At 34.9% G+C, this 72,089-nt stretch overlaps 4 protein-coding genes and 2 long non-coding RNA genes across 22 annotated transcripts in view; 3 read left to right on the forward strand and 3 right to left on the reverse strand.

The window, feature by feature from the left end:
- The first annotated feature begins 11,331 nt into the window (after positions 1-11,331).
- On the forward strand, positions 11,332-20,058 carry LOC112737854 (G-type lectin S-receptor-like serine/threonine-protein kinase At4g27290). Of its 8 annotated transcripts, XM_072211547.1 has the most exons (10): positions 11,332-12,085; positions 12,299-13,170; positions 14,963-15,079; positions 15,196-15,341; positions 15,652-15,862; positions 15,980-16,217; positions 16,305-16,455; positions 16,533-16,701; positions 17,316-17,448; positions 18,958-20,058. In XM_072211547.1, exons 2-10 carry the CDS (start codon positions 12,363-12,365, stop codon positions 19,025-19,027), a joined length of 2,043 nt encoding a protein of 680 aa, XP_072067648.1. In that variant the 5' UTR covers positions 11,332-12,085; positions 12,299-12,362; the 3' UTR covers positions 19,028-20,058. The 8 variants fall into 8 exon arrangements, 6 of the variants coding, with proteins under 6 accessions (XP_072067648.1, XP_029147350.1, XP_029147347.1 ...); XR_011869517.1 differs by lacking the exon at positions 18,958-20,058 and having other exon boundaries at positions 16,305-16,459; positions 17,316-17,851; XR_011869518.1 differs by lacking the exon at positions 18,958-20,058 and having other exon boundaries at positions 11,453-12,085; positions 14,966-15,079; positions 16,305-16,459; positions 17,316-17,851.
- A 2,793-nt stretch (positions 20,059-22,851) lies between these two features.
- Positions 22,852-24,144, reverse strand: LOC112733214 (uncharacterized). Its single transcript, XM_025782099.1, has one exon. It carries the CDS (start codon positions 24,142-24,144, stop codon positions 22,852-22,854), a length of 1,293 nt encoding a protein of 430 aa, XP_025637884.1.
- Positions 24,145-26,691: 2,547 nt separating this feature from the next.
- On the forward strand, positions 26,692-46,609 carry LOC112733218 (G-type lectin S-receptor-like serine/threonine-protein kinase At4g27290). The gene is made up of 8 exons (XM_072210638.1): positions 26,692-26,986; positions 28,827-29,801; positions 44,063-44,203; positions 44,630-44,778; positions 44,884-45,094; positions 45,172-45,406; positions 45,501-45,651; positions 45,732-46,609. The coding sequence occupies exons 1-8, from the start codon at positions 26,692-26,694 to the stop codon at positions 46,038-46,040; spliced, it is 2,466 nt and encodes an 821-aa protein (XP_072066739.1). The 3' UTR covers positions 46,041-46,609.
- On the reverse strand, positions 29,994-31,657 carry LOC140177904 (uncharacterized). Its single transcript, XR_011869520.1, has 2 exons — positions 31,361-31,657; positions 29,994-30,508 (listed from the first exon to the last, which is right to left on the reverse strand). It is a non-coding gene; the product is annotated as an uncharacterized lncRNA (long non-coding RNA).
- Positions 46,610-57,166: 10,557 nt separating the features above from the next.
- LOC112733220 (uncharacterized) lies at positions 57,167-57,667 on the forward strand. The gene has a single exon (XM_025782111.1). It carries the CDS (start codon positions 57,167-57,169, stop codon positions 57,665-57,667), a length of 501 nt encoding a protein of 166 aa, XP_025637896.1.
- Positions 57,668-69,452: 11,785 nt separating this feature from the next.
- LOC112737855 (uncharacterized) overlaps positions 69,453-72,089 on the reverse strand; it is a 5,483-nt gene continuing 2,846 nt past the window's right edge. For all 10 annotated transcript variants that reach the window (XR_003169113.3, XR_011869523.1, XR_011869526.1 and 7 more), the window contains exons 4-9: positions 71,995-72,089; positions 71,646-71,710; positions 71,218-71,322; positions 70,527-70,626; positions 70,271-70,395; positions 69,453-69,793 (exon numbers count right to left, since the gene is read on the reverse strand). The exon at positions 71,995-72,089 is cut by the window's right edge and continues 304 nt beyond it. This is a non-coding gene — a long non-coding RNA (uncharacterized lncRNA). The remainder of the gene's footprint in view (positions 69,794-70,270; positions 70,396-70,526; positions 70,627-71,217; positions 71,323-71,645; positions 71,711-71,994) is intronic.

Raw genomic sequence — 72,089 nt, forward strand, 5'->3', positions numbered from 1 at the left:
TAGAAACTACCTAAAGCATGATCCTAAACTAATCTAATTGCTTTCCCTTTGACCCATCTTGAATTCTGCATCAAATAGCCTTAGAAATGAGTTGGATCTGGGCCTAGAAAGCTCAGAAATTGCCACCAGCAAATTCACTTTAATGAGGTCACATGACCAATGTCACGCGTGCGCGTGGCCAACGCATGTGCGTCGCTGGCAAATTTTCTCCTCACGCGTATGCGTGGCCCTAAATTCTCCAAATGCTCATTTCTTCATGAATTCTCCACTTGCATGCTTTTCTCTTCACTTATTCCATCCAACACTTGCCTTATGAACCTGAAATCACTCAACAAACACATCAAGGTATCGAATGGAATTGAAGTGAATTAAATTTGGCTATTTAAAAGCCTAAAAAGCATGTTTTCACTCTTAAGTACAAATTAGGAGAAATTCACAAAACTATGCTATTTCATTGAATAATTGTGAGATAAGTTGATAAAATTCCCTAAATTAAGCACAAGATAAATCACAAAATTGGGGTTTATCAGTATGTCCCCTGTATGCGTACGCATGAAAGGACATTTGGCCAAAAATTTGGCTAAGTCTGAAATCTGTAGAATTTCAATTTAAAACCTCAAACTTTCGACGCGCATAACTTTTTCGTTTTAAAATATTTTTCATCCATTTTTCGAACGGTGTAAATTTCACGGACCCAATTTTTATACAAAATAAGTTTGAAATTATTTGGAGGTCCGGAAGCCAAGTTTTGGCTCACCAAAATTCGGTCAAAAACTAATTTTTCCAAGCTCAAACCTCAATTTTATTATGACTACATTCAATCCCCATAACTTATATATATATCCAGTACAAACACACTTCATAGCAATCCTATACAACACCACTAACCACTTATCATATCACAAACCATTATACTTCTATGTTTACCCAATTCACACCTTGAACTTCTTATTTCCAACAATAAAATCACCAACATGTTATCATACATACATATAATCAATATCACCAATTTATCAACAATATTAAAACACCAAGGAGGCATTATATCCCCACCATAACCATAATCACCAACACATGTTTAATCCCCATCATCAATCGATATCATAATTACTAAACATTCAACATACATAATCATTCCATCTTATCCTATGATTCTCTAACCTAAGTTTTCACAGAACATTATATATTAAATATGGGAAACCTAAACAATACCTTGGCCGATTTTCCGAATAACCCAAGACATGCCACCAAAGCACCAAACACAGTCCAGAAGGTCCAAAATCACTAATGCACGTCACCCAAACTCCATCGAATTCCAAAACTCACAATTCAAGCTCCAACATATACATATATACACCTAAATTTACATATATCACACATACATACACAAACTCAATACTTAATACACAAATTCAAGGAATTAACTAGGATTAGTGATCCTTACCGTATATGTGATTCAATTAAGCCAAAACCTACCAATTTCTCAAGTCCGTTTGATTCTAAAACATCAAATTAACCAAAATCTCAATACCCCAAAATCTCAACATTTTCAAACTGAAGAAGAGAGAATAGAAACTGAGAATATGATTTTCTCACCCTGAAAGGTACTGAGTTTGATAGAGCTCGTCACTACGAACGCGTGGTTGCAAACGGTGCGACAATCGAAACTCCGGATCGAAAGTTATGGCAAATTGAAATCAAAGGAAGGGTTTAAGGTTCTTATTTGCTCCCCCATACCCCCATTTCAGCATGATTCCCTATTCTTGAAGGGAGGAGTGGCTGAAAGCATGGTTTTATATAGGGTGGAGTAAGTGGGTTTGGGATTTGGGCCCAATACAGGCCCGGTTTATTCGGTTCGGTCTGTTTGGCTTAATTTTGAGTCAAATTTTTTAAAATTAGTGTCAAAATTCTTATTTTAATTTTCTCTATCATATTAAACCATAAAAATCATATTTCTAATTATCTTGATTAATAATTAATTTATTGACTAATTATTTACTAATTTCTCGAATTTTACACTTAATTCCTTGATATGTTAATTCTCTTAAGCAAATGAAATATTCTAATTTGTTGGACAAATTCCATCTAAAAAATTTTTTAGTAAGACTCAAAAAAATTACACAATCACACAATCAAATTATCTATATATCCCTAGATAAATGTTAATTAAACTATGGTGTTTATCACTTGAAAAAGCTTACATGTGAATTTTTCATAAATCTTAAATTGTAGACAATTTACATCTTCAATTAAGGAAAAATTATGGTAAAACTCAATTAATAGAAATAGAAACTTGCATTAAGAAAAAAGAGGAGTGTTAGGGCCAACAAGTTTTATGATTTGTAGCTATTAATTAGTTATTATTGGTGTTTTTAATGGTGTGAGATTTCATCTAATAGTGTAGGATTACTCACTTTTCTAGTTTTTTTTTATTAGTTAAGTGTTAGCCAAATTTTAATAAAAATGCTGGCCTTAGACTTTCTCAAAAAAATATCAATGTAACATCGTGGTAGTTAATCTACATCCTCAATCTAGCTATACATATTTAAAGTAAAGCAAAAAAAAAGAGAAAAAAAAATAGCAAACTTTATGGTCTTCTTGTCCCCGTTGTAACAAGACGAAGCTTTCAATCCTTTTGAAGATGACATTTCTTTTCTTTTCTCTCTGTTACCTCTTTTGATCATGCTTTATTGTGTCTTAGAATGATTTAATATGTAAAAATTAGCTATTTTTAGGATACAGTACTACGTTTAGCCTTATTACGAATTATTGTACTGACGCTATGTTGGGGTTGGTAAGTTAGTGGCACGACAAAGTGTTTTGGTTAACATGGTATTTTTTTTATTACGACAGTTCCAAAAAATATTGTTATCTTATGATACCGTTTTAGTATATTATGAGATAGTTTTTAAAAAGGTTAAGTACAATTTTAGTTTTTAAAGTATAGGTCGAAAATTTTTTTTGTCCCAAATTTTTTTGTATATAAAATCGTCCATAAAATTTAACTTGGTTTTAAAACCATCCTTACTTTAGGGACCAAAATCGTACGAAAGTGACGGCGAAAGTGAAGGTAGAGGTGGATCATGGATAGCTTCTTCTTCTTCTTCCCTTCCCCCTTTTTCTTCTTCCCTTCTTCCTTCTCCCTTCTCACAATTTTCGACCAATAACTTAAAAACCAAAATCGTACTTAACTCTTTTTAAAATTACCACAATTACCATGTTAAAAAGGCAATTTTTGTAAACGTATATAAGGGCAGATGGATCCGTGTTTTAATCATGTTAAATGGCTAAAACGACAGTTCTAAAATTGTATAAAACAAAGTTATATCTATTATTTTATTTTGACAAAGTTAAAAAGAGAATTTTTTTAAAATAGTGATTCTTAAATTTCCATCTCATACAAAAATAAATAAATAAATAAATAAATAAAAGATATAATAATTTTCTTTAAACTCAGCGTAATACCCATAAAATGGTCATCATTAGAAACCACTGTAATACTCCAAAAATTTTAAAATCTCACCATGATCAGAAATCAAAACTCATAAATCATTAAAAAAAAAAATTCAAACTTAATGTATAATTCTTGTGGAAAGGCCAAGTGACTGGAAAAGGACTGCCTCTGGTCAGGTGGGAGGTCGCCATAACTCCTAAAAAGGCAGGAGGATTGGGTATTAGGGATACTTCCTGTGCTAACATGGCGCTTCTGGGAAAGTTGGTATGGGATTGTCTAAATAATAGTGAGAAGTTATGGGTGCAGGTTCTGAAGCATAAATATCTCAGGAATCAATCTGGTATGAACGGAAACAGTAGAAATTCTTCATCGGCTACCTGGAAGAACATTGTTAGTGCCTATGAGCATCTCAAGGAAGGGCTTCATTGGAATATTGGAGATGTCCACAAATCAGTTTGGTATGATGAGTGGACTCCTTTTGGTAAGCTTTGCAACCTTGTTCCTTATGTACATATTTCTGAATCAGATTTCATGGTGGCTGACTTGTGGAAAGGGGTGTCTTGGGAGGTTGATAGTCTTACCACGCCTATTCCGCATGAGATTAAGCAGTTTATTTATGGTCTGAGATATCCTAGTTTGACTGAGTTGGAGCCACAGTGGGAGTGGTGGCCTGCAGCAACAAAAAAGTATAGTGCAAGGGAGGGTTACAGATGGTTATTAAAGAAAACATTAAATTGGAATGCCAACAGTAATTGGAACTGGTTGTGGAACACAAACATTCCAGAGAAGTTCAAATTTACTATGTGGCTTAGCTTACATGATGCTCTACCAACTGAGACCTTTCGATTCAAGCGGCATTTAGCTTCTTCAGATATGTGTAAGAGATGTAACAAGGCGCAGGAGACTATGGAGCATTGCCTTAGAGACTGTGAACGATCAAAGGCAATCTGGTATATGTTGGATCCTAGTATCCTGGACTCGACGGCTGGTACTGCTCTTGAAGAGTGGTTTCGAAAGGCCTTGGCTAACAATGAGGCGTCCTTTGGTGTAGGGCTTTGGTGGGTATGGAGACATAGGTGCAATGACATATTCAACACTGACAACCCTTGGACAGACCATAAGGTTGTTGCCTTGGCCAGAATTACCGCCAAGGACTTACAGGTTTACAGGAATCGAAGCAATGCCTTTAGGTCTCTCCGAAATTGCCTGTGTTGGGAACCACCGGTAGGCAATAGTTTTAAAGTTAATTGTGATGCAAGCTTGTATATGGATTCAAATTTAGCGGGATTTGGGTGTATTATTAGAGATTCTAAGGGAGATTGGATCTCGGGCTGCTCTGGAAGCATTCCCCCTTGGTCTATAATCAGATGTGAATTATTTGCTGCTTGGAGGGGGCTGGTTTTAGCTTGGGATTGCGGTTTGAGGGATATTATATGTGAAACAGATTGCCTTGACATTCTGCCCATCATGCATGAGCTTACAAGTGGGTATCCATCTGAAGTAACAGATTTGGTTCACAAGATTCAGGAGCTTTTATCTCGTCCTTGGCTTGTTCACGTTGAATGGGTGTCCCGAGAAGCAAATAGAGCTGCGGATTGGATGGCTAAATATGGTGCCAAGAGTAACTCTAATCATGTTATTTAGTCTGAGCCTAGTGTTGATCTCCAACGAATCATCCGCTCGGATTTAGAATAGTTTTTGCTTTGTTTCTTTCCTTGTTTAGTCACCAAAAAAAAAAAATTCATACATAGTCAACAAAAACCAAAAGTCATAAACTATAAACAAATAATCAAATAAAAACATGGTTTTAATTCATACACTGTCTTAATATATGGTCTTAATACATAAGGTCTTGATCGTGAAGGATTATACTACCTTATTTTTTTCGCTTTAAAGGGCTTACTTCCTAGCTTGTTCGACAATAAAATTTAATTTTCTTAATTCAATTCCTACAACAAAAATATAATTCATAAACATAATAAAAAATATAAATTTAAGAACGTTTCTCAGCTTTCATTCATTTCAAATTCAATTGGTAATGTCATATGATCTTTTATTTCAATTCATTTCAAATTCATTGGTTAGTGTCATATTTCATTATAATTTTTAGAGGAATTTTCAACATTTAGAGAATTAAAAATGAATAATTTTAGTTTTTCTCATAGGAGTGGTTTTGTTCATGATGATGAAGAAACAAACAAGAAGAGCTAGTAGCCACAGCCAGACTTGCTTATCAAGCAGAGTTATAACCTCAAGGACACACTTAATACAAGAATAAAATAAGTACTTAGCAAAATACAAAATGTTAAAAAATATCATTCATATTCAGAAATTCCTTGTTGGTTGGCATCTTAGTCAAAAGTGTCTTTATATCTATAATTTTTTTTATTTGTAATAGTCTCAATAAATTATCTTTTGAATCTCAAAATATCTTTATGCCCTTCGACTAAAAAATGTTGAATGTTTTATAGTTCAAATCTTGTTGATAATTAATAATAAATATCTCATTTTTCATTATAAAACCCAAATAAATTTAAAATAAGAACATAAATAGTATTTTTACCGGTGAAGGTTGTGGATTAAGAAAGATTGCAGCCTGCTCAGAGTCAGGATCTATCCTACCTCTTTTCGTTCATTGTAGCGAACCTCCCAACGCCAAACTCTCACAACTAAATTTAGTTTCGACGAAGGTTCTTTAAAAAGCAACATAGCAATGGAAATAAAAGGGGCAATTTAGGGCAATTAAAGTAACAAAGGAACTGCAATTAACTAGACTTGGCTTAGGGATATTGCCTAAAGTCATTTTTCATTGCTACTTTACCTATGCTGATGAATTAAAGTGAATTTTTTCAACAAGTCAATCACAAAGAGGTAATAGCAATGGTTGGGGTTCTTGATTAATCAACCAAGTTCCAATTAGTTAACAACAATGAATCAATTGGAGTCAAGTAAATCTAACTAATTCAATTCACCCAATCCAATCAAACATACATACAATCAAAGTAAAAATGTTCTAGTAGGTTAACCTGTACTAACTAACAAAGTTTACTAAGTTTTTTAACCTAATTCACAAAGTCTTAACCGTTCATCATCCATGAATTTTATGGAAAGTGAGTTTTATATATATATATATATCTCAAGACTAACCTAGGTTATAAGTCCAAGCCAATCAACTAAACTACTCTTATTCTAAGTTAGGTGTTTTATCAAACAATTAGTAATTTAGTATGTATCATAAAACATAAATTTGCAAGTAATAAAAATATAAATATAAGATCACCAAATTTACAAGAAACATAAAATCAACATAAAAAAATATAAATAAACAATACACATAAAAAACTCATTCATTAAACATCAAATTCAAAATCCAAGGAGAAAAAGTGTTCATTACATAAACTAAAAAGAGTATGAAAATAGAATCTAAATCAAAAGAGCTTGAAAAAGATGACATTAGAGTTCAATCTTCAAAGTGCTTAATAAAATTAAAATAAAATGTAACAGAGAGAGAGAGAACTAACCTAAAAACACAAACACAAATAGCTTAATACTAATATTTTCTCCTAAACCTCTTTGATTTTTCTTAGTTTAAATTATCCTTGAAATTCTAGTGCATTGGAACTTTTTTGGGATCCAAAACCTGAGCCACGTACTTTATTAAATATGACATGTGAGGCTTTTTTCACACGCAATATTTTCTTTCTGTTCAATATAGACATATGCATATCATTTTGAAGTCCTGAATATTAGCTTTATAATGCTACTAGTACCTCATTTGGATCTCTGACTCAAGTTATAATCAAATTAGTGCGAAGAGGACAGAATTGACAACATTCGAAATATTCTTGGCACTAATCTTAAATTATAAATTATACGTATAATCATTGAGAATTGAAAAAAAATGTTCAATATAAAAATTGTTAAGCTGGTGTTCTTCTTTCCAACGACTCTAAATTTGCTCTAATCTAATTACTATAGCTTCTTGTGATACCTTTTTTCTTAAAAAATATTCTGGATTTCAACACAAAAAATTCAAATAAACTTTGTCTTGGGCATTAATTGAATATGAAACTAATCATATTCAAACAGAATACAAAATCCATATAATTTTGAATCATCATGATTTGAGCAGAGAATTCAAAACCAATTGAAATTGCATTAAAAATAGAAAAATTTGATTTAAATTTAAGTAAATATATGTATTTTCTAGTAAATAAATTGAGCTCTATTAACTCCACCGTACTTAAACCATTGTATGTTGTCATGCAATAATATCGAAAAGATGAAAGATAAAAGGAGAAAAAGTAACTCCTTGATATCTTAACTAAATTCCTAAGCCTCATGCAATCTAAGGACTTAGGCTTTTAGGATTTTAAAACTCCTTAAGACTTGAGTATATACAATTGAGAAATATTCAATGTTTTCACACAATTAGAACCTATTGAATTGCTATTTAGTTTTTCATGCATTGATCGACATAAAATTTCATAGAGATAGTAGTGTATATCACTCATTTTTTCAAGTGTGTAGGGTTAAGCACACACTCATCCTACTCGTCCTCAACAATTTGTTCTCCTTAAGCTTGTCCTTCCTAAGAATTTTCACAAAGAAAATAATTATATTTATATACAACAAAGAGATCTTTATCAATGTTCAAAAAAATTAGGTATGCGTGCCTAAGCCTAAACCAATCTCAAATTATTCTATTCACAACTATATAACTTTACAATTACCTAAATATTTTTTTTATTCTTTTTGTTTTTCAAATTATTTATATCCAGGGACAGATCCAGAAATGTTATCGTGGAGTCAATAACATATATAATATTAAAGAAATATACAAATAAATTATAATGTAAGATGCATTACAAAAATATACTGAAAGAGAATATATATTTAAAGTACAAACAAAATATGCATACTTTTTACTAACGAAGTGGTACACGTCGATTCTTCATATATAAAATTTATCGATAAAAGAATCGATGTCAAATCTTTTAATAATCTTCTTCTCAATGTAAATCAAAAGACAATTAGTAAGAAATTCATCTTCTATTTTATTTCTGAGTCTATTCTTCACAATATTCATAGCTGAAAAAGATCTCTCAGTTATAGCAGTTGAAACAGGGAGAGTTAATACCAAGCGAATCAAACGATCAATCAAAGAATATGTTAAAGACTTTCCTGTCTTCATTAATCCTTGACATAACTCTGAAATTGTGCACACGTTAGTTAACTCAACATGATTAGGAACATCAAGTTCATAATATTGAGCTTGCATTCTAATGTAAAAATTTTCTTGGTCACTGAAGTCATCTGGATAAAATCGTTATACTAATTCACATACTTTGTTGACACTGAAAAACTTATAATTATCTCTGGGATCTAAAGTTGAACTTAAAGTAAGCAATTTCACCATATTATCATTGAATCTTCCATTAAGCTCTTGCAACTGTGTAACACAACACATTAAAATGTCAAAGGTGGACACAAATAAAGTAACAAATAAATTAAAAAAATTATCTATAATTCCATATTTACATACATTGGCATACTCCCACATGTTTTCTTTAAGTTTTTTAGGCACACCATACCAACTAGTATATAGCAAAGTCACAAAACAAGGATTTTTAACTATTGTGTCCAAAAGTTGGTTGAGGTCAAATACAACCTCTTTGGTTGGACCTATAGGCTGCTCTTGAAAAAATTCCATCTCCTGTCGATCATTAAATAAATCAGTGGCATGAAATTTTTTGCATATAGTCTTTCCACGAGTTTTTTTTTTATTGTGCCTAAGTCCGATTAAAATAACAGAATTTTAAGTCAAACCATTTGAGAAATAATATAAGCTATAATTAGACAATAAGGTAAGCAAAAAAGTATCTTCATTACTAGCTTGTCCTCCACTACTCTCATTATTTGCAGTATTATCAAGCTCATATTCCTTAACTTCCTCATTTTCTTCATCTTTTAAATTTATCTCATGTATCTTAAAATACATATCAAGACTCATTTCTTTTTCTTTGAACTTGCACTCGACTCGCTTGTATCTTCTCTCTCATCTTCAGAACTTATATCATTTTGTTCCATTGTATCAGTTTCAACGGTCCTTTGATTCCCAGTTTTGGAGCTCGTCCTTTTCAGCTTGAAACATTGTCCCATTCCCATTATGCTCGCATTCTTGAAAAAGTGATGTTGGTTGGACCTTCTTTTTCTTCTTCAGAGTCCTAGCTTACTCTTCAAATGCATCTTCTACTATTGTGGTAGATTATTTTCTTGTTGGAGCTTTTGGGTCTTGAGTTTGCAAGCTAGCCTTCTTATTTTCAACCACAATCTTTTCTCTCGTAATCTTGTATTATTGTAGCAATTCAACATTTAACTTTACTTGTGTAACCTCAAAAGAATTATTTTTTTGGACTTTTTTCTTTTATTTTTTGGCCTAAGGTAAGTATTTGTTTTTTTTTAGTGGTCTTCCTAATTTTATTCTGCATACACAAAAGAATTTTAATGAATAAAATATTATTTTATTAATAATTTAATGAACATAATTAACATAAACAAGTAATTAAATAAACAAAATAACTAAGAAAAATAAGTCATTTAGGATTTTACTAAAAAAAAACTACATAAAAATATGTCAAGATGTTTTAGAATCAGAGTCCTCCATGAACTTATATTCACTTTTCTCATCTTTCTCACAATGTTGTTTTGCAAACAAATTTGGAACCATATCTATAATGGTTGCTCGTAAACCATTTCTCACTAGATCATTCGAAAACTGTCCAAAACGATAAACTATAAATAAATATTTCAAATTGATAAATATGTGTTCTTGGTTTATTAAAAAAAATCCATTTTTAATAACAAAATGTAGTTTACGAACCTTAACTCTATAAAAGCAAAAATATGTTTTACATCCATTGAAGACCTATTTTCATAATAAATTTTATGAAAACAAAAGCCCAAACGCTAGCATTTTAGTTGACTAAGGCCCATCATATCAATTCATTATTAGGGAAAAAAAAAAAAGCACCAGAGGCCTAGATCAAGTGATAATCATATTGCTTCTTAATGAAGTTGCACCAAGTTCAAACTCCAGCTGAGACCGAGTGTGTGTGGAGTAGTTTAATAAGAAAAAAAAAAAAAAAAACAGAAATCTTTCTTACAATTATGCATTTTGCCCGCAAATTTTTAGCTATTTCAACTTGAGTCCTCATTGGGAGAAATATTTATGAAACCACCTATGCCAATTACAGGTCAATATCCTTGAAAAGAGTCGTTGCCAAATCCCATTTACTGAAACACGTCTTACTATAAATAACACACCACATTGAAAGATGTACAAGGTTCCCATGATCCCTTGATCCTTTTCATGCCAGCCCTATTCTAAAAACTTACTGTATTTTCTTTTCATAGTTGTCTCTGTAGGAGATAAAAAGAATTACATGCTCATTATTCATGATTGATTTTTATTTGGATTTGAGCTTGTTAGGACATGCCCTTAAAAATATAAATCTTTGGTATTAGGATTAGTTGTCTACCGTACCATAACAATACATCTGTTTTAACAAATATCTATGTAAATATTATCTTGTCATAATTTTTATACTTAATAAATTGAATTTAGAGAATATACTAAGGCCATTTGTTAATAGAGTTAAAATAAAATATTTTTACTCTTTTAATATATGTTAGAGATTATCTAACATATATTCTTAAGATTACTATTATTAGAAATTTTTAAATATTTTTATAATAAATCCAATACAAATATATTTAAAACTTATATTTTCATATTTTTAAAAAAAAAAATTAAAATTTATAATTTTAACATAGAAAAAAATTTGCATAGACCATAATTTTTTAGGTGTACAAGTAATGACGTTTATAGTGGTGGCTAATGCTTTCTCCTTCCTATCTTATACGAGCCTATTATGATTGGAAAGAGTCACTGTCCAAGTCAAGATGACTAAGAGCAAGAGGAGAGACCTCTGAAATGAGATATTATCATCAATTGTGGCTATTGTGTAAAGTAACTATTCTACTGGAAGACGCTTCTATTTCAAGGTTCCATATGTGATTAAATCACATCACCGTTTCCATGACTAATTTATTTCCACAAGTAGAGAAGATTACAGCCATTGGAAAATTCTCTTCTTACTTGCTATTAATAGCTCATATTCATTAGGGACTTGTAGGAAAGTTCATCAGTATGTTAATTATTTGGTTCTTTCTAGTGTCTTGCGTGAGAACTTCCACTTCAACAGATCGGTTGGGAACGGGTCAATCTATGAGAGATGGTGAGACCGTAGTTTCAGTTGATGGAAGCTTTGAACTAGGTTTTTTCAGTCCTAAAACTTGCACAAGTCGGTATTTGGGTGTGTGGTACAGAGATGCATCAAGAAACCCGACAGTAGTGTGGGTGGCCAATAGAGAAAGACCCCTTCAAAGCACGTCCGGAGTCTTGAAATTCAGTGACAAGGGAATTCTTCAACTTCTCAATGACGCAAACACTAGTGTTGTTTGGTCATCCAATATATCTTCATCCCTCCAAGCTTCAAATAACTTAACTGCACAGCTCTTGGACTCGGGAAATCTTGTTGTGAAGTACCAACACGCTATGTTGCACAGGTACGACTATTTTACCGGCACAAATTAGTTCAAAATTAAGTGGTTTTGAGTAAATTTTATTTGTTTATTTACTTTATTTCAAAACTATTTAGATGTACAATTTAAGACGTTAAGTTGATTATTTCGACTATTTAAATATTTATTTTTTTTAATTTAAAATAATTAAATTTGACATTATGTATATATTCACGTATCAATATTCGTGCAACTTAGCCAATAGGATGCTGCGGAGGACAACTTCTTGTGGCAGAGTTTTGACTATCCTTCTGATACGTTGATGCCAGGAATGAAACTTGGATTAAACTTAGTTACTGGTCTGAATAGATTTCTATCGTGTTGGAAAAGCTCAAATGACCCTGCTATAGGAGAGTATTCTTTAAAAATTAAACCCAAAGGGTATCCGCAACTAGTACAAATGAAGGGATCAGTAATAGTTACTAGAGCAGGACCATGGAATGGTCTTTCTTTTTCAGGATATCCATATGCCAACAACATATATAGCATCGATTTTGTAGTGAATGATGAAGAGATTTATTATCAGGTCACAATGAGTGATAGGTCCCTTTTCTCCATATACAGAACAATCACTTCAGGTACGGGTAATGTTTTGGTTTGGACAAGTCAAACAAGAAATCAGGTTAAAAACACTCCAACTCAGCTGGTAGATCAGTGTGAAATGTATGCCTTTTGTGGTTCAAATTCTATATGCTATATGGATGGTAATGCTCCAACATGTGAATGTTTGAAAGCATATGTTTCCAAATTTCCCAGACAATGGAATATGTCTGATTGGTCTAGTGGTTGCGTCAGAAAGACTTGGTTAGATTGTAATAACACAGATGGGTTCCTGAGGTACAGAGATATGAAGTTGCCAGATACATCTTCTTCAACGTATAATAAGACAATGAATCTTGAGGAATGTCGAGAATCCTGCTTGAAAAACTGTTCTTGTACAGCGTATGCAAATATGGATATTCGTAATGGAGGAAGTGGCTGCCTACTTTGGTTTGATCATCTCATTGACATGAGGATGTTCTCTAAAGGAGGACAAGACCTTTACATTAAAGTCCCTGCTTCAGAATTAGGTAACTATTTTTCTTCATCCCTCCTCAATTTCCCTTCTGATTTTTTCTACAAGTTTCTTTGTGGATTAGGAAGGCTTGTTCCCCCTTGATAATTAAAATAATAATTAAAATGGTCTTTTAGCTTTAACTTGATAATCAAAATGGCCACTTAGTTTTAAAACCAATCAAAATGAACGTTCAGTATAAAACTTATTTACGGTTTAAAAATGAAGAACTATTTTGATTAGTTTAAAAATTAAGAAACTATTTTGATTTTGATTATCAAGTTAAAACTAATGTACCATTTTGATTAGAATCTCCTTGATGATTTTTAGCTGTTTACGTAAGTTAAAATAAAGAAAAGATTGAAATCCCAAATTGGATCTAAAGATTTTTGTATTGCATAAAGTACTAACCAAAAAGCACATTGACAAATTAGTCTATAGTCATTTATAATATTAGATAATGTTCCTAATAAAATAAAGAATAAATTATGGTTTTTATCTTTAAAATTTTTCAAAGGAAAATTCTTGGGGCACCAAATTTTTATAATTTTGATTATCATTTTCATAAATACTAAATTCTCTTTAACAAATATTTTTTATTAATATATATGTCTAAATTTTAAAAAATATAAATATAAATTATATTAATTTATATATATATATTTTAATAAATATAAGTATAAATTATATATTTTTTACTTACAAACATCTAAAAATATAAATATAAATTATTGCTGACTAAAATTGATAATATTTGTTATTCATATAAGATTGTTTTTCTGAAATGCTAATTCTCACTTCAAATCCACCCTATATATTCTTAATCATAAAGCCCCGTCACCCCTAAACACTGCCAACACCCGTCACCTCCACCGCCACCACCCATGTAACAACCATGCCCGTGTCCCACACATTCATTGCCACCACCCACAACAATAAAACAATAAGAACAACAACAATAGAAAAGGAAGAAGAAGAAAATGGAAAATAGTAAAACTACGGTGACAAAGGAAGGGGGTAGGACGAAGACAAGGAGGATGCAGAGGTGGTGATGTAGCGACAGACTTAGAAGGTGACGCAGTGACGGAGGTGGCAACACGAGGTAGGTTTAGAAGGTGACCTGGAGGGGTGACAAAGGTGCGGAAATTGTTAAGGTAAAAAAATAAAGAGCGAATGGAGAAGAAGAGGGAGAGGAAGGATGAGGAGGCAAAAGTAGAGGCACGCGAAGGAGGAAGAAGTGGCATAGGCAATGATGGTGGTGTGTAGAGACGATGACATCGAAAATGGTAGCAAGTAGAGGAAAGATGATGATGGACACGTGGTGCTGTGGCTTTGGTTTTGGTTGGAGATAAAGAGAAGGTTGGGGAGATAGAGGAGTTATAGGAAGGAAGATTTAAAAGTAAAATTGTAAAAAAAGTTGACTAAATGGTTGACTGTAAAAACATTAATATTAAGGATAAAATTAATTTTTTTTTAAATGTTATGAATAAATTTTAACCAAATTAAACGTTAGGAATGATTTTAAAAAATTATAAAATATTAAAAATATAAAAAATATACTTTATGTTAAGATAAATTGATAAATTAGTCTCTTATCTTTTAAAATTAGGTATAGATAAACATATTAAAATCAACCATTTTAAAAGTTGTTATAGAAAATAAACAAAATTCAAGTTTTTAAAAACTTTGTTTCTAATAGTAATCTTATCATCAACTATTAATGTTTTCAACCATTCTAGTGTATAAAACTTATGCCAATAATGTAGAGTATAATTATATATGTTCTCATCTTTCTTATGACAATGCAGCAGCGGCTAACGGCCATGGGAATATGAAAAATAAGAACGTTGGAATCATAGTAGGTTCGGTTATCTTTGGATTAATCGCATGCGCTGGCACAATGTCGATGATAATTAAAAAGAAAGGTAAATATTATTATGGATCTAATTTGCAATAGGCATGTAAAAAAGAGAAAGAAAAAATATGCTACTACTAAGTGTTGTAGACTCAATTGTTATGCGTTGTTGTTACCACCAAACAGGTGTAGCAAGAAATATATGCAAGAAAAAGCATAGTTGGAAAGATGTCGATCTACCGATATTTGATTTTTCAGTCATAGCTAAAGCTACAGGAAACTTTGCATCTAATAAAAAGCTTGGAGAAGGTGGTTTTGGTCCCGTATATAAGGTAATATAGAAAACAAACAAGGACTTCTATTTTTTAATGTTCTAAAAATCGATCTGGTCAACAAACCACTAGAACTAAAATTAAAAAGTTTAATGGTTCGACTTTTATTTATCATAAGTTGAATCAGATATAATAAATAATATATTTATGTATATTAAAAATTATTTTTTTTATAATTTATTATTTTAAATCAGTTAACTGCTAAAACTGAACTAATTTAAATTGGTCCGGTCTAATGGCCGGCTTTAAATTAACCGGTCAAACCATGCTATTTTCCATTACAAACTCTAACGACACATAATTGTTTTAGGGCATACTTCAAGATGGTCGAGAAGTAGCTGTAAAAAGGCTTTCAAAAAGGTCTACTCAAGGGCTGGAAGAATTAAAAAATGAGGTGGTGTTGATAGCTAAACTTCAGCATCGGAATCTTGTCAAGCTTCTTGGTTGTTGTATTCAAGAGTCAGAAAAAATACTAATCTATGAGTTCATGCCTAACAAAAGTTTAGACCAATTTATTTTCGGTAAGTTTTTTGGTGTTTATTGAAAATTCATAAGCCTTGACAACAATTTTAATATTTCTGATACATTGTGTCATGAATACCCAAGCAGTATGCTAAGCAATATGCATAATTGACCAGATGAAACTGGACGAAAGCGGCTAGATTGGCTAAAGCGTTTCAACATTATTAGTGGAATTGCTCGAGGACTTTTTTATCTTCATCAAGATTCTATATTGAGGATAATTCATAGAGATCTAAAAACTAGTAATATTTTATTAGATGCAAATTTTAATCCCAAGATATCACATTTTGGTTTAGCTCGAACATTTTTAGATGATCAAGTTGAGGAAAATACAAATAGAATTGCTGGAACATAGTAAGTCAATTTATTTGAATTTAATTTTATGTATACATGTTTTGTTTTAATCACCTTAATTTTAAATTTGATTATATTTTATTTCAGCGGTTATATGCCTCCTGAATATGCATTACGAGGACAATTCTCCATGAAATCAGATATTTTTAGTTATGGTGTAATAATATTAGAGTTGATAAGTGGAAAGAAGAATAGAGAATTTTCAAACTCTGAAAATTACCTTAATCTTCTTGGACATGTAGGTAAAATATTACTCTATAGCAAATAGTCAAATTTAAATTTCTTTTCAACTGACTAATCTTTCCAATGTTTTAGGCATGGAAATTGTGGATTAATGAGAGGCCACTGGAATTATTGGATGAAGTATTAAGGGAATGGTGCAACCCTACTGAAGTCATAAGATGCATACAAGTAGGTTTATTATGTGTGCAACAAAGGCCAGAAGATAGGCCTAACATGTTATCGGTGGTTCTAATGCTAAATGGTGAGAAATGGTTGCCCCAACCAAAATTTCCTGCATTTTATGTAGATTGTGTTGGGACACCGAAAGAAGAATCTTTATCGGCAAACTATGTAAAATTCTCAGCTAATGAAGTTTCCATCACAATGTTGGATGCAAGATAAAATATAGTGGTAACTGGTAAAATAGAACTTTTACTTATAGAAAAGTATTAGGTGATTAATATTTTTTTTTGTATTTGTCTTATATTTAAGCCAATTTTAGACATAAATAGATTATTGTGCAACACAAATTAACTTGCTTTTATTATTTTTTGAGTAAGTAGCTATTTTGACATCTAAGATTTTAATTTTGTCAAAATAGACTTTTATATTTATTTTTGATAAAATAAACCCTTAAATATCTACTCCGTTTGATAAAATAGTCTAATTATTAACTGGTCACTTTGAATAATTAGATCATTTCATGCATCAAACAGAACACATATATATTTAGAGATTCATTTTATCAAAAACAAATATGAGACTAAATTCAGGTACCAAAATACTATTTACTCTATATTTTTTTCAACTTCTTAATCTTCTTCTTAATCTTCTGCTTTTGTTAACCTCCAAATATCTCCAACTGCTCGGTTTTAGGAAGAGCTATACGTCGCTTGAGGAGAGTGGTGGCAGACCTCGGTGATGCAGAACACGGCGGTGGGAGCACTTGTAAAAAGCACTCCGACGCTCAAATAAAAAAAAGTATTAAGAAGTTAATACGAGTATTAAAGTAAGGAATGTATTTGTAACATGTCTTCTTCTGAGCTATTTGGTTCGGTTTTTATAGACGAGGGAAGTGTTATCTTCCTTCTGCTCGTTCCGATATTTTGGGTTGGATCGTGTGTGCCGTTGTTGGTGGTAACCGTCTAAAGATGACGTTTGTGCGTAGTCGTGATTAAGTTGTGTTTTGGCTCTGCTTGCTTGTTTCTGGATTATATGGTCGGTTTTGATATTGATCTTGTTTCCGAGTATTATGGGGTACACATCATAGCCCCAAAGCTCGTCTGGCTTTGTAAGGAAATGGCAGGCGAGCTTAATGGAATTGGTCCCTGCGTATATGTTTGGATTTTTTTTTGTAGCATTGGGCTCTCCAAGGGTTTAAGTTTTAAAGAAATTTTGAAAGAAAATTGAAAGACCCCTCCTCCATTTGTTTCCTTGTGAAACGTGCTGCGTTTAATGCGCTTCTTTGCCGTTTGGGTTTTCCATACTTTGAGAGGTTATGAGTTAAGTTACCCACTAAGTTGGTGGGCTTGCAATAATATCTTTTCGCTGTTTTGGAACTTACACTCTGCTGTTTCAAATTCTTTCTACCGGCTGACTCCAACTATGACTTCTAAAGGTTTGTCTTGTTTTCCTAAGATTGCTTTTTTTCTTCTGTTTTTTGCTTGAAATGGCAAGAGAGAAAGAGAAGGAGAAGGTGGTTGAAGAGAATAAGGATAATCCGTATTACTGGGTGCATGATGACGTGAGGACTCGTTCCTCGTCGTTTGTTGATGCTGATTCAATGTGTGAACTTCGGGGTTTGAAGGTAGTGAAGGAGGGTTCGGGCGCAGTCGTTGAGCTTCTTCACTGCTCTGGTGAGGATAGGGTTTACAAGAGAAGAGGAGATTGGCCGTACTTCTATTTTTATACACCTTGTCTTATCGAGCTTCGTGTTAAATTTCCGTTTTCTACATTTGAATGTGATGTTCTAACTCAACTAAATTGCGCGCCTTCACAGTTACACCCTAATTCGTGGGCGTTTCTGTGCGCCTTCCAATGTCTGATGAATTTCCTTTCTCTTCCTTATTCTCTAGCTGTATTTTTCTCTTTGTTTCAATCTAAGGGGTTCGGAAGGGGTTGTGGGTATGTTTGAGTAGCTTTCCTGGGCGTTCCCTTTTTATGCTTTATAAATCATCTTTTAAAAATTTTAAGTCTTTGTTTGTGAAAGTACGATCAGTGGAGGTCGAGTCTCCTTTCTATATGGATGATAAGTTGATAGAGAGATTTCTCCTGTACTGGTGTTCAGAGTCGTGCCAGATTCTCGAGGCTATTGAATGGAGTGAGGAGGAAGAGTGGTTGTTAGATTATTTGGTAGAGAGTTTTGCTGATGGAGAGTGTTTGTCTATTCCTAGGTTCTTCGTTATCATGATTCTGGTGATAGTGAAGGATTGAAAGCGTACATGTAATGTTTTTGGGTGGTTGTTTCCTTTTTGCCCTCATGTTTATTTTCTTTTGATTTTTTTCACTGTGCTTGTAGGTGGCCGATTTCCTTTTCTCGATCCTTCTCGTTTCAAGTCTTTTCTGAAGAAGAAAGAAAAAATTACTGATGCCTCTGAGACCGTGAAGGAAGGTGGAGATGCTGCTCAGTCTGTTGATCAGCCGGTGTCTTCTTTCAAGAGGAAGATGGATGATACTGAGAAATCCCTAGAGGTTATTTTTGAAGGTGATAGAGAAGCTGTTGGTGCTGGTAAATCGGTGTTCGATAGGCAGAAGAGGTTGCATGGCTTCATCCTAGTTACAAGTTCTTATTCGTTGTGGAGTGATCAGTTTCCATTTGCTGAGCTTTCCGATAAGGTATCTCAATACCCTGGTGATATGCTCATGACTCGTTGGATTGGAATGGAGGGTTTGGGGAAGTTTATTCAAGTTAATATATCTTGCCCAGCTCTTTTCTTTGTTTTGTTTGTATTGTTTCATGTTTTGGGCTTATGTGGCTGATGTGCACTGATCGGACGACTGAACTTATTGGTGTCGAGCAGCAGGTGACTGTAGATAGGATTGCTGAGTCGGAGAGGACTTATAAGGAGAGAATTGCTGAACTGAAGAAGTCTCTAAAATAGAAAGATGACGTTCTTATTAATGCTACAACGAAAATGAAAGAATCTAAGGAGGAAGTTGTTCGTTTATGGGATCAGATTCGGCTGCTGCAGGCTGAGGTTAAAGAGAGTGATGTTGCTAAAAGTCGGCTTACATCCAGGGTTTATGAACTGGAGGAAAATGGGATGGAAATGTTCTCCTTTAGTTTTGAGCGTACTGTTAGCCAAATTGCTGTACTGGCCTCTGAGTTTGATTGTGATCGTCTTGATGTGACCAAGATAGTGGTCGGTGAAAAATTAGTGGTGGATGGGACTGTGGAGGATCATGATGAAAATGTCCCTCCTTCTTGATTTCTGATATTTCGGTTGTTTGTTTTGGACATGTTTATCCTTTTGATGTATTTTGATAACTCTGTGCTTTTGCTAACCAAGTTGTGGTTAGTTTTTGACTGTTAGATATATGTAGTTATAAATGTTCGGTTTGATGTTTTGAACTTGAGTAACTGTTGTTTGAATAGACCGAGGTTGGGTCAATTTGACAATGTTTGTCGTCTTGATAATATATAAAGTAATGCATAGTTAAATGTTTTTCGCATTTGAAAGTAGAAATAGGATGAAGATAGAGAGTAAAGATCAGATCGGTTAATGATATATATTGGTCTGATTTTGATACTTGATATATTGGGCGTCCGGCCTCGTTAAAACCCTCCTTAGTTAAAAACCCTTATTTGGGAAAAAACCTCTAAGGGGGAAAAAGAGTACCTTCATCCGCGAAATGTACAGGTTATGATCTATACAACTTTAGGGAAGAGATGTTCCAATTTCCAGATACTGAGTCGCCTTGTAGCGTTTGCAGCTGGGAAGCCCCCATTCCGAGAACTTTCGCGATCCGGAATGGCCCTTCCCAATTCGCGGCGAGCTTGCCGTGTGATGGCGGTCGCCTTGCTTCCTCTGTTCTTCTGAGGACTAGGTCGCCCTCATTGAACATCCTCGGCACCACCTTTTTGTTGTGCCTTCTCTCAACTTGTTGTTTCATTGCTCTCTATTTGATAACGGCGATATCTTTGTCTTCCTCAGCGAGATCAAGCTCGGCGTTCCTTATGTTGGTATTATGTTGTTGATTGTAAAGCTCGGTTCTTAATGTAGGGACGTCGACATCAATTGGAATCAGTGCTTCTGATCCGTAGACTAGTTTGAACGGTGTCTCGCCTGTGGTAGACTGTATTGTCGTGTTATAGCTCCATAGTACTTCTGGGATCAATTCTGCCCATTCTCTTTTCGCATCATTGAGATTTTTCCTCATCGCCTGCAACATTACTCGGTTAGCAGCTTTGGCCTACCCATTGGTTTGTGGGTGTTCGACCGAGCTAAAATGATGATGTATGTTAAAATTTTTCAAAAATGATGCAAGTTTGTTATATGTAAATTGTCTACCATTGCTGATATTATTTCCTTTGATATTCCGAATCGGCATATGATGTTTTTTCATATAAAAGATTGTACCTTTTCGGCAGTTATTCTTGCTAGTGGCTATGCTTCTATCCATTTTGAGAAATAATCTATTGAAACCAAAAGGAATTTTACCTGTCCTGGTGCTATTGGAAATGGGCCGAGGATATCGAGCCCCCATCTGTAGAAAGGCCAACTTACCTCTATGGTGTGCAATACCTCGGCGGGCTTCATGGAGACTGCAGCATGCTTTTAACAATTGTCGCAGGTTTTGACCTTTGTGATGCAGTCTCTCTTCATGGTCGGCCAATAGTATCCTGTTCAGATAATTTTTGCTGCCAACACTCATCCTCCTATATGGTTTCCACACACGCCTTCATGGATCTCGTTCATGACTTTATTTGCTTCGTTCTTGCCGAGGCATTTCAGTAATGGATGTGAGAATCCTCGCCTGTATAGTTCTCCTGCGACAGTTGTAAAAAAACTTGCCTTTCGCTTGAACGTTTAAGGGTTAGTCTCATTTCTGGGAATAATTCCGGTATTGATATATTCAAGATAGGGCATTCTCCAATCGTGTGTATGAGTGATGCTCATGAGGCATAGTGATTCAATGCTAGATTTTTCTAGTGTAAGTTGTGATAGTGCCGATGTGTGTGTGCTTGCTCTAGTGGCGGCCAGCTTAGATAGTATATCCGCCCTAGTGTTGTTTTCTCTATGTACGTGTGATATGATAAATTTGTCAAATTTTGAAATGAGATCCTTTGCTACGAGCCAATACTGCTCTAACAAGGGATCTTTTACCTGGAATTCTCCATTGATTTGTTGAACCACTAAGAGGGAGTCCCAATGTACTGTTAGGCTCTGTACTTGGAGGCTGAGAGCGAGCTTAAGTCCTGCTATGACCACCTCGTATTCAGCCTGATTGTTGCTTGCCGAGAAATAAAATTGAAGGGATTGCTCGGCCATCACTGTGTCTCCCTCCTTTAGTACTATCCCGGCTCCGCTACCTTCTCGGTTTGATGCTCCATCTACATGTAACTCCCAAGTCTTCTTGCAGTGGTGCTCGTCAGGTGTGAGCTCGGAAATGAAGTCTGCTAGGATTTGTGACTTCAAAGCTGGCCTTGATTGAAACTGGATGTCGAATTCAAAAAGCTCGATAGATCACTTGGTCAACCGTCCTGCCAGTTCTGGCTTTGTTATATTTGCCTTAATGGTTGGTTTGTCCTTACAATTATTGTGTGGCTCTGGAAGTAGTGTCTAAGTCTTCTTGCTGTTGTTACTAGTGTTAAGGCCAGCTGTTCTACTCTGGGATATATTTTTTCCGTTGGTTGCATGACTCTGCTGACAAAGTACACTGGCTTTTGTGTTTTTCCTGTCTCAGTGACAAGGACGGAGCTTATTGAATTATTGGAAACAGATAAATATAAATATAAAGGTTTACCGACTTCCGGGCTTTGTAACACTGATGGCGATGATAGGATGGCTTTATGTTTGGCGAATGCCGTTTCGCATTCCTTTGTCCACTCGAATTTCCTATTTTTTGATACTGTCTGGAAGAAATGATATGATCGGCTTGAAGTTACTGGTAAAAATTGTGACAAGGCGGCCACTCTTCCTGCGAGTTGCTGCACTTCCTTTATCATTTTCGGACTTGCCATGTTAAGTATCGCCTCACACTTCTTAGGATTTGCTTCGATCCCTCGCGAAGTCAGCATGAAGCTGAGAAATTTGCCTCCTTGTACCCCGAAAGCACATTTCTCTGGGTTGAGTCTCATGTTGTATGCTCGGATTTGATTGAAAATTTCTCTGAGGTCGTCGCAATGTGATCTTTCTGGTGTGGTCTTGGCGACCATGTCATCTACATAGATTTCCATGTTGCGACCTATCTATTGGCGGAACACCTTGTCCATTAGTCGCTCATATGTTGCACCTGCATTCTTTAGACCAAATGGCATCACTCTATAACAAAAATTCCCATGTTCAGTTATAAAAGCTATTTTGCTCTGATCTTCTGGATGCATAAGAATCTGGTTGTATCCAGAATATGCATCCATGAAGCTTAAGCTTTTGAAACCTGACGCATTATCTACAAGTTTGTCAATACATGGCAGAGGGTAGGCATCCTTTGGGTATGCCTTGTTGAGATTTGTAAAGTCGACGCACATGTGCCATTTACCTGAATTTTTTCTTACCATTACTATGTTCGAGAGCCATGTGGTGAAGCGGATTTCTTTGATGAAGTCGGCGCTGAGTAGTTTCTTGGTTTCCTCTAGGGCTGCCTTTTCCTTTTCTGTCTTGAGATTTCTTTTCTTTTGGGCTATAGGTCGGATCGTTCTGTCAATGGCGAGCTTGTGGCAAATGACGTTTGGTTCTATTCCTGATATATCTGCTGGGGTCCAGGCAAATAGGTCGGCATTGTCTTGTAATACCTTTATGAGCTCTAATTGTTCTTGTCCTCGGAGTGATCGGCCGATGTAGGTGAATTGTTCTGGTTTTGATGTCAAGGGAACTTTCTGGAGCTCATCTGCTGGTTGGGGCCTTTCTTGGGTGTCCTCCCGAGGATCGAGTTCTGCTAAGGACAGTACTTCATTCGTGCTGTGAATTGCCTTAACCTCTTGTTGATATTTTTGCCCCTTGTCTGATCTTTTGAGGCTTGCGTTGTAGCATTGTCGAGCTTGTTGACGATCTGAGTGGAGTGTTTCTATCTTGCCGTCCTGTGCCTGAAACTTAACACATAAATGAAAGGTAGACACTGCTGCTCTGAATATGTTCAGAGCAGGTCTTTCGAGAATAATATTGTAAGGACTAGGGCAATCAACTATAAGATATTGTATGTCAATGGTTCGTGATAATGGGGTGTTCCCTAGTGTCGTTTTTAGCCATATATAACCTTTAATTGGGACCCTTTCTCCTGAGAAGCCTACCAGTTCTCCAGATGAGGGTTGCATGGATTTTTCAGATAAATTTATTTTTTGAAAGGTAGAATAGAAGAGAACGTCTACACTACTACCTGGGTCCAAGAGGACTTTTCTTACCAATAGTTCGCCTATTTGGATGGAGATCACCACTGGATCGTCTAAGTTAGGTATGGCCGAAGATATGTCTGCCTGAATGAAAGTGATTCTGACGTCGGTGGTATCTTTGTTGCTTTTTGGTACTGTTCCTTCGATTGCTAGCATTGCTTGGTAGCTTCATTTGCGTGCCGAGTTTGTTTTACCTCCTCCTGTAAATCCTCCCGATATGCAGTTTATGATCCCTTTTGGTGGATTAGGGTTAGACCATCTGTTGTCATTTTTTCCCTTTGAAGTTTGTCGGTGCTCTTCTCAGTCTCGGGTATCTTCCTTGTTTCTTCTTCCTTCTACATACTTGTCTAGGAGGCCTTGCCGGGCTGATCTTTCTAGCAAGTCTTTGGCGATCACACATTCGTCCGTCATGTGTCCGTACTTCTAATGGAAAGCACAATGTTTACTTTTGTCTACAAACTGCTGATCCTGATAACTGCCTGCTCGGGCTGGAAGTTTTATAATTTTGGCGTTGAGAATTTCTTTGATTTTTTTTTCTCTCTTTGTGTTGAATCTGGTATAATTGTCAAATTTTGGGGTGAGCTTGAATGGCTCCCTTGGTTCCCTACTGTTTGGCGATCTTATAGATTTGTCTTCCTCTTTTCTAGGCTATTTTCTTTCTGTCCTCTTAGCCTCACGTAACTCTTCGATCTCCATTTATCCAGCTGTTCTTTCTTGGAACTCCTCCAGTGTCTTAGGCTTGGTCATCGCGATTGTTTCTCGGAACTTTTCGGGTCGAAGGCCGGCCTTAAGGGCATGTAGGTGGACTGCTGGGTCTAGATCTGGTATTTTCATTGGCGCTTTAGCAAATCTGGTCATGTATTCTTTCAAGCTTTCGTGCTGTCCTTGTCGGATGGTGCCAAGGTAGTCAAATCCGTGTACGTATATCCTTGAAGCTGCGAAATAGTCAATGAAAAACCTCGCTAACTCTTCAAACGAGGAGATTGATCCTGCAGATAGTTTGGAAAACCAAAGTAATGCAGCACCATCAAGATAAGTATGAAAAGCTCGGCAGAGTATAGGTTCATTGTTAGCGCCGTTAAAAAACATCATAGACTGCAATTTTTTAACATGAGCCCGGGGGTCACCAATCCCCTTATATGGCTCCAGTGAGTAGATAGCACGAAATTCTTGGGCATCTGGAAGTTGGTAATCTCCTCTGAGAATGGGTTGTCCAAGGTCAGCTTTTCTTTCGGCGGATTGATACATAGTGGATCAGCGTTGCCTTGAGCCGAGCTTTTGGAGTTTCCTTCTTCATGCTTTTCAGCATTGTTGCGAACGGACAGTTCAGCTATCCTTCAGACCTCCGCCTGAAGTTTGGCGATTTGAGCTAAAAGCTCTGCTTGGGTGGGTGGGTGAGTCCCGTTGTCAGCCATGTCCGAAGATTGGGGATCCTGTCACAGAAAAGAACTAGATATAGAAAATAGTGGGGTTAAATAAGTTTCGGACCCATGGTGGGCGCCAAATATTTCGCTCCAATTTAGCCGAGGTATAAGGCTCCTTCTCCGACTGCTCGGTTTTAGGAAGAGCTTTACGTTGCTTGAGGAGAGTGGTGGCAAACCTCGGTGATGCAGAACACAGCGACGGGAACACCTGCAAAAAGCACTCCGACGCTCAAGTAAAAAAAGAGTATTAAGAAGTTAATACGAGTATTAAAGTAAGGAATGTATTTGTAACCTATCTTCTTCTGAGTTATTTGGTTCGGTTTTTATAGACGAGGGAAGTGTTATCTTCCTTCTAAACGTTTTGATATTTTGGGTTGGATCGTGTGTGCCGTTGTTAGTGGTAACCATCTAAAGATGACGTTTGTGCGTAGTCGTGATTAAGTTGTGTTTTGGCTCTGCTTGCTTGTTTCTGGATTATATGGTCGGTTTTGATATTGATCATGTTTCCGAGTATTATGGGCTACACGTCAGATTCAAATAGGACACTTTAAATCTTATGATTACGCTAGCCAACCAACTTAGTCTTATTTATAATGTAGTATTACTCCCATGTATGTTTGCCATCGATCTCCCACAACTGATTAAATACTTGAAATTGATGAAGGAACTGACAGCAACTGCTCGTCTCCGACAAGTGACGAAATACTCGAAATAAAAGAAACCAACAACAACAACAACAATGTCAAAGAAGCGGTGACGTCACAAGCATGCCACCCAATGCTGCAAAGCAAGTGAAGGAAGTTGAAGAGGTCAAAGAAGTACTAATAAGGATCCTCCGATCCCCATTTTCATGTCAACAATAATGCTAATAAATTGTTGCCTAGCTCAGCTTTTCACCTTCTCAATGCATCCAACAATCAGCTACCATTGACAGAAATCTGCCGCTATATATGTCTGCTTGTGTAGTAATCAGCATAATCAGTTCGTCCTTGTCAAATAGCAATAAAGGATATCAATTCAACGAGATTTAATAAAGTCCCAACAGCTCTCCAACGACTTGCAATGTTTAGCATTAAGCATTGTTCCATAATTCAATTATTCAAACCACATGCTTGGTCTACCATGTCTACCCACTGAAAATATCTCTTCCCATTGACCATTATAAGCACGCACTCAAAGAGAGTGTGCACAAATTTCCTAAAGCGCAGCAATGGCCAAATTCATCACAACCTTTCTATTTCTATTATTCCTTCCATCTTCTCTGCTTGCAATCGATACCATGACACAATTTCAGTCACTTCCTGATGGCAGTACCTTGGTTTCCGAAGATGAAATCTTTGAGATGGGATTCTTCAGTCCCGGTAATAACTCAAATCGCTACCTTGGAATCTGGTACAAAGGAATCCCAGTTAGAACTGTTGTTTGGGTTGCCAACCGTGAAAATCCGATCAAAGACAGCTCCAGCAAATTGAGCATCAACTCAGAAGGACGACTTGTGATTCTCAGCCATAACGAAACTCTTGTTTGGTTAGTCTGGTTAGCAACCAGTAATGATGTGTCATTAAGTCATTTTGGTAATTACAAAAATAACCGATTCACCTAACATTTTTTTCAAATTTTTTAACTGCATGTGCATTCTCCTTTCTTTATCATTATTTTTCTTTTCGATCAGATAAAACTTGCAACTCTCTGCATGTGCATGCTTTGCTGAGGATTTTTCAAAGTTGTACACTTGTATTTATCCCATATATTCAATAAACTGCCTCAACTTTTTCATACTGATGGGATTTTATATTACAATGATGATTATGGTATTTAGGTGCTATAGAACTTTAATGTTATTTGAAAAATATAGCTAAAATTATAAGATAACAATTTTAGCTGTAAAAAGAAACTGGAAACCGGATACCCCACAGACCACATACAACCCCTTTATTGTTAGTAATAAACAAATGTTTAATTACTCCATTATTAATCCTTATAATTTTATCAGATTTTTAATTAAAATTTTATAATTTAAATATTTGTAATTAAATTTTATATTAAATAAAAAATTTTAATTAAATACTTTTTTAACCTTTTTTATTTAATATAAAATAAATTATAAAATATTCTATAAGCAAAATATTTTTAAATTATTATTTTTTTTCTGAAAAATAACAATTAACAAGAATCTAATTACAAATATCTAATATAATAATTCAATTACAAAATTTTTAAGTTATAAAGATCTAATTAAAAAATTTATAAAACTATATACCTAGAATTAATGATGGATAATATATGATATCTAGATTGAAGTAATATTTTTTTTGGTACTTGAAATTGGTTAGAAAAAGTTTTTAATTTGATTTTTTGACATTTTAAAATTACTAATTAAGCCTTTCACTTTATAAATATAACTTATGATTGGTTGTTATTTACATTTCAATTCTTTATATTTTTGCAATTTAAGATTCTTGTTCTTTAAGTTTCAGCAATTTATATTTCTATTATTTACTTTTTTGTCAATTATTGCTTTTCTTTCATTCTTATTTAAGTTATTTAATTCTCAAATTTCTTATCATCCAACATATAATCGTCTGACTAGAATATCTAATCAAACATTGCTTGCTTAATTCCTTAATTTTAGTGGGATCAGCATTCACTCACCGTGAGTTTATTACTTGATACGACTCAATACACTTGTCGATAGTTTTACGGATATTGCATTGTAAATTCTGTATCAAATTTTTGGCGCCGTGGTGGTTGATCAAACCTTCATCTTACATTTATTAGCGTAATTCGATTGTAATAAACATTTAAGTGTTATTGTGGTGTTTTAATCTTTATTTATAATGAGAACACTTTTTAATTGCGGTCCTCAGCACGCAAGATTGATATTCAAAATTAATTCATGGAATTTAATTACATGAAAATTATTGGTAGATACCAATAAAGTTACAAAAACCAACTTCACATACCATATTAACCGCAATTAAAAGGTATTCGACTTAACTGGCCATTATAATGTCAAAGATGTCATTCAACTATCTATATCTTTGCAGTATACTAAATTACTAATGATTGTAAGACAAAAATTTACTGAGAAACTAATAAACCCGTATTTTTAAAAATAAAGATTTAATTTATCATTTTAAAAGAGTTTCTAAGAATATAGATTAGTAAAAGATGATTAATTTTTTTATGGAAAAAAATAATGTCACTCTCATTTTTCATAATATCATTCTATAAATATATATTTTTGTATTGTATGTAGAAATAAAAGAGTGACATTATTAAAATTGGAGTGACAATAATATAAATGAAGAGGAGAAATGGTGAAGAGATGAAGATTCTCTTTGATGGATGATTGGATAGTTATCACATAGAATATGTAATTTTATTTTTGTTTATTTTTAAGATAACATTAAGTATTTGCTTTCATATCTATTGTACAACACAGGTCATCAAATTCAACAACACAGAGGCAAGTCAATAGTCCAATTGTGCAACTTCTAAACTCAGGAAACTTGGTCCTAAGAGACGAAAAGGTTAATGATTTCGAAAGCTACTTATGGCAGAGCTTTGACTATCCATCTGATACGCTGTTACCGGGAATGAAGATTGGTTGGAACCTAAAAAATGGCCTTAATAGGCAGTTATCAGCATGGAAGAATTGGGATGACCCTTCTCCAGGAGATTTCACTTGGGGAATTGTACTTGGAACCACCCCTGAGTTGGTTATATGGAAAGGAACTACAAAGTACTATAGGAGTGGTCCATGGAATGGGGAAAGATTCACCAGCATAGCGCTTTTCCAATTAGAATTTGTGTCCACCAATGATGAGGTGTTTACCACATACAACCTCGACAATAAGTCAGTGATAACAAGACTCGTTCTAAACAAATCAGTTTATTCGCGTCAGCGCTATAATTGGATCCCGGAGAACCAGACTTGGCGATTATATTCGTCGGTGCCTCGTGACAATTGTGATAACTACAATCTTTGTGGTGCTTATGGGAACTGCCTTGTGCAAGAGTCACCGCCATGTAAGTGTTTAACAGGTTTTAAGCCGAAATCACCACGAAGCTGGGAGGCATTTGATTGGACAGAAGGATGCATGCAAAGTGAAGAATGGAAGTGTAAAGTGAAAAATAGAGATGGTTTTGAAAAATTAAGTGGGTTAAAAATGCCAGATACCACCAAGTCTTGGGCAAGTAAAAATTTGACACTTGATGATTGCAGGATTAAGTGCTGGAAGAATTGTTCTTGCACTGCCTATGCAAACTTAGATATTAGAGAAGAAGGCAGCGGCTGTCAAATTTGGTTTGGAGATTTAATGGATCTCAGAGTTGCTTCAATTCCAGGACAAGATTTGTATGTTCGGATGCCTGTATCAGCTACTGGTATGTATTGTTTCTCTCACAAAATGCTGCCATCTTTTTATTGTTTTGATAAAACATTTTTTTATTTTTTATTTGAAATAGGTTTTAATGTTAATGTTTTAGTAGTCAACAAATGATTAAGTTTCTAAAAAAAGTCTAAGAAGCCAATATTAATTCAATCAATTAATTTGTAAATCAGTTGACAATTGAACATTAAAAAGAAACATTCAAAATTATAACAACAATAATAACAATAACAATAACAAAGCTAGATTCAAATAGGTGAGTTCAACTACATGGATCAAATGACGTAGTTGATCCCCATCAAGTATCATAATTATAATGAGACTATTTACATATAAATGTCCTTTAAATAACCACCCCATGTATTGTTTTCATAGGTCTTTGTCTTTTGTCCCATGTCTACCTTTTATCTTATGTACCCTCCTGACTTGATGGCTTATAGATCTTCTTTCTATATGTCCAAACCACTTGAGATAAAATTTTACCATCTTTTCAACAATAGACGTTATTCCAACTTTCTTTCTTATATCTCCATCCCTTATTTTATCTGTATATGTGTGATGTAATGATCCAACATTATCATGTCATGACAAATGCTGATCCCTTGGGGATTACTCATTGGTCAACCTATATGGCTATAGACCCTGTATTTAGTTATATAATATTGAGCCTGTCGCACTTATTGTATGCGGATTTATGTGTACCTATATGTTTGCATGAGTTATTAAGTAGATAAATATACAATAAGCACAAAGACAAAGGTAAACAGATTATGACATATAAGACCGTTAAGACTTTATAAAGACATATAAAAAATAGCATCAGTCATATAATCCATAAGATAATCTCTATCCCGACATGGACTCCATTAATAATATATATGTATATATAATTAATGTATAAATACTTACGAACATAAGATATTCCAAGTCCAGGTCCATTTAAGAAGTTCCTAGTCTGGAATCCGGTGCTAACAGAAAATAGTAGAATCCTATCCTTCGAGAAAATACTAACAGGCAGAGAAAAAAGTACTCTAGTCTTTATATAGCTATACATGCTAACGGGGTATCCTCCAAAATGCTAATATACTTGATAGTCTAAACCATGAGTAGTAGCCTCAGCATTTAGTACACATCATCATCAGCTCCACTTGTAGGAATAATGAAGGAAAGGGTGTAAGAACCTACAATTCCAGCAGGGTACTAATGAAAGGGATGAATCTTGTATCGGTCTTAGGATGCAGCTCTAGCATATAAGATCATTGTGCGTTTTGTCGTGTTATCCCTAGGATCAAGTTTTAGTCTTTGCTCATCTATCCTATTCTCAGTTCCTCATTAATTAAACCCTAATCTATCATAGTAAACAAGTAACAAAATGGTAAACATGTATAGATTAAGCACAAAATACAGGAAACAATGATAAAACATAAAACACAATCACAGAGAATATGCAACAAGTACAAACATTGAGAAGATGTGGCAAACAATATGATGCATGTCTGTCCTAAGAAGGCCATGAGCTCACGTGTCAATTTACAATTGACATCCCGACATTACCTAGGAATTAGTCCCAGATATGGCTTCGAATTGCATCTGTCTGTGATAACAAGCAATCGTTGTAGAGCTTGACGCCATAATATACGCACAATAGAAAATAATGCGTAGCAGTTGGTGGGTATCCCTGCCTTCAAACAAACCTCCGTGGGTGGAATCAAACACACTCCCGTATACAGTCCGTGCACTAGGCAAGCGAGATGAAACCTTTGACCTTGCCAGGCGAATATCTAGTTAATGATCCCTTGTGTTCTTAAATCTGTGAAAATTTCTATTTTGTCCTCCATCTTTTCTTAAAATAATCCTTTAATATTTTCTCAAGAGACTTTTATATCTTCTTTTCTCATAATTATCTTTCTATCCTTAACATTTTACAATATGATTATTTTACCTTTTACTCTTACATTTTCCTTAATAACTTCATACTTTTTTTAATATGACTATTTTACCCTTGTGTCATCCAACAGGACAACATCCCATAAGTAGAAAAATTGTTGATTGTCCATATTAAGGCGGCTTTAAGTGTGAAGTTAATTTTGGATGACACATCATAAATTAAAATTTTAGGAGACTACAACTGGTTTACTCATTAACGAGGGGTTGAAGACATACTTCTATTTTAGTTTTTGGATTATTTGGGTTAGAAATAACACAAGTTAGAAACATATAAGCAGGGGCGGAGCTAGACTAACTATTTAGGGGGGCGGTGTTTAATAATTTACTAAAATTATTACCTGCTGCAAAGTAAAAGTGGAAAATTTGAGTGAATGAAGATATTGAGAGAAAAAAAATTTATATTTTATTTTTTAAATAAAGTAAACTATTAGACTAAACCTAAAACTATTATACTTTGTTAATGTTATATAAAAATAGACTGATTTTTTTATGAATGAAAGGAGGACTGAAAAAGTGTACCCAAAAAAAAAGGAGGAAGGGCTAGGAAATAAAAAAAAAGAGGAACTATGTCTATTATTCTTTTTTTTTTTAACAAAAATTAAAAATTTGGGGGGGGGGTCATTGCCCCCCTTTTCATATGTGTAGCTTCGCCCCTGCATATAAGGATCCTTTATACACATCTCATGTAGAAGATTGTAAGGGATAACAATAACAGGCCAATATGAATAAAGGATGCTAAAGTAGATGTTAGGGGCAAACCCATCAGAAAAAATTAAGTTTAATATTTCTTGGTTCAATTCTGCTATAAAATATGGGTGTCTTTTTTTTTTTTTTTTATGAAACTAAAACCAGACTTTTCCATGGAAAAGGTGGGTCATAACATCATGTGTTCGATGGTTGTTAAAATGCCATCTCATGTGAGGAGCAGAACTCTTTGAAGCATACAATTTTTGGAGTCTAGGGATTACGGGTAAATAATGCATTCTCTTATATGGAACCTTTTTAGTACATTTTTTTGTGTTAAATCTAAGTGAATTGCAAAATTTGTACTTTGTTAGTCTCTCATCATCCTTGTAATATATCACACAACTGTTAACATGCTTTCAATCTATCTTAACATCATTTAACCCCAATTGCAAGACAACCTTCTTGGCTTTATAGTAGTTATTGGGAATATCACTTGGATCCTTGCGACTTCCCTTACTAACGTAGCCACTTGGTTAAAAGAGTATTGTGAATGATTATTCTTGAACTTAATGACTAACATTCTAGTGGCAATTGATAGTTATGAGTGAACAGATCTTTCTCATAGAGGCCTACACACTAATTCCAGAATTGATTCATACCTACACTAGGTTGTTAAAATGTATCTACCACCATTGATTATACCTAACAATATTATCCTCCTAGAAAATTACACCTGTACATCATCATTATGACAATACCCACCTACTTTAGGGCTACTTCCAACTTATAGGCTCTCTTCTAGCTCGTTGTTGTATCCAAACCCTATAATTTGGCATAAACACGTTAATCAACAAATCACATGTAACATCATCAATAGTCTTTAGCGTAATTCATTTAACTTGGCACATGTGAACCTAACTTTAATTAGCATCAGATGATCATCTAACAACCGACAAGTATTTAAGAATTCGTCTAAACCCTCAACAAAAGAAGGTTTCAAACTCTCCTATTTAGATAGACTCTATCATCCATGCACGAGTGATTTTGAGCCATTAATACCACAATTCCTGCTATATTTTCCAAAAGAATTTTATATTTAATTTTTATTAAGTGTTTGAAAATTTTAAAAATATTTTGACAGAGTTTCTCCTAAAATCAAGACACTCTAAAATTTCCAGTTATTAACCTCAATCATATATTTGATATATTTAATCATATATAACACAATATAGATAATCAACATGCAAACAACATTTACTTTGTTAATCCTAAGAATGGAGCAAACTAAACAAATTTCACAGCAAAAATATTTACTTTGTTAATCCTAAATATAGAGCAAACTAAACAAACTCTACAGCAAACAAATAGAAAGGATCTATAAGCCCTCGCATAGAATTATTTTACATCTCTCACACAACTCTATTATAGGATTCAAGTCTCTATCCTAAACAAGCATAATTGGTAAAAAAAAAAAATAAAATTTTCAAGTTATAATTTTTTTTCACTTATTTTAAATTATGTAAATTTTTAATTTCAATAATAATAAAGTTTAATAACATTTAAAACATATTAAATTAGAATAGAGACCAACCTAATTAGGCCAATTGATCTCTTGAGACCACAAAAAGCAGTAAAAAAAATGTTTAATTACTCTACCGGTCTTGATAGTTTCACTGAATTTTCAATTAGGTCCCTATACTTTTTTCTTTTCGATTGAGTCAGTATACCATATTAGATTTTGTAATTAAGTCCTTGCCATAACAAAAATGTTGGAATTAACGAAATATTTCGTTAAACAAAACGAATATGATTAAGAGTTGACTGAACAATCTATATAGTTTAATAGAATATTCCGTTAGTTCCAATATTTTTGTCATAGTAGGAACTTAGTCACAAAATCTGATATGATATAGGGACACAATTGAAAAGAAAAAAAAGTTTGGAGACCTAATTAAAAATTTGGTGAAATTATAGAGATCGAGAGAGTAATTAAACCTAAAAAAAATAAACAACCCTACCCTGATAGCAAGCTCAGCCTCCACATGTTACCTGAAACATGCAATAAATGACAATTGAGATAACCCCAAACTCAGAATAAAAAATTTAGGGGCACTCAAAATGATCGAAAAAATGAGACCAATAAAAAAAAGTAAACCGATTAAATTGAAGAGAAACTCACTATAAACACAACGGCAGGGTCAAGATCTTAATCGGAGTTTTGATGATGGCGAGTTGTGAAATGACGGAGTAAGCGTCATTTTAAATTCAGTTGCGCGCGCTGATTACCTATGGCATGGCCATCGGTAATTACTGATGTCACAAAATACTGCATTTTATTAAACTAGTTTTTCCGACGATCTAGCCATGGGTAGTATTGAAACATGCACAAATTTTGAAATTTTAAATAATAATTTAATTTTATAATTAAATAAATATAAATGTGAATTTACCAACAGTGGGGCCGTTAATAATTAGTTACCTTTTTTATTTACAAAAATTAATTTCTTCGTTGTAGAAATACCAACAATTTGGCCATCAGTAATTATTATAAATATTTTTTATTACTAATATCGTTATATATATTACCGATGGCCAAGTCATGAACAAAACAATTAAAGAATTTAGTTTAATATTGACATTCGAGGCATCGGTAACAACGACCGTTTGTAAATGTAGCGCACGCCAATCGACGCTAACTTCGCACTAAATCTTGCCGAAGTTACCAACAATCAAGCCGTCAATAAATGTATTCTTAGAAAAAAAAATGATATTATGAATGGGGATGTTCATATAACTTAGCCAGATATTATGGAACCCAATAGTGTGTGAGTTAGCCTATTTGGGAAGTTTCAAAAGTTATTTTTTTGAGTTTTTGATTTATGAAAAGTAGTAGTATTAATATTTGGTACAATTTTCAAAATTAAATTGTAGCTTTCTAAGAAATTATTTAAAAGTACTTATGGAGAAGTTAAACAAATGACTTCTCTCATAATAAGAACCTTTTTATCACATTTCTTTTAAAATAAACACTTTTAGAACTAAAAAAACAAACATAAAATAATTTATTTATAAGCTACTTTTAATATAAGTATTTATTGTTTAAATTATTTTTTTAAAAAGAACTTAATTAAGTTGTTTGTCCAAAATCCAAATTGAGCCGAATATAATGTCACTACAAGAAAAAAGGCCTGTCGGCACCCTTTTTTTTGCCACGCTTTAAAAGCGTGCCCAAAAGTGGTCTATAGGCACGCTTTTGCGAGGGTGGCCACTTATTTGTGATTTGGCCACGCTTTTTTTGTCACGCTTTAAAAGCGTAGCCATAGAGGGAAATTGGCACGCTTTTACGAGGGTGCCCACTTACTTGAAATTCAGCCACTCTTTTTTACTGCCACGCTTGAAAAGCGTGGCGATAGAGGGAAATTGGCACGCTTTTACGAGGGTGGCCACTTATTAAAAATTTGGCCACCTTTTTTTTTGGCACACTTGAAAAGCGTGCCCATAAAGAGAAACCGGCACGCTTAAAAAGCGTGCCCATATTCTATTTATTTTGGCACCCCCAAAAAAATGTACCCATAGTTTAATTTCCCTCCCAACAAATTTAGTTTCCCTCCCACCCAATTTTTTTCAACACTTAACCTTTTTTCCCTTAGTTTTCAATTTTAATTAACCCTCAAACAACAGAACACTAGTTTTAGACCCAGCCACCAAAGAAAACCCTAAGTTGCCCGCGCCTCCATCTTCATTGTTCATCGTTCTTCACAGCCATGCCTTTCCTCATGCCTTCATCGTCCGAGACCGTTCATCGCCTTCATCTAACCCTGGTACCCATGAACGCAACCCTCTTCCCTCTTCTCGTCCACTACTGCCACCGCAAACCCTAGCTCTGCTGCTTCTTCTCGTCCATTCTCTTTTTCATTCGCTTCTTCATCCTCCACTGTAGGAGGAAGCGGCGGCGTCACTACTACCTTCCTCCTCCGCAGCCTGTGCGCCGTCATTTGTCCTTTGGTTTTGGGTCCACGACCGCATCTGCTTGGCTCCTGCTCCAGCTCCGTCTCTGTTTGGATCTGCCTCTTTGGCTTCCACTGCGGCAGCTTCGAGTTCGGGTTCTTCCATTTTCGGTGCCGCGAGTTCAGGCTCCTCCTTGTTCTCCACACCGTCTTTTGGTGGAACTTCATCTGCCACGACGCCGTTTGGGGCAAAACCCTCTGCTGCGACGACACCGTTTGGCGGAGCATCTTCTGCTTCACCCTCGCTATTTCGTGGAGGGAGTCGTAAAAGTGATAAACTTGGTGGTGCCGGAGGAGTTATGGCCTTGGAGAGTGAGGTAATGAGGTTGGATTAGGGGAAAGAGGTCTTGGTCATAATAATAATAATTACTATAATAGTTAATTGTGCTATAATAATGGTAAAAAGAATTGAGAATGGATATTTTTAAAGTGTCATGGACCAAAAGGTGATGCAACCCAAAATAATGGTAGAGATTGAATGAGCCTTTAGATGGTAGAAAAAAGTTACAGTAGTAAGCTAACCCCATTAGATTTTTGTCCATGTCCTCTTCGGTTTGAATTTTCTGCAGAAAGAGCACACTTTACAATAGAGAGGAAGATGATGTCAATTAGAATAGAAAGATTGAAAGAGAAGCTAATATTATAGACAGTGAAAGTACTCCAAAAGGGAGTACTGCATGTAATAGTGGGATGAGGAGCAAAGAGTGGAACAAAGCAATCAGCAATAAACAAATTTGTGAAGAAGGAGGCATGATCTTCTTGATATGTGAGGAGAACAAAATTTTAAAGGAGCTAATGGAATTCAATAACATAAAATAGAGAGAATCAAGGACTAAAGAAAATAAGAAAAGCACAAGGAAGCAGGCAAAGGAACATAACATGGAAATGAGATCAATAGAATATCACTCAGTCGGTGTTAAAATTTTTTCCAAATGAAATTTTTATTTTGGAAAGTTAGGCAGTTAGAGAAACAGGAAGGTGAAGATGGTTGAAAAGGTTTCTAGAAGAAATAGAATTGTTTATATTGGTTTAATATAAATAAAAAGTGAGAGTATTACTAGGAGCTTGGCAAATAGAATTTGGATAGTGAGCAATATTAAACGGGCAGGTTTAAAGTAAATAACCATTCAAGGGTTTTTTTTTTTTGTTGAACAAGTGAACTCAACACAAAACTTGGAGTGACAAAAGAGCCAAGTCTAAAAATTAACATCCACAAAATAATAAACAAATAGAAAAATATTTCTTGTGTTATCTTCGGTATAGCCATCAATAACCAAAGGGATCTAAACTACTCTACTCTTTATAGCTGGTTATTAGGAATTTCTGTAACACCTTTTCTACACCCGTTTCCTTGTTATTAAAGATCTGTCTGTTCCTCTCTAACCAAACATTCCAAATAACGGCAAAGAAGCAAATGAGCCACTTGTTACGCTCCTCTTTCCTGTTAACGACACATGTCCAACTCTCAAAGTATTTTTTCAGTGAGCCCGGAACAGACTAGAGCATCCGAAAGTCGGATAGCCATTCACACCACACCTGCCAAGTAAACTCACAACCAAGGAACAAGTGGTACGGAGTTGTTTCTGAATGCAAGACCTGCACAAAAGAGTTAGTTGAAAAAATGCCTTCTTTATCAAACTTCCAGACAACTCTATCTTGCGTATCATATGATAACTTTACAAGCCGTAAAGTCTCATACAATTGATCCACTAAATCCAACTCCCATTGTATAACTCTCGCCTCCATTGGAAGTTCCAAATCCACTCTAACCTGTCCCAAAACCCACAATCCTGTATGACAGATCCTTTTTGGTTTGAAATAGAGAAAAGCCTCGAAAAACTCATCTTTAGTGAACCACTTTGTAGCCAAACATCTTCCCAGAAGCAACTCCTCCTTCCATCACCCACCTCCATGAACAACCCAGTAATCATCTTATCTCTCACATTACTATCCTTGAATTGCAGCTGACAGATATCTTTCCATGGACCTCCTCTACTAGGCAAGGTCTGAGTTGATAACATCACATTCGGATTCAAGTTATAACAAGAGCATATAACTTTCTTTCATAATGGACACTCCTCTTTTGAAAAATGCCACCACCACTTGAACAGGAGAGCTGTGTTCCTAACTACGGCGTCACCCACTCCCAATCCACCCAACTTTTTAGAAGCCTGAATCATTTCCACTTAACCATTGGCAAACCATTTCTACTATCCTCCTTGCTCCATAGGAATTTTCACTGCAACAAAATCAACTTTTTTGCCACTGTTTTCAGCATCTTATACAGGCTCAAATAATACACCGGCAAGCTATTTAACACAGATTTAATAAGGACTAGCTTACCCACTTTATTGAGCATTTTTGCCTTTCACAAGCTAAGTTTCTCCTTCACTTTATCAATTATAGGTTTCCAAGTGCTGATCAGCCTTGGGTTCGCTCCTAACGAGATGCCAAGATATCTAATTGGAAGGTTAGCCTCCTTACATCCCAATGAGTTGCACATGTTGTAAGTCCACTGCTGATCACAATTGATTGGGATTAGACTTGATTTGTCAAAGTTGATACTTAACCCCGACATCAACTCAAAATACCTTAGCAGCCTGGCATAGTTCTTGATGGTCTCCTCCTCCGGTGGATAGAACAATATAATGTCATCCGCAAATTGGAGGTGTGATAACTCTATATTATCCTTGCCAACCAGCAAAGGTGAAATACGTCTGTTCTTGACTGCCTCCCCTAGCATCCTATGCAGAACATCAACAACAAGAAGAAACAAAAATGTGGGCAGTGGATCACCTTGTCTCAAACCCCTCTCCATCTTAAAAGGTTTAGATGGCGAGCCATTTATCAGTATCGACACAAATGCAGTACCAACACACTCCTTCACCCATTCTCTCCACCTCCAACCAAAGCCCATCTTCTGTAGCACAACATCCACAAAGCTCCATTTTACCTGATCATAAGCCTTCTAAAAGTCTAATTTAATGATAGCCACTTTCTTTTTTCTCATCTTTAACCATTGGACTGTTTCGCAAGCAATAAGTGCCCCATCATGTATTTTCTGACCCTTCACGAATGCGCTTTGGGTCTTCCCTACTAGACCTGGCATCACTGATCTCAATCTTCTGACCACCACTTTAGAGATTACTTTATATACGCAGCCTACCATGCTAATCGGCCTGAGGTTCTTAATCTCCTTGGCTCCAGTGAAATTAGGTGCTAAGGCCACCCACGTAATATTGGAATTAGAAGGCAACCTTGATGACCGAAAGAACTCCAGAACAGCTGTCGTGAACTCTGTACTAATCTCATCCCAGCACTTTTTAATAAAATTCATGTTATACCAATCACTTCATGGAGCCTTTGATGATTCACAATCCCAAACCGCCTCTCTAACCTCTTCCATTGTCGGCATTCTCTCCAAAGCTACAGAACCTTCTTCATCAAGCCTATTTACCAGTCCGTCCCTAAACCCCACAACCGGCGACCTCTCCTGATGATACAAATTCTTATAAAACTCTCTAATAGCAATTTTGATCCGAGCTTGATTTCTTATCAACCTTCCATTAATTACCAAGCGTCAATATTATTGTTCCTTCTTCTTGCCGATGCCAAGTTATGGAAGTACCTAGTATTTTTATCCATATCCTTCGCATGCTTGGATCGCGACATCTGTTTCCAGTGTATTTCCTTTCTCACATACCACCGCTTGCAGCAGCTTACTAGAGCCTTCCTTCTAGCCTCCACTGTACTATCATAAACTCCATTGTCAGCCATCTCATCTATCTTGATCTCCTCCTCAAAGTGCTGAATTTTCTCGTCCATGTCACCAAAATTGTTCTTATGCCATCTCCCCAATGATAGCGTTATAGCTTTCAGCTTATCTATGAACTGTACCTCACCAAGATTCCTTCATTCATCCTTGACAATTTTTAGGAAACCATCATGTGTGAACCAAGAATCTAAGATCCGAAAAGGGGGGTCGACCACTTCTGAACTTGGAATCCTTAACTATAATTGGGCAGTGATCTGACAAACCTCTTGGGCCTTCTTTTAAATGAATATCTGGAAACTCCTCAGTCCATTCTATACTCAGTAGAACCCTATCAATACGATTGCAAGAGTGGCATCTAAACCAAGTAAAATGTCGATCATTCAACGGTAAGTCCACTAACTGCATATCTTGAACCTAACCCTTAAAATCTTCTGCAGACACTGTTAACCTGTCCTGAACTTTCCTTTCTTCAACATGAATAACTTCATTAAAGTCACCCATATAACATATCAGAACTTGACATAGACCAGCTATAAAGCTCAGTTCCTCCCACATTGCAAGTTTCTCCACTCTAGTATGAGCACCATATACCAAACAAAACACACAATTGAACTCATTTTTAAAAGAACTCCTTCAACACATAACCATCAATCTCCTTTGTAACACTTATTCATTCTAAACAGCATGTCATCCCATATCAACAACAGACCCCCAGATGTTTCTTCTGATCCTATATACTCCCACCCCACAACATTGTTCCCCCAAATACGTATTACATCAAACTTAGTCATAACTTGTAATTTAGATTCAACCAAGCCTAACATATTCAATTTTTGCTTCTTTTTTAGTTCTTTCACCATACTCAATTTTCCAACATCGCGTAACCCCCTAACATTCCAGGAACTGAAAATCATTTTAAAGCTTTATTACACACCATATTGAGTTTCTTTGGTATGCATCTCCGTACCTTTTCTTTCTGCTTTGCCATCCTCCTTTTTTTAGCTAATGCTTCATTCTGTTCTTGAATAATTGTCATGATATCATCTTTTTCGTCGTACTGCACTGCTCCTGATTCGACATCTAATTCCCATGTCTTCTTATTTTCTAGCAACTTCTCTTCTCTTTCCAAAGCCATTCCTTCACTGTTCCTCAGTTTACCAACACCAAAATCCATGCCAGCTCTAGCCTCAACATAGCCATCATCAAGGCCCACACCATTAAACGTCACACAATCTTCTATCTCGCTTTCTCCATCTTGTTCTATTTCGACTCCGTAGTCCACAGAATTTTGTCCAGGCACTATTTCACTCACCTCCGCATCTCTGTCAAATCCATCATCCCTGAAAGAACGCTGCCCCACTGTCACCGGCGATGAGAGGTTGTCAGGAACGGTCACGCGATCCATTGAGAGGCACCCCAGTGGCTGAGTCTCGCCTTCCACGGTCCTCGTCGCAAACCCTACAGTGCCATCACCTCCATTGCTGCAGCGCTGTAGCTCTCCGAATTGGTGCTCTCCGTTGCTGCGAGAGATAGCCGCACCATCGTAGTCTTGGTTCGCACGCTCAATCTGGTTTGGAGTAACGGCGCACAACCCAAGTCTTGGAGCGCTGTAGAAAAACGGAGTAGCACTAACCCGACCCAGTCTCCCTTCCACCAGCCCGCCTCCTCCTCCTGCCCCATCAGCCCTAGCCCGACCTGGTCTCCCTTCCACCAACCCGCCTCCTCCTCCTGCCCCATCAGCATGACATGGGCTTTTGTTAATTTGGATAAGGCCGATCATGCTATTTTTAACACAATTAGTACACATATCCTTATTGGGCCAACAATGAAGTCTGTTTTGGTTAGATTTTTCCCTCCAAGTGAAACCTTTCTTCAATCCATCTTTATCATACCCCCAGCTCACCGTTCTTTCTGATTCATCATCATTAACCAAATCTTTATATCCCATAAAATCAGCATTTCCTTCTATAGCATCATCCATTACCCTTTGTATTTGAAATTGAATTGAATTGCAATAACTCCATTCATTCAAAATCTCCTCAGGAATTACCAATCAATTTGTACCTGTCCCACATTGAAAGAGAGGCCTGATTCTGTGGCTTTGTCACATCGAATAACTTCTCCCCATTGGCTCCCTATCATCGTGAACGTCTCTGCTGACCACGTATGCAAAGGAACACCAAAACACTCAAGCCATACCCTTCGAGTTTCACTGCGCTCTTCCTCATCCCATCTCCATACGATGAAAAAATTGCAGAAAATTATTCATTTTGAACGTGAAGGCTTCTTCTGCACTGATTACAGTATCAAAAGTCAGGAGTGCTTTGTACGCTCCTAATTCTTGTACTTACACAACTTGAGGCAAATTCTTTTCAATCATGGTCTTCAAAGAATTATAGTCAATAGCCTTTATCATCCCTCCTATTAGACTCCTCTGTAACCAGTTCAGGTTTTCTTTTGCCACAGGCATTTCTATCTTCTTCGTCCACCCATTGCCATGTGGATCTTCTTTTTTCTCCTCTTTCCTCAGTTCTTTCACCATTTTCCTTGAAGACCTATGGTTCTCCTTACGATGAGGATGAAGCTTAACAGTATTTTGGACGTCATCCGCCCCATGATATCTCTTCATATTCTTCACTTCATTCATACGCTGATACTTAGCTTCTCCTACCGAAACAACCTTACCTCGTAACCTCATTCCATTCATTTCCGTAATAGCCTTCATTACTCCGCCCTTCGTTGTATACCGAACGAACGCAAAAATGCCTCTAATCTCTACTAAAATGTCTAGTTTTACCCCTTCCGGTGTTTCTCACTCCCTCCCGATGTTTCCCACCCACTTCAAGGATTCTTTTATGTGTTTGGAATTATGAATTTATTGAAAATCCACAAATAATCAGAGGCAGAAGATGGCTGGCAGTTAAATGTGTAACTAAAGAAGTGAAGTTTAAATTTGTAATTTGTGTAGATTACAATCTACAGTTGAAAGGGGAGGAATGAGGTTTTGGCCAAAATTGTCCCTAAATGTAACAAAGATAGGCAGAGGATCAATTTTTTTATTGTGATATGGTGCATTTGGAGGATAAGGAACAATACATTTTTTACGAATATAGAGGTAATGTTGGAAGTAATAATGCAAGACGTTAATTACTACTATACTATAAGGTGGGTGAAAGATAGGTTAGAAGACAAAGGGTGATGATGGAAAGAAATAACACAATGGTTAAAAAAATCTCTATTCTGATATGTGTAGTACAATTGTGGGAGTATTGAGTATTAAATACTAAATATTTTTTTTTATATTTTGTATTTCTTTTATTGGTTTTATAGTTTGGTTATAGATGGCTAGAATTTGTTCATTTTCATATTTGTAATAGTATTGACGATACTTTTGCTTCATATACTAATTTAACACATATTCTATTTGGATTTTTGTGAGTGTCTAATTATCAAAAAAAAAAAAAAAAACTTAAAGTGTACTTGACAAAATATCTGAATAAAATAAGATCTAAATACAAATTAATTAGCTAGATTAATTTATCTCATATAAGAGTAAATTGAATAATACAAAGTATAAGAAGATTTGTATTTATTGAAATCAGTATATAAATATTTTCTATTATTTTATCAAAAAATATAGAATAGTATCTTATACCATTTAGTACGTATCTCATATGAACGAGTTGGTCATTTATGAAAGATCAATGTTATAAAAGATATTAATTAGTGTTAATTCAAATACAAAACAAATGCAAAGATAACGTTTGTGTTTATTAAAGCTATCAAGTACATATACAATCTTCTTTGTTTATTAATTATGTATACACTTTCTTTGGGTAGATTCCTCAAACAAAACTATTCCAAGTGAAGAAAGTTCAAAGGATGAGCAAAGGAGAAAGCTTGCTGTGGCAATTTCAGTTAGCTTTTTCTCGGTTCTTATGATTGTTTTAACTTTCTATTGGAGGAAAAAAAAGCTTAGAGGTAAATTTACTCAACTGCTCTCCATTGAACATTATGTCAGAAAAATTATTTATTTCAAACCTCAAATTTAATTAATACATATTTTGATTTTTTTTAGAAAAATATATGATATTATTTTTCTAATTTGAAACATTGAAACGCTCATATGAAAGTTCCAGTTACATGATTCTCTCTAGATGATATTTGAAAATAAAATTTGATTGCATCCGAATAAAAAAAATTAAAAGGGAGTATAGACACTAAAATCTTAATCGTTATTATTCTTATATTTTTGGGCCTATAAATTTAGTTTTCAGAAAAATTAAATAGATAACTATCTTACTGCCCATATTTGACACAAAAAACATCAATTTAAGAATTATTTTCACAAAATAATTACTTTGTTGTCATTAGTATGTTATGTTGATTTTACTCGTAAAAAAACAGGAAATATACCACAAGAAAAAGGAGATGATGAAGCCCATGAAGAAAAACTTGAGCTTCCATTATTCGATTTTACCACAATAGTTCATGCCACTAATAACTTCTCAAGTGACAAGAGGCTTGGCCAAGGTGGTTTTGGGCACGTGTACATGGCAAGTAACTAAGTATTTAACATTATTTCTCTAAATACTATATGCCAAGATAATAACACTACCCATTTTTAATCATTGTTTCAATTGTACACTAATTAAATACAGGGTACATTAATTGATGGGCAAGAGGTTGCTGTCAAAAGATTGGCGCATAAGTCTGGACAAGGAGTAAGAGAATTTAAGAATGAAGTTATATTATGTGCCAAACTTCAACACCGCAATCTTGTTAAGGTTCTTGGTTGTTGCATCCAAGGAGAAGAAAGAATATTAATCTATGAGTATATGCCCAATAAAAGTTTAGATTCCTTTCTTTTTGGTATGTTCTGCAAACACAGTTTTTTCTAAGAACAATTTTTTTTTTAATTAAACTAATATTATTGACCGCCTTTACAGATTCTTCTCGAGAACTTCTTGATTGGATGAAACGATTTAACATCATATTTGGAATTGCTCGTGGACTTCTTTATCTTCACCAAGATTCAAGATTGAGAATTATACATAGAGATCTTAAAACAAGTAATATTTTATTAGACAATGAGTTGAATCCAAAAATTTCAGATTTTGGAGTGGCACGAATGTTTACTGAAAATCAAATGGAAGCAAATACAAAAATAGTTGCAGGAACATAGTAAGTATTTATTAGCTGGAAAATTGATTTACTTTTTCAATTTTTACATACATTTTAATCACAAAAATAACTCAATTTGTTCAATTTTATCAAGTGGCTATATGGCACCAGAATATGCAATAGAAGGGATATTTTCTACCAAATCTGATGTTTTTAGCTTTGGAATAATATTATTAGAGATAGTAAGTGGACGGAAAAATACAGGAATTTTTTATCCTAATCAAGGATTCAATCTTCTAGGACATGTAAGTGATCATAACATTTGTTTTACATATATGTGAAATTTTAGGATCATAAATATTTTCCTCCAATGTTACTATTACAGGCATGGAGATTATGGAAAGAAGAAAACCCAATGAAACTAGTAGATGCTTGTTTGGAAGACACTTTTACAATTTCAGAGGTTCTACGTTGCATACACATTGGTCTTTTATGTGTGCAATTGCATCCTGAGGATAGGCCAAACATGGCATCGGTGATTTTGATGCTTACCAATGAGAACACTTTGCCTCAACCAAAAGAACCTGGTTTCCTTATAGAAAGGACGCCAATAATTGAAGAACAAAGTTCATCTAAAAATATGACTAATTCTTCAACTAATGAAGTAACTGTGACATTGTTAGATGCCAGATAAAATTGTTTTTTCCCCAAGTCTGTCTTAGTTAGAATATAAAAAATTTATGTAAATCACACACTCCACCTCCTCCCCTTCCCTAAAGCTTTCAAAAACCAAGTATATTTCTAGTTGATTAGTTTATCACAACTTGTTATTGTTAAGGGTATAACTATTATGGCCAAATGAGTAATAGCTCAAATGGCATAGTCTCCCCATATTCAATTAAGAAGTTGCGGGTTCGAGTCTTCTATCTTTGGTAAAAAAAAAAAAGGGTATAACTATTATGGAAAAGTATAGGTAACCAACAACATTTTTGAACAATGTGAATTAATAGGGTTAAAAGAGTAAATTAACCTTAAATTTAATTAATAGCATTAAATTAGGGTGTAGTATATTTTGATGTGATTGATGATTGTTCATGTTGTTCAAAATGATCATTGTTTACCTAGCATTCCCCAACTATTATTGATAAAGGTTAGCCTCAGTTAAGTCAAGTAGTTATAGGTTAGTTATAGTTTCTCTTTGCACAAACTGATTGGTTATTTTGTAAGTGTGTATATATATATATATAGTCTAGTAGTTTTCTATCTTCTACCTTGTTTTATTCTATTACTCTACATCTTATAACACTAACACGCATATAAATCTAACATTCTTTAAAAAAATAAATATTCATGTTCAAAATTTTATTTTTATTTTTTTTTTATCGAAGATAGGGAGACTCAAACTCGAAAAATTATACCATTTGAGCTATAACTCATTGACCACAATTTTATTTTTTATTATTTATTAAATATATATGCAATAGTATTCATTTTATTTTTTATATGTTACTTATTATAATTAATTAAATTAAATAAGACGTACTGTTAATATTAATGACAACTTTGTAAATTATTGTTTTTAAATTTCTATAGCTTTGATTATTACAATCATTCTTTTAATCTATGTGAATCATTTAAAATTAGATGATTAATTAAAAAAATGAAGGAGTAGCATATTTGGAAAACATAATATTTACTTGCGTAGAACTATAGATTGGGTGAACTAACGACAAGAGTTGTTTTTAAAGAATTTTCAATGTTTTACGTTCATTGTTGTCTTTCTCTTGTCATTAATTAATAGATATTTATAAACAAAGATAAGGAAGAACAATATTACGTATATTACTAGAGTGAGAAAGTGATACAAAATAATTCCAAAATATTTGGTGTAGAATTTGGATCAAACAAATAAGTTTTGAGTCTAAAGAATCTTTATTTTTTATTTATAGAGTTAAATATAATTTTGGACTTTATAGTTTAGGTCGGAAATTTTTTTTGTCTTTAACCTTTTTTTCCATATAAAATTGCCCTAAAATTCAACGTAGTTTTAAAATCGTTCTTTTTGATAGATTAAAATTTTAAATGATAAAAATATCTCCTCTCTTTTCTCACCACCATCATTATTGATTCTCTCTTCTCACCACCACCACTACCCCACCCACTACCACTCCATCACCACTTTTTTATGAATCCAATTCATCACCAAAACAACCATCATTAACATGAAACAAGAAAATTATTATCATCATTGTCAAAACAAACATTAATAAAAAAAAATTAGACATTAACAAGAACAACAAATATCTTGTTCTTCCTCCAATTTCTCACCAAAACCAAAGAACCAAGAATGTGAAAATGAAGGGAAAGGGAGGGAAGGAAATTAGGGAATTAGGATTTCTCTGTTAGCTCACCCATGCTCTACAAGAGTCTGGACGGCGAAGGGCAGGGAGGGAAGGAACACAACCACCACCAAGGGCGAGAGACACCAGCGAAGCACATGTGAATATTTCATAAACACAGTTGCTATTAACATAACCAAACAAAAGAAGATCCATTTCTTGAAGTTAGGGTCTGAGAGCAGCACGCATCCACCTTCTGATGGCATTGCCGTCATCTAAGTGTGCCGCACATGAGAGGCAGAGCTTTTGGATGTCAAAAAACATGTGCTGAGATAGAACTGTGTCAACAAAAGACATGAATCTCTCATTGTTCCTAATGCGTTGGGTATCAAAATCAAAATCAAAGGCTTGGAGATCCTTCTAGAGGTGGCGCCAGCGGCGAGACAAGAAACTGGGCCAGGCGAGGCATGGTCAGGCGAGGGCGACAACAAGGGCAGGGTGCGGCGAGGGCGACAGCGAGGCTTCCTTTTCCTCTCTCTCTCTCTCTCTCTCTCTCTCTCTCTCTCTCTCTCTGAGTTTTTTCTTCTCTCTGATAGAGATAATGATATTGAGGATATAGTTGTTCGAAGAATGATTTTAAAACTAAGTTGAACCTTAAGGACAAATTTGAATGCAAAAAAAAGTTAGGCACGAATAAAATTTTTGACCTAAACCTTAGGGACCAAAATCAACACTTATTTATATTTTATTTTCTTGTCTAGATGTATAAATTAACGGGCACTTCTATTGTATGAAAGCGAAAAAACATCCATAGGTGTATGAAGGTTTTGATTGGCCTAGAGAAAGAGGTTGAATCTAGGACCAAATTTTAGGTGATGCACTAAAACAACTTATAATGAATTTGTTGTGGTGACTTAAAAACAAAAAATTCATGAGACTTTTGTTTTGTTTTATAGCGACAGTATGCAGAGAAGAGAAAAGAAGCAAATCTTGCAATACTATGTATCTTGGTTCAACCATTTAGTGCAATGTGATTTACATTCCGTCTCCATAATAATAGTAATAGAATTTCACTATAATTTCAGGGGAATAACAAACACCAATTCCATAGGATTACAACCTAATCCATTTAGGAATCACCTAAACTTTTCACCAAACTTCTCAACACAAAGCTCACTTAGCCTAGCTTTACACTGAGTATTATCCCAACTTAGTAAGGATGACCTAACATGGTTCAACAAACCATTACGCTTCTCCACAAGCATAGTCAATCTCCAAGTGCTAACCCAGTTTAAAAAAGAGAACAAATCCTAATTCAAGAAATCAAAACACCAATTATAATAAAATGAATATTATGGCTTTTCTCAAACTGACCTCTTTTGCCTTTTTTCTCTCATAGCATTTACTTTGATTTCTCATATGATGAAACTCAGCCTTTTTTAGTTACAAAAAAGTGATAGATAGAAAAGATAAAAAAGAAATATTCTATGTAAACTCCATGAAAGAAAGAATGAAACTTCAATAAGAATATGTGTTGTAAATGCTCTATTTTCCTTGATTTCAAAATCTGGTTAAGTGCCACTTTATATGGAGGTAATGCATCCAAAAATTGAATTTTGAATTATGAAAAATCAGAACATTGTAGCAGAATGTTAGAGAAAAAAATTCTTTAAGTTGTGGTTGTACATTCTGCTGACCTTGCACTCTCTTTAGTTGCCAAGTGTGTAGCAGTGATTTAAGGATTGTAAGAACCAGAAATTTAATTAACCGATTAATTAAAATAAAATAATAGTTTAATTTTTTGGAATAGGTTCGAAAATTTAGAAATATTAATTTAAAAATTTGAAGGAGAGATTTGGATTCGGTAAATTTTTTCGAGTGAAAAAGTGTATTTTTCTGGGGAAAATTTGCGTAAAAATGCATATCGATAGTACCGATTTAAGTCTGTCCGGTACTGCGAGTGAGAAATTAAAACTGCAAAAAAACTTAGAAAAATATTTAAATTGAAAATCGGTCACTTATTTTAAAGGTTTTGGCCCAAAATTAGGTCAAACGAGCCAAAAATACAAACCAATTGGACCGGGTCCAAGTTGGACCCAAGCCCAACATATAAAAGCTCCAATTAATGAACATTCACCCTCATTTCAGCACACAAGTGAGAGAGAGAGAGGCAATAGGTTTGAGAAGAGAAGAAGAAAACCCCACTTAGCACTATTCGTCTTCTTCTTCCTTGGCTCATATCTTGAGCTACAGAGCTCCAATTTGCGTGCTGTTTACGGTCACACGAAGCTCTCGACGAGCTCTTCATTTCTATCCAAACAAAGTGGTAAGAAAATTTCAATTTTTTACCTAGTTCTCTGCTCTAACAGATTTTGAGTTTTTGGCTATGGTGGTTGAGTGAATTTTGTGATTTTGGTTGTTTAGGTGTCAACTAACATTAAAAAATTATTGGATTTTTCATCAAATACCATTGAATGAAGTAAGCCAATTCAAAACCCTTGTGGTTTATTGAGTTTGTGAACATTAGTGTTAATTTGGGTGTATTGAATGATATTAAAGTAAATACATGTTGATTGGAGTTGATATTGGTAGTTTGGATTGCTTGGAGTTGATTTTGGTGGCTAAGTATCGTTGAACTTGTTTGAGGATCAATTTGGTGATTTTGTGCTTGTGTGAGAATCTGCCAAGGTATGGTTTCGGTTTCCTTTAGTTAATATGTTATGTTGCGTGAGACTTAGGTTAGTTGCCTTAAGATAGGTTGAATTCGTATGAATGATTGAATTGTTGATTAAATGTATGTGTGGTATGTGAAATTGTGAATGGAGGGGTGATATGATTGTTGTGGAATGATAATGGTTATAATGCTATGAAATGAATGGATATAGTTAATGGTTGATGGTGTTTGTTGATGATTATGTTGATAATGAGTATTGATATGAATTACGTTGAATTGAGAATTTTGAATGAGTTAATGAGGTGAGAATTGAATGGTTTAGATGGTTGAATGATTGAGAAATGGTTTAGGAATGTTTGGTATGAATTTTTGGATTGTTTTGGTATTGTTTGGGCTATGATTAAATTGGTTTGGTTTGAGAGATTTGGTCTTTTGAGGATTGACAAATTTGGTAAAATCTTGTTTTTAACCAACTTCGGTGGGCCATAACTTGGCTCTCGGAGTTTGGAATTGAGTGAAATTTATTTCAAATTGAAGATAGTTGTGAGAGCTTTAAAATGGTATAAATATGAGGGAAATTAGAGTTTAATAGAGAAAGTTATGTGATCAATGGTTGCAGGTACATGTCGATATCATTTTATGGCGATTTTGGTCCCAGTATCAACAAAGAAAGCATGAAGTATTCTTGTTTCATGCACATCCATGGTGGCAAGTTATAAGTCACTAAAATAACTGACCATGTGCTATGAGATATACTCATGGTTCGAAACAAATTGAATCCATTGCTCGCCAAACCAAGTCTCAAGTTACGAAGTTCCTTGGCAAATTCTGAATGTCGGTTATCAAAATCCTTCCATGATTGACCATCGGCAAGATGCTTTAGCTTTCCATCCTTTTTACGCTTTCTCCTGATACCAACTCATATTCTTAGCAATCTTTGAGCACATGAATAGCCTTTGAAGCCTGGAAATTTAGGGAAAGTATCGCAATATCTTTGCAAGAATGTTGTGAGCTTTCTTTGAAGATATGTCACCTTTAACTACCACATTCTCAATCCAATGAGAAGTTCCACATTCATGGCAACATGTTTCATTCTTGTGCTCTTTTCAATATAGCATGCAGTCATTTGGACATGCATAAATCTTTTTGTAATCAAAACCTAAATCTCTTACTAGCCTTGGCTTTGTTAAAAGAAGAAAGGAGATTCAAGTTAGGAATAACCTCTTTGAATAACTCCAAGAGGGAAGTGAATGAGGCATTGCTCCATTTGTGTAGACACTTCAACAAGTATAGTTGGATAGTGAAAGATAACGTAGAGAATCCATTGCAAACAGGATATAGTTCCTTGCTAGCCTCGTCAACCAAATTATAGAACTTCTTTGCATCTTCGTTCATAGCTTCTTTTTCTCCCTCAACATCTGCCATATTCCTAAACCTTTCGTCTAGCATGCCTTTAATGTCATCGCATGAATAAATCTCATCGGTATCACCAGTATCGACATCCATACCAATTATATTTTTCCTATGATTAACCCATCGTGTATAGCCCTTGATGAATCCAAAGCAAATTGCTATAAACAGACTGTCTTTGACAAGGTCAAAAATAGTTGCAACATTTTGCACAAGAACATATAATTTTCTCTCCTCGAGGATTTTCAAAGAAGTAAGCATAGTCCAAGAATCTATTGACGTTGTCCCTAAACTCTTGGCTATGTCTTGGTAAACTCATCCAGTTCTTGGATGAGTCTTGGGAAAACATAATTGTTCATAGGATATTACTGTTAAACTAAGAATCTAGGTAGCAAAAATGATGTAATTTATATACCTGCTAACAACACCTTAAAAGAATATTAATAGATGAATGAATTCTATTAATAATTCAATAGTAGACAAACATTACATAAAAAGAACATTATACATAAAAAAGTGCAAGAATATACACATATAAAAGCAAATAAGTATAAGATAGAAATATCTTACGAGGTTATGACGCAACAATTTGCTATATACGCACAATTTGCACTTAGTGTTCGCCAAAGATTCGCAAATATTTTTTATCAATCTCCTTCAAGAGAAAAAAGAAAACAAACACCAATATTAACAATTAATAGTAACTAACTATATTGGAAGAAAGCAGCAGTAGCTAATGAGAGTAGTTTATTTTTAGAGGACAACCAAGGAGGAATAATCAACATAAATTCTTTTGGAGCAGCTTGATTTTTCAGCCAAAAGACAAGAAGGAATAATCAACATAAATTCTTAGGAAGCTTAATATTTAAAATAAAATAAAAAATAGTTTCCTTTATTCTGCCTAAAAATTTTCGTGCCTCGAAATCTTAACCTGCACTAAAGCTGAACTTTTGAATTAGCATAATCAATATGTCTATTATTATTTGACACACTAAAATGAGAACACACTATAAAATGAGAACACACTAGAGCTTGCACAGCTTGTTAGTGTTATTATACGACCTTGCTATGCTACTATGTGCTTTGATATCCCAATTTCTCAAATAGTAATCGTCATTCCCACAAAGAGAAGCCCAACGTCTTGACAATACAATAAGCCATAAAGTAAAATTATAAGTTTAGATTTTACCAGCAATTGGTAACAACAAAGTGATCAACATAAATGCAATCAACTAAGGCATTGTTGTAGAAGTAGACGAGGATAAAAAGCATGCATCAACTGTAAATCAACTTTCACAGTGTCATATCATCAACATACGGGACATGATATCACACCTAATTTTGATGAAATAAGTAGGGATACATGCTCATAATACTGCAAAATTTTAAAAATTTCTTTGACTGGGGATTCAATAATTGAATGGATGGATTGCCACCAAGAGGCCATATTTAAATGGGAGGCACAATTTAGCTCAAAAAGAAAATAGAACAAAGCTTGAGTCTACAACTACTCAGCTAATCAAATAATATATAGATTACAAAATACTAAACAGGTGGTTAATTAGATTAAATTTTGCGATCATAACACTTCAATTTTAGGAATGCCTAATACTAGTGCATCAAAAGGCACTTATGTGGATTATTATGTATAAAAGGGAAACCAAAGAAGTCTAAGAAGAATATAAGTATATTATATGTATTAATCCCTTGGTAATGACCAGGAAATGATGCAGTGAACACAGTTGAGGTAAAAACAAGTATAATAACCTTAACTTGAAAAACCAATAATATCCCTCAATTCATCTATAGACTCCCAAAATCCAGATCTCAAGATAAAAAAATACATAGATATTAAATTAGAGACAAGACGAAAAAGTTAAGTCTCTATTTATGCATATTCACCAACTTCAAACTAATAAATAAAATAAAAAAATTAAAAAGGATATGTAAGATCAGAGATGAACGGCGAGCATACCCTAGAAAAGCTCGAAACGGCAGCATTATAACCAAAACGCTATAATAACAACAAAATTATCAAAATTAGGATTCAAAGCACAAAAATGAAAAAGAAATAGGCAAAATCATAGGTACCTGCGAAATAGTAACTGACGGTAATGAACAAAATAGAGCAAAGAGGATCGAAGCTCAAAACGCAAGCAAAGAGGATCGAAGCTCGAACGGCAAGCAGAGAGGATCGAAGCTTGAACGTGAGCAAAGAGGACCCAAGCTCAAAACTGAAGAACAATGATGAATGAGCAAAGAAGAACGCGTGTAAATGTCTCCATTGTCATCATCGAAGAGAGGAAGATGAAGATGATGATTTTATGTTTGGGATTTCAAAAATTAAAGTTGGGGTTGTTTCACCGAAAGATGAAGATGATGAATTAAATTGGCTTTTGTTTTTCTATTTTTAAGCTAAGGAGGGAAAGAATAATTTTTGTTAAAATATTTGGAGGGAAGATTATAATTTAAAAAAAAAAGATACTAATTTATTTTAGACAACATTTATAAGTTGATGTTTATTAAAAATTTAAAAGTAACTTTTATAAAATATAATATATGAATATAGTGAATGTTATTTATTTAATCTATTAAAATAACATTTTTTATATGTTTTCTAATTAACTAAAAAGAAACACTTATAACATGTTGATTAGAAAAATGTTGTAATAGTCTTATTTCTTTAAAACAAATATTAAGAGTTTTTTTTATTATTTTAGACAATATTTTTTAAGCATTTCTTAGAATATATATTGACATAGATAAAAATTATTGTAGTGAAAGGGAAAGAAAAAAGTTAAAGGAGTGATTATTATTATTGTTGTTGTTGTTGTTATTGTTGTTGTTAAATTAGAGTGTAATGGGAAAATGGAAATCTTTTACTATTGTATTACTCGTGTGCCTTCGAAGAGCACACAACGTCCTCTCCAAATGAAAACCTCACCCACTTTAACAGTAAACTCGTTTTTCTTTTTGGAGGAGACTAGGCAAAGCTACTTGGTTTCCAAAGAAGGATCACCCTAAAAATCATCTAGTCCGGCCCATAATCCATGCCTAATCATATCCTACCCAACCATACCACTAATATAACACCTCATTGACACTATTAATTACACATACTAGAAACGGAAAAACGACAAAAAAAAAAACATCTATAACGGTCCAGTAATATGCACAGTCTCTTTCGCAACGCCTCACTTGAAAAGCACGCCACATTCAAACTGCATCACATGGTGATTTTGCTCGTCAGCACCATAGAACCTCCTTTTAAATTAATGCTTATGATTGCTTCTCTTAATTTTTTATTTATATACATGTCTTCTCTCACATCGTTTATGACAACCCTTACTTCTCACTATGTCCAAACTTAAATGATTCATATATATTCTATGCAAGTTACTCAATTTATGTCCACAAAACCTTGGGGTTGAGTATGTCCGGGTTATGTCTCTTTTTTTAAATATTTTGAAAGCTCATAATTGATTTACTTGTCAACACATCAGTTTATGTTTGAGATCAGAGCTGTGATATATTTGTTATAACTCGGCCATAACCAACCTATATCTCAGATATTATTACAACAAATTGCATGTTATACGTTCAACTATGTTAAATGAATTGCCTTGTTATAGTTATTTATTATTTATCCTATAACCGATTCTTACGAACAATAGACTAAAAAGAATAAGTCAGATATAACAGAAGCTTTTTGTGAAGAGAAAAAAGTATGTTGAAACCAATATTTTAAAGATTGAGCTGAACTGGTTGGTTGAACCGAAAACTATTTAACTTATAGTTTAGTTGATAAACCAAAATCATTTGTTTAAGAATCATTTGTGAACTGTTAAATCGGTCAGAAATTTGTCAGTTGGACCGAACTAAAAACTGGCCAATTTTTAAAATTTTTTCTACAGCTATTCAAGTCTACAACAAAAGAGACTTCTTGTGTGGGTATTTCTAATGGGCTACTCAAGTACATGACAAAAAAAAAGAAAGCTTTTTTATATATAATAATTATGCTTATCTTTAATGTTAAAATATAATACATTTAATAATACAAAAATTACATTCAATTTAAATTAAATATATATTAAAATTAAAAGATATAAAATACACTTATTTTTCAAATAAAAGAAACACAAATTAAGATATAATTGAACTAAAATTTGTTTGTTTTGTTATACATATATAAACCTTGAGATTTGAAAATTTTTTTCTATTTAACTCTTGTGTTATACTTATATGAGATTATAAAATTTTAGTTGGTTTTGTACTTTTAATTTATGTACTTTTAATATTTATATTAGCATATATTTATATTTTTGTCTAATTATTTATAATTTTATAGATTATTTTATTATAATTCTAATTGAGTTATAATTAAATTAGTTGAACCTCTAATACGAATCATTAGCTAGTTAGAGAAGTTTGATGACTGATTCAACTTTTAGAATCTTAGTTAAAACTATTAACATATTACCAACATCATTTGGATCTAACCTGACTTAAATCTCATAGTGCTTTTTGTAGGTACTCACATTTTGCACTACCGAGATATTCTTCACCCATCAAAAAGGAAGTCGCCAGTTTCATCTTACTTTGACAAGTTATACATTGGATAATTGATGCATGCAGTATATATTGGACTATACCAACAACCTTGGTTTTCGAATAAATGTACGAGCATATACCAGACTAATGAGGAATCCTTGGCAACCCACAAAAGTCGAGATTCTCGCACAACTGAAACAGATATTCAAAAGCATAATGAACTTTTCGAGAAAGTTGACCACTTACTCTACAAGCCGTTGCAGGGACTGATCTGGCTCATCTATATAACAGCGTGGAACCAATCTCACAGGGACAGATATAATACCAAAAAAAATAAGATACACTAGTTTCCTTATCATTGATAAGATTATTGATTTGAGCGTTCGAGTGTTTCTTGCAGGTTCCATGCTCAAGCCCAAGTTCAGAGGATAACCTTCCCAGCGACCACAAAGACTTGCAGAGACACGTGGTCAAGTTATAACTCGAAAGAGTATCCTTGATGGAATATTTGACGTCTACTGTGGGGCTCGTTTTATTTAAATTAATCCCCATGCACATTCTGTTTTGCTAGTTTTTGCAGGATCATGGCCGATGATGTTGCACCGCCGACTCCTCCGCCCACCCATGACGAGTTGGTAGCCCTGAACAACATCCTTTTGGCCGAAGTTAAGAGGATGGCCGATCTGTTGGAATCAAATCGCAACGGTAAGTCGAATGTGGAGGATCCAAAGAGTGCAACCTCAAACGGAACACGACCGCAAGGATCAAGATTCGACGAGGTTACCCCACCAAAAGAAAGACTAACAATTGACAATCCCTTTTTCAGAGGACATTGTCAAATTTAAAATGCCGAAGAACTTTGTGTTGCCCACCGCCCTCAAGGCATATGAGGGATTCAGAGATCCCCACGTCCACATTAAGAAATTCCAATCCATGATGTTCTTTAATGGTGCCTCTGAACCTATACTTTGCCGAGATTTTCCTACTTTTCTAGATGGTGATGCATTACTTTGGTTTTCTAAGTTGCCTGCAGGTTTAATCTCCTCTTTTGAAGAGCTGGGCCGATCTTTCATCGACTATTTTGGCGCTTCAAGGATATATGTACATGGATCAGACTACCAAAGTACCATCAAACAAGGGCAACATGAGAGTCTAAAAGATTATATGACGTGGTTTTCCAAGGCAACCATGGAAATCCTAAATTTAAGCCCAGAAGTCCACTTACACACTCTCAAAAGTGGTCTCCACCCTGGGAAGTTTCAAGAAACAATAGCTGTTACCAAAATGAAAACATTGGCAGAATTTCGGGAAAAGGCAGATGGTCAAATGGAAATCGAGGAACTCTAAGAAGCTCGACGAATTGACAGACAACAACCTCCCTGAGATGAAGAAAATCAACCCAAGACCCAAAATAACAAAGACCACAAGAAGCCCTTTAAATTGACGCCCAAATAGGGGTGGCAATGGGGCGGGTAGGGGCGGGTTTTTGCTCTACCCGACCCCGGCCCGCCCTACAAAAAACCCGCATGAAACCCGCCCCGCCCTACCCGCGGGTAGTAAAATGTAAAACCCTAACCCGCCCCTGCGGATACCCGCCCCGCCCCTACCCGCCCCTATAATCATTAAATTCAACAAGTAAAATAAAATTTTAAAAATTATATAACCACCATTTACATACATAACATAAATTAAAGTAAAAATTTATATATGATATAATATTATTAATCATTTTACTAATTATTTTATATATGTAACATATATTATATATTAAAAATATATATATTTATATATATATTATATATATCGGGGCGGGTAGGGGCGGGTTTAACCTAAACCCGACCCCGCCCCGCCCCGTCCAAGAACCCGCCCCGTTAAAATCCGCCCCGGTACGGGGGCGGGTAATTACCCGCCCCGAGCGGGTAGGGGCGGGGTGGGTACCCGCGGGTTCGGGTAGTGTTGCCACCCCTACGCCCAAATACGATGCGTACACATAATTCAATACTAAAAGAGAGGACATCATTAAGGAAATACTCAATGCAAAAATGATCAAAACACCGAACAGAGCAGATTCCTACCAGGACCAAAAATATGTTGAGAAGACGAAGCATTGCGCTTTCCACGAAAAGTTCGGTTATGCCACCAACGAATGCGTAATTGCTAAAGACCTCTTGGAAAGGCTGGCTGATGAAGAAGATTTATGCCGGTTTGGAATTTCACAAAATAACTTCCATTGCAAGTATAGTCCAAACCGGCAATGGATCCACTCATCAAAGTTTAAAATAAAGAATTTGTCACAATTCAAAACAAATATAAACTGGGAGTTTTAAATCCCAGGTCGTTCTCCCTAGGAATTACAATTAAGTGCTCAATTATTGCCTATGAGGAATTGGGGGTTGTGATTGCAAGTGACAAGAAAATTAAAATGCAAGAATTAAATAAAAAGCAATTAAAGTAACAAAAATAGAAATTAAATGGCAAAAAGAACTCTTGGCAAGGATTGGGGAATTGAGGATTCCTATCATAATCATAGACCACAAACAAGGTAATTGCATAGAATTAATCCCAATTAGTCAATCCTAACATCGAGAATTAGTCAAAAGGGTATAATTGATCTCAATCCACAAGTCCTAATCAACTCACTAATTAACTTAGTGAAAGACTAGCGTTAGGGGAAACCAAACCAACTAACAATCCTAACACAATATGGAATGGACATCTATGACTCAAATTCACCTAATTACCCAATTCCAAGCCAATAGTGTGGAAAACTATACAAAAGCTAGAAGAGACATTTTATCAAATACCTAGCATGCATAAAAGTGAAAAACATCATAAATTGCAATAAAAATAAATCTATACTACCAATTGCATGAAAATAATAATCAAAACTCAAACAAGCATCAAAGAAATATCAAACATCAAAATTGCATTAATAAAACCAAAATTAACAAGTGTTCACAAACTAAAAGTAGCAAAATTGAGAAGTAACAAAAGAAATTAGGAAGATCAAGGCAAGAGATCATAATAACATAAATGAAACTATACTAAAACAAGAATTAAAGACTGAAATTAAAGAGAAATTAAGCTAGAAGCCCTAAATTCTAGAGAGAAGGGGGAGCTTCTCTTTCTAGAAAACTAAGCTAAAACATGTAAAAAACCTAAACCTAAGTGCTCTCCCCTTCATCCTTCTTCACTTTGGCTTGAAATAGTTTCAGAAATGAGTTGGACTGGGTTTTGGAGGCCCAGAATTTGCCCCAACGAATTGTAATTAATGGGCTCACGTGACCAGGGTCACGCGTACGCGTGTCCTGATGAAATTCACCCTCACGCGTATGCGTTGTCATGAGCTCACAATTGTGCGTACGCACGCATCATTGTGCGTACGCACAGATGCTGAAACTTCCAAACTCCATTTCTTCATGATTTCTTCTCTTTTGCATGCTCTTTTCTCACTTCTTCAACCCATACTGGCCTTGGAAACCTGAAATCACTTAGCAAACACATCAAGGCATCAAATGGGATTAAAGTGAATAAAATTTAGCAATTAAAAGGCCTAAAAAGCATGTTTTTACTTTCAAGCATAATTTAGGAAGAAATAATGAAACTATGCTATTTCAATAGATAAATGCAAGAAAATTTGATGAAATCCACCCAAATAGAGCAAATAAATATCATGAAATGTGGATTCATCACATCCCCACACTTAAACAATAGCATGTCCTCATGCTATACCAAAGAAAGATAAGAAGGGGAATCACCAATTATTCAATGTAACTATTGTATACAATCTATCTATATGTATGTAACTATCCTTCCTTATACTATCTAACTATCTATACGTATTTACTTAGTCCAAGTCATAAATTAATTTCCAAGAAAGCATTTATATACAATCAAGGGCTAAGACTATCATAACCAAATCATATTCGCAATTGAATTGAGTCATATAAAACAATTTAACAAACTTGCAAGATAACAATGATCATAGATGGAAATGTGGAATTGAGTAATTAAACCATCACCGGATTTATATATGCACTCTAGTCGCTCAAGTGTTTAGGGTCAATCCACTCAATTCTCCTCTAATCATGCTTTCTAAAGTTTGTTCTTCATTTAACCAATCAACAAAAATTTAATGTACATATGCAAAAAACATGAGGTCTTTTTAAGGTTGTAATGGGGCTAAGGGTAAAGGTAAAGATATATATATGGCTAAGTGAGCTTGCATTTGAATCTTTGATTAACCTAAGTTCTCACCTAGCACATACACAATCTATACAACTTTAATATTAAGCTTAGCTACCCATAATCTCACTTTTACATATACACACTCTCATGCATTAAATGCAATTCATCACATATGCATGATTTTTATTGAATTTCTCATAGGGGTAATTTTGTCCCCTTTTCATTATTTCTTTTTTTTTCTTATTTTTTTCCTTTTTTTTTCAAGAACATAATATATACCAACTCATCAATGCATATAGTTTCTATAATATTACATGAGCATGTACCCAAATTTTTAATATTTTTCAATAAGAATTAAAACACATTTTCATCAACCAAAGTTTCCAAATCTTTCCCACACTTAGTTGACACACACACTCACTATCCTAAGCTATTCAAAGATTCAAATTAGGGACAATTAATTGTTTTGCGCTTAAAGTTAGTGATGTGGCAATATAAAGAGAAAAAAGGGATCGGATTATAAAGGTTCAAAGTGGCAAACAAAGGTAAATGAAATGGTAAGCTTTTTTGGGTTAAGTGAGCTATAAAGAAGTGATGGCCTCAATCACATAATTGCATAAATATACACTAAATAATGGACATATAGAATTAAACAAACCAAAGATTGTAATCATAGAGAAGAAAACACACAAGAATGAGATAAGTGGTTAAATAATGTAACCACACAATAAGGCTCGAAACTCACAAGTTGCATGTTCTTTAACTCACAAATCATATTCCACAATGTATGAATCATGCAAGTTTTAAAAGATTTAAACTCAATTCAATTTGAATTTCAATTCCCTATAAAAAGTAAGTTTCTTGGAGATTTCATTAAATTGACTAGCTTTTATTTTATATATGTATATAATGTGATTGGATGGAAAAGGTCAAAAATCCTAAGTTTAATTCCTAATTTCAATCAAACCAAAATAGCAACTGTATAAAAAATTAAACTAGGTGCAATCATCACATCATCCAAATCACAATCATAACTAAACACTAAAAAGCATATGTAAAAGCCAAAATTAAAAGAAAATGTAAAAATATGCATCACTACAATATCATACTAGGTTATGTACAAGCAAAATTAGAAGATGCAATGAACTAAGTAAAAAGTACTAAAATAAGTAAAAAGGTTTTCAAAAATATGAAATATATACAAAGCAACTAAAAAGCATAATAAGAAACTAAACTAAAAGTATTCGAAAATGAAATTTTTTACCCAAAATGCGCTGCTGAAGTTAGACAACCTCCCCACACTTAAGATGTAGCACCGTCTCGGTGCTCAAGATCAGGTGGAGTGGAAGGAGTCGTCACTGTCATCACATCCACCTTCAGCTAGTGAGTCAGGCGATAGAGTGGCTGCAAGAACGATGGTGGTGCTGAAAAGGAAAGAACTAAGTCACAAAACAGCATATGAAGTGAACAGATAATAAAAATTTGAATGGAAGCATACATAAGATTTAAGTTAAAAGCAAACAGAAGTAACTTCCAATCAAATTAAGTAATCTAAGATAGCTAACTTACTTCTTTATCAAAGATAAAGAGAAGAAGGGAGCATTGTTGCTATGCACGAAGAAAAAAGAAAACAATTAAAAAGTTAATGTTAGTTGGAAAGGAAAAAGAAAGTCAAGAGTTAAGTGAAGAAAAAGAAAATGGTTAGTTAAAAAGGAAAAGGAAAGTTAAAAGTTATGTGAGGAAAAAGAAAGAGTTAGTTGAAAAAGAAAAGAAAAGTTAAAAGTCAAGTGAAGAAAAAAGAAAAACAGTTAGTTGAAAAAGAAAACAAAGGTCAAAAGTTATGTGAAGACAAACAAAGAGTTAGTTGAAAACAAAAAGAAAGGCAAGAGTTATGTGCATAGCAAAAATGTCCCTTAATTCTGAAAATTCCAACAAATTCTAAAACAAGCAAGTTCATGTTTAACTTCTCAACAATTCAAAATGCCAAAACAAGTAATGCACATGTATGTGTGGAGCACATAATCAAATGAGTGCTAATTATCCTCATTTGGCATAAGTTAAATCAATTTGGTATTGTCAAAGTTAAAACATTGAGAAACAAGTTAACCAAGTAACATTCAAACACCAAATTCCAATGAAGCATAAAAGTCATAAGTTGAAACAAGAATTGAAAACCCCATGATCTATGTGACTTAATGTAAATTAGGTATGAATAAAATGAATCAAATCAACCACATAGATTTAAAACCTTTAAACTTGTGAGTTTATGCAAAAGAGGCTCAAATTCTCAAAAGAATTTCAAGTTTATGGTCAATTGAAAAATCAATTAAGGCTATGTGATACTTATGAATAACACACAATTTAAAACAAGCAAAGAAGTTCAAGAATTGACCAAAACTTGTAAGGAAGCTCTTGAGAAAATTTCCAAAACCATTTAGCAAACAAGATTCTTTTTTACACAGAAATTCGTCAAATAGAATCTTGTTGCACCAAATAAAACAATGTCTTAATGAAACAAGGTTAGAAAAAATCATGCAGCATTTCAGTAGTAAATTGGCCTATTTTCCAATATTGCTCAATCAAACCAAGTTTCATATGAATGTATTAACACTAAACACACAAAAATCACATGTGAATTCATATGAAATAAACAAATAAACCAACATACAACAGCAAATAGCAATGCACAATTAAGCCATAACCAATTAAGCAACCAGCAGAAATGAGCAAATAATGGCCTAAGATACAGCCTCAAAACAGTAATAATGAACAATCCAGCAGCAATAACAACTCGAATTCAGAAATTTATCAAAATTATCATCACTGCAACAGCCATATCCAGGAATTGTTTGTTTCAAAAATCAGCCACCAACAAGAGTAAAGCAACAATAACAACTATGCAGCAGCGTCAAACAAGACATAACCTAAATCAACTATCCACGCCAGATTCTCAAACATCCTAATCAACTAAGCATGCATAAACTAACTAAACTAAAATAAGCAAAATTAACTATAAACAGTAATAAACTAAACGAAATAAAACATGAGAAAGACGAAAATCTGGGAAGTAGAGAATGAATAGAGCAGAAGGGAAAGGGATATATGTGTTGTAGCAATGGTGAACGGCGGACGTACGGTCGTCGGTGGCAGGAAGCTCGCTGCAAGGGATGGAGAACAGGGGAAAGAGAGGTGCCGCAGAAGTAGGGCAGTGGCATTGGCGATGGTGGATCGCGGAGGTGAAGCCGACGGAAAGAAGAAGAAAGGGAGAGGGAAAGGGTGGGTGCAGCGAAGCGTGGTGTGGCTCGCTGGCGATTAGGGTTGCTGGCGGCGCTAGGTGGTCGCATGATGATGGTTTAAGGCAGGGAAGGAGAGTGTTGAGGTGCTAGGGTACCGTGAAGTGTAATACCCGGTCTAACCGAAATTAATTAAATAATAAGTTAAATAGGAGCGAATATGGTTGGAAGATTTGGCAATTGGAATTTGATAATTTAAATATGATATTTGGATTCAGTGAATTTTTCCGAGTCGGAAAATATAGTTTTCTGCGTAAAAGCGCGCAGTGGAATTTTGACCGGCAGTACCGGCTGAGATCTGTCTGGTACTACAGCTGAGGAAATTGATTATGGGTAAATAAGATTAAGAAATGAGGAATTATAATTAGGGAAGGTAGAAATATTTAAAGTGCGATTTAGAGCGCTAATCTTAAAGGTTTTGGCCCAAAATTGGGCCAATGGGCAAAAATAAGTGAACCGGGCCTAAGTGGGCCCAAGACCCAACATATATAAACATTAGTTGTGAGCATTTCAGCTCATTTTACCCTAAAAAGAGGGGTTGGGGCGCTGATTTGAGAAGAGAGAAGAGAAGAGAGAAAACCTAACTCTCTTTGATCTTCAAACCACCATAACTTGAGCTACGGAGCTCCGATTGACGAGCCGTTTGCGGCCACACGTCGCTCTTATCATTCTCTACAATTCTATCTAAGTTTGGTGGTGAGTATTCTATTCATCTCTGCCCAATTTTCGAAATTCCCCACTATTACACGTTTTTGGGTAGTTAGTGTTGAAATCTTGTGATTTTGGGTGTTTAGGGATACTCCAACATGGATTCTAAGTGAGTTCTATCCCTACTTCATATGGGCTGAGGTAAGAAGTGCTCAAACCCTTGTGATTTGTCATTTTTATGAGCCCTAGGTTGATGTATGTATGTGATATTGGTTATGTTAGTGTATTTGGTGATGTTGGTGCACAATTGGGAGATTGGTATTGCTTGAGGAGCTTTGGTAAGGCTTGGAGCTAAGGTTGGTGAAGACTTCCAAAGAAGAGGCTCAATTGGTTTGGCTACAAGAGGTACGGTTTAAGTTTCATTTAAGTACCGTGTGTTGTGATGAGAATTCCTAGGCTAGATGCCCCTAGGATTAAGTTTGGATTGCGTAAATGGTTGGTGCTAATATGCATAGTTGGTATCTAATGTGAATTAATGATTGGGTTGAGGATTGTGTAGCCTTGTATGCTTGGTGTATTGAGAATTTGATGTACTGGGTAATGAGTATTGAATTGTGATTCATCCATTTAAATTGTGAAATTGGGCCGGAGGCCGTGAATTTTGGGCCGGAGGCCGGGGAAAGGTAAGAAAGGTAAGTTGATGTGTGCATTGTATGATGACACAAGTGATTGGATGAATTTCAGATAATGAATATATGAATGATTGGGTTGGTTATTGAACAATAAGGTTTGAGGAGTTGAAGTGTGGAATTTGGTAAATTTGGGTGAAATTATATAGATGAGGCATGTTTGGTTTTGGTTGAGATATATTATGTGGTCATATATGTGATTATGATTATTGATGCCTTGATGGTATTATGATGCATTAGAGATATGTATGTTGTGATATATACTTGAGGAGTGATTAAGGTTGATTTGTGGGTGAAACCACGTGATAGTGAGTATGATATTGATTATGTATAATGATAGTTGATTGGAAATAGTGTTGTTGAAATTTGGCATGAGGAAGAGTATATGATATGTAAATGTGCTTGAGTTTGCGAAAGTGTCAATGTGTGAGTTGAGGATGGCTTGATGTTGATTTTGGTACATTTTGATTGATTTCAAAAAGGGTTGAAATTGGCATGTTTTGATTGACTTTGGAAAGAGTTGAAAATGGCTTGTTTTGAAAATGGCACTTTGTGGTTTTGTATGAAAAGATGGTTTTTTGGGCATACTTTGACGGGACATAACCTGGACTACGGATCTCTGTTTTCTGCCAAATCTATTTAGAAATGAAATTGGATCCGGGATGTCCATGCCGTTCGAAGAACGGGTGAAAAATGATTTAAAATGAGAAAGTTATGTCCGTCGGAAGGTTGGGGGTTGAATCTGTAAATTCTGCAGCTTTTAACTTAGAAAAAATTTTAGCAGAACGACCCTACGCGCGTAGGCGCACTTGGCGCGTCCGCGCCGTTCTTCCAGAAAGCACCATCCACGCGTGCGCGTGGTGTGCGCGGGCGCGTCGATGCGCTGCACCAATTGCCCAGCCATTTTCCAGAGAGTTGTGCCAGGGTTGTGCCAGTTTTGTGCCTGGGCGCAAGAGCACCCACACGTACGCGTGGCTGACGCTTGTGCGCCGTTTGGATATTTTTCAATCCGCGCGTTCGCGCATATGGCGCTTGCGCGTCGATGAGTTTTTGGCCATCCATGCGTGCGCGTGGAGTGCGCGTACGCGTGGCCCTGTTTTCATGCCAAAGTTGATTTTTGAGTTTTAAAAGCCAAATCTCATACTTCTAAGCTTCCGATCTCACCTCTTATGTATTAAATCATTATGATATGCCTAGCAATGAGAAAGGAGCTAGGGGATGTGGTAACTTGCGAGTGAAGCAAGGGGAAAAGTTATGATCAATGATGATCAAAGATGATTATATGAGATATGGAGGATGACGGTGGAAGTACCGTGTATGCCATGAGCCGGATGGCTATATTTATTGATAAATGGCCCGTTCTTGATTGGACCATGAGCCGGATGGCTGAGTTATTGCCGGGTTACGGCAAAGCCATTATTGTTTATGGCTGAGTATAAATGCATATATGATTAATAAATGAATATGTTAAATGGATAATAATGAAAAGATATTGAAATGTGATGTGCGACCCCGGGTAGTAGGCAGTGGCGTTGTCCACTTGCTTCGGTATGAGACGGGAAAGGAGGATTATGATAAACGAGTTTAATCATGGAGTTTTAAATAAATGTTTATTTGTGATACCTGGGTAGTAGCAAGGGTCGTGGTTCGTCCCGCTTGCTCCGGGTTATTGTCTGAAAATTGATAATAATGAAGGGTGATTATAAATAAATGTTTATTTGTGATACTTGGGTAGTAGCAAGGGTCGTGGTTCGTCCCACTTGCTCCAAGTTAATGTTTGAGATTTGGTAACAATGAATGTTGATAATATGAATTGAGATTGAATGAATATATGTTTAAGATACCTGGGCAGTAGCAAGGGTTGTGGTTCGTCCCACTTGCTCCGGGCCAATGCTTGAGATACCTGGGTAGTAGCAAGGGTTGTGGTTCGTCCCACTTGCTCCAGGTCAGAGATTGTGACGCCTGGGTAGTAGCGGCAGTAGTGGTGAATCCACTCGCTCCAGGTTGAGTTTTTAAACACCCGCCTGGGTAGTAGCCGCAGTAGTGGTTATTCCACTGGCTCTGGGTTGAGCGGGTAGTAGCAAGGGGGTTGTAGCTCAAACCTACTTGCTCCGCAATGGGTGTTTCTGTCCAATGGTTAGCTACCAGGACATGTCGGGTTGGCTATATAACCGACAGATGATATCATCAGCCATAGGGCAGGCATTCATCATTTGCATATGTTTGAATTGTTTGGGTTTGCCATTTGTTTTGGATTTCTACATCATATATGCCATGTTACCTGACTATATGTTACTTGTTCTACTTGTACCATATTTGTGTATTACTTGCCTGTATTGCTTGTGTTTGTACAACTGAGAGGCCCCTCATGCTGGTGTCGGTGGGTGTTGAGGGTTGTTCTTGATGGGATGAATTGATGATGCGATTGCATGATGATGATGATTATTGAATGAGATAATTGTAGCTCCCTGGGTAGACGCAGTGATGTGGTTTCACTAGCTCCAGGCGAGTGTATGATGTATTGATATAGAATTGCTGAGGCAGAACAACTGGTGATGGTTTTGCTTATAATTCTGAGTCTGATTCGTGGAAGAGTCAGCGAGTTGGGAAACATGTGAAACATGAATTAGATTTAGCACTCCCTTATGACAGTTGCCTATTCATGGATTAGCGAAAACCTAAGATGAATAATTGGTGAAGAAGCTTAGGATGCTTAGTGAGTTTTATTGCAGTGCATTGTATTTATTTGGCACTTTTACCGTACTGGAAACCCATGGGCCCGGGGTTCTCATTCCGTATATATCTTTTGTTTTTCAGATACAGGTCCAGGTGCTCAGAAGTGAGTTGTGGGTCGTCTGAGAGACGGCGAAGATCTTTATTTCCTCTACTTTGTGTTTTGATTAGAATCTCTCCACCTTTGTTTTGGAAAGTTTATATTATGTATTGAACTCTTTGAATTTGCCTATAGAGGCTCTCATGTTTCCTTCGGGAGAGATTAGGACATACTGTTGTCAACTACTTTCATACTGTACCCTAGCCGACCTAAACTTCGCGGGTCGTGACTAGTGGCTATTTACTTATGTTATATATATCTATCTGTTATCTATCTCTCAATCTCCTCTATGCCTTGTCCGCATATCGTTTTCGACTTCACGGTTTATCTTTTGTTGTCGAAACGTGAGAGATACGTCTTCGTGATTTTATTTCTACTCTTTTCAGGCGTCTCGATTAATACTCCTTTCGAAATTACCTATATTTATTTATTAAAAATCCACCTGAGAGTCGTACCACCGTAATATCATTGACTTATGACTCGAGCATAAGGATTTGAATATTAGGGTGTTACACGAAGAGGAAGGTCGCGGGGTTGTGGATTAGCGTGAGGGTAACAGGGCTTGGGAAAGCGGAAGAGAGAAGGGGTAAGGGACGAGAAAAGAGAGATGAGAGAGGAGGAAGAAGAGAGGGGGAAAGGGATGGCAGCTGCGGCAATCGCCGGTGGTGGTGTGGTGGTCTGAGACAGTGATGGATGATGATGATGGTGAAGAAGATGGAAGCTTATTGACGGTGAATGGTTGGCTCAGAGAAGAGGAAAAGAGAAGGGAAGGGAAGAGTAGGGGGATGCGGACGCACAAAGTTGTGTGGGCGCTCCCACCAGAAGGGGTTGAATCACTACAAAAAATTATGGTAAAAACGGCCGTTTTTTGGGTATTTACGGCGGTTTGAACCGCCATTATTACCAATAATGGCGGTTTCGTAAAGCGACGTAATTTTGGGCGCCATTCTTGTTATTACGGTGGTTTTCTGAAAACCGCCACAATTTCCTGGGTTAAAATGGCGGTTTTTGAATAGGTTAAAACGGCGGTTCAAAACCGCCATTATTTCCAGGGTTAAAATGGCGGTTCTTGGATAGGTTAAAACGGTGGTTTGAACCGCCATTATTACCCTGACAGAGTGGTGTTTTGGTTGGTTAAAACGGCAGTTCTAATCGTCGTTATTTCCAGGGTTAAAATGGCAATTTTTTGATAGGTTAAAACAGCGGTTTGACCGCCATTATTACCCTGACAGAGTGGCGTTTTGGTTGGTTAAAACGGCATTTTTGAACCGCCATTTTTACCCTGACAGTAGCATTTTGGTTGGTTAAAATGGCATTTTTGAACCGCTGTTTTACCATGACAGTGACATTTTTTATCGTTTAAAAAATAGTTTTTACTGTTATTTTTATCGCGTTAAATGAATAATTTTGTGATTAAAATTTCACAATAGCAAAAAATCATAATCCATAAATGAAATATTATATAACTCATAAATAAAATATTAATATAATATATAATTTTTTATTAGTGAATCAATTTGTAGGTCTACAACAATCACATTTATCGCTTATAGTATAATGAATCAATTCATTCTAACCTGATATTTGCTCATTGCTATTTAATTAATAAAATCCTAACTTATAGATTTGCCAATGAATTTCTTAAACTGTTTTCCGTTTCATGTATGTGGTCATCACACCACAAATGTTGCAATGCATTAATATTCAGCACTAAACATTTTCATGAACCACCAGCCTCCTTTCTCTCAATGAGTTTGATAAAGTTTCGAACAATTTCCTTTCGTTCGGTTGTTATAATGCTCTCTGGATGAAACTGCACACCCTGCAATTTTGAAGAACTTAAACTTTAGCACAGAATTGCTGGTTAATAAAAGCATGAACAACCAAAATAACCCCTTCAATGCTAGAGAGTAAATTCTTGATTTGTACATTCACCTTTTCAAACATCAAATTCTCAATTGAGTTTATATTTTAATATGCAGCACAGTTTAGTGTCTACACAGACGTACTGATTTATTAACTCATGCTATGTACCTTTGTAGTGTATTATACCCAAATTGACTTCTCGGACATCAAAATAGTAACAAAGCACATATTAAACAAAAGTGATGATGATAAAGATCTCTACAAACTCTAAATTCAGGTCCACGAAATTTCAAAATATTTCAAAAGCTGTCAGCTAAACTCCATATCAAAATTGAAAACCAGATTACACTATTTTCCTGAATTTAAGAGAAGGGCGATGAATCTTTTCTTGATCTGATCAAAAGAAATCCCCATATAAGGAATAGGGTGTTACCTGTAGATGCTTATACTTCTTATGACGAGCTGCCATTATAAGACCATCCTCAGTCTAGGCTGTCACCTCAAGTTCTTCATGAGGAAAACTCTCCTTTTCGATCACAAGGCTGTGATATCTACCAGCTAAGAAAGGATTGAAAATAACAGCGCGGTAAGGCCAACTAATGACACAACTCAAAAATAGAAAATAGAAAAAATCAAACAAATCAGAATACAAAAATCGAATTTCATAAATAATATCAATGAATCCCTACTTTGATAATCCGGCAAATAATCCATCTTCTCCTTTCTCATCATAATACACCAAAGAGCTTTTCCCATGCATGACACCATGAGGAGAGCGAACAATTTTCCCTGCACAGGTTAAAGGCATAATGTCTTAATCCTATTTCAACTGTCCAGAAAAAGGGAAGAAATGAAAATGATGGAAGTTAAACTACAGGGGATGCTTGCGCTGAAACCAAAAGCCATGTTTGCACCAAAAAATGTAATGTGAATAATATACAAATTTATCAAAGAGATCTTGCTGTCAGTTATATGCACCAAATATATCAGTGGTGGCTAAAGGTTGAAGAAATCTTAGATTATCATTAAAGTTAATAGTTTATATGATGATTTTTATTAAATGGCAACGAGTGAAGAAGGAAAAAAAACTATACAAAATTCGATAGAACCCAAACCAAAATCAAGAAAAGAAAAAAAAAGAATCAAAGAGTTAACAATTAATAGTAAACTAGTTAAACCATTAACTTGGACAACACAAATAAATTTAACCAAGCAACTTATTACACTTTAGTCTGAAATCTACTATCTTAAATTAGCAATTCTAATATGAAAATTTCTTATAACTGCACAATAACCATATTACTAATAGATCCTGATAATCTAGCTTATGATTGATTCAGGTATGAAATATAACATATTTAGGCCTGGAAAATTTGTTACCATCAGCTGGTTCTGTTGACAGCAAGTTAGCTATGTGTGCTGCTAATGCATCTAAACCTTCCCAATCATCCAGACTCTCTTCTGAGAGTTCTCCCACATCAAACCCTATTCAATAATTTTCAATCAGCATGTTATTTATCAGTAGAAATAATTAGCAGTAGAAAAGCCATTGATCACTGCAATTAGTTTATGTTCAAGGTATTGAACTTTAGCTTCTTCTTTTTTATGAATTTTAGTGAGAGGGCATGCTTGATATTCAATTTGAGAATTGAACCTTCCAAACAAAAGTGAAGCTTAAATATTGACATCTATTGCTGTCATTCTATAATATTTTTGCTTCAAGTTAAAATTTAGTGATGATAAATATTCTATTATGCTTATGAAAATTCTCTGGTCCGCATAACAAAAATGAAAATGAAAGAGTAAACCTTATGCAGTTTGGTATGAGATCTTGCAATGCACGCATCTTCTCATTGATCCTGTCTCTTCGCCTCTGTATAAGTAGAAGATCACAATGATAATCATACAGATCACAAGCAACAAAACATATGCTACAGATGGAAAATTTGTTGATTCCAAAAACCACTTGCTCTGTGTTCTATTATTCATCTTTTACATAAAGTATTATCAAATCATTGATCATTACAATGGTACCTAGAACATTATTATTATCTTTTACCATCTAGTTATACATAAAGATCTAATTAAAAAATTACCAAAAAGTATATAACAATATAAACAGTTCACATTATTACAGGCTATTCATATAATATTTACCTTTTTCAATTCTCAATCCCTTTTCACACTTGTAATGTTCTTAGTAATATATGCTTCCTCCAACCGGAGGATCAAAGGTCACAGATAACAAGTTG

This window comes from Arachis hypogaea, chromosome 13 (assembly GCF_003086295.3).
Source record: "Arachis hypogaea cultivar Tifrunner chromosome 13, arahy.Tifrunner.gnm2.J5K5, whole genome shotgun sequence".
In the NCBI taxonomy this organism is placed as follows: Eukaryota; Viridiplantae; Streptophyta; class Magnoliopsida; order Fabales; family Fabaceae; genus Arachis; species Arachis hypogaea.

Coding starts and splice junctions, on each gene's coding strand:
- LOC112733218 (XM_072210638.1), top strand. CDS start 26,692: ATGACACAATTTCAGTCACTTCCTGATGGCAGTACCTTGGTTTCCGAA. Junction 26,987..28,826: donor TGTGTCATTAAGTCATTTTG/GTAATTACAAAA, acceptor GATAACATTAAG/TATTTGCTTTCATATCTATT. Junction 45,652..45,731: donor GATTCAATCTTCTAGGACAT/GTAAGTGATCAT, acceptor TTACTATTACAG/GCATGGAGATTATGGAAAGA.
- LOC112733214 (XM_025782099.1), bottom strand. CDS start 24,144: ATGCTAGCAATCGAAGGAACAGTACCAAAAAGCAACAAAGATACCACC.
- LOC112733220 (XM_025782111.1), top strand. CDS start 57,167: ATGCCGAAGAACTTTGTGTTGCCCACCGCCCTCAAGGCATATGAGGGA.
- LOC112737854 (XM_072211547.1), top strand. CDS start 12,363: ATGCCAGGAATGAAACTTGGATTAAACTTAGTTACTGGTCTGAATAGA. Junction 16,218..16,304: donor AATAGAATTGCTGGAACATA/GTAAGTCAATTT, acceptor ATTTTATTTCAG/CGGTTATATGCCTCCTGAAT. Junction 16,702..17,315: donor GGTGGTTCTAATGCTAAATG/GTGAGAAATGGT, acceptor GCTCGGTTTTAG/GAAGAGCTATACGTCGCTTG.